Below are 54,931 nucleotides of genomic sequence, written 5' to 3'. Positions count from 1 at the left end.
TAAATTCAGGTCCATAAGTATGGACAGACTTAACTACAGGTATAGACTCGGCCTCGGAAAAGCACTTTTACTTAATTTCAAAGCATCACTTTTGTACAATTGAACAATGTCGAATAGCAATAAAATTCAGCCAATTTTATCATCAATACTGAACTAGAAGGAAAGTTACAATGAAATAAAGAGTTCTGCCATTTGGGTCTGAACTTAATACCGTTCATAGTCATGGCCGAAGAAGTCTTGAAAAGTATGAATGATCAAAACGGTTTGTTTCTAAGATAAATCCTAAAACTATTATTAAATGACCAACGAACGGACGGTAACGAGTCTACCAACTAAATCATTAAGTATGTTGAAGGACGTTTTGGATTATTTGAATTCAGTTCCAATCATTTAAAATTATACTTGCTAATTATTTGCTCTAATTAATGAGTTTGAGCTTATTTGAGGCACATTACTTAAATGTATCATGTTAATTCAATTTTCATTAACTAACTCATTCCAATTAACGATTGGACAAATGAGGTAATATAAATTACATATAAATAAAAGGTGGTGTGTAACCGTCAGGTGAAGTTTTGAAAAACGTGGCGGTATATATATCTTTTGTCGATTTTCGCCTCTCGAACGTACAAGGTGAATTGTGTCGTAAATCATACGAAAGATAAACATTTTATGCAGCTATTGATGTGGTTAGTTTCCAGTCCAGATCGATAAATTGCGCTTATTCGAGGAAAATAGTGGCAGCCGGTGTTGCAGTAAATTTTTTCGGCAGAGTGGAGAACTGCTCGGACATATTTTCTCTTTCGGATAAACAGATTCTCCAATATTGTATGTACTAATGGCAGTCCCCATGAATAATGTAGATGCTAGGGATTATGTGGAAAGTATATTTTCATCCCAACCTGTACATAGTGTAACCAACTTGGTGCGGAAAAGGCATTGTTCTGAGACAGATCTATCACAATCTGACACTGATTTAAATTCGGCAAAGAAACTTCGATCTGATAATGGGTTGCGGGTGCCGGACAAAGTGATCCGAGACGCAAGGCGAATATTATATGGCAGCACGCCGACAAAGTTATTAGCAAACAGTTATGTTGGTGATCAGGCTTGTGCTCTTGGAGATTCATAGAGCAGTGGCGAGAAACCTCAGCAATGTGTTTTAGTTACTGAGCAGGCTCAAAGTGAACAGCAAATAAATCTTTCCATGATCATGACTAAACTTGACTCCATTGCGAAAGATACAAAAACTGTTAATACAGATCTTACACGAAGAATTGATCAGTTAGAGTCTGAGCATGAGAAACACCTACTGAAAAACTGTCTGATAAGAAATGTCAGCAAGTGGACAATAGAGTAAGTTCGGAAGTAAAACGTATGCACAAAACTTTAGATGATAGAGTGGATTCTTTCCGTATAGACATAAAGAATGATCTAGAGTCCATTCAGGGTAAATTCAACTCCATTGCAGATACTGTTCAAGCTTGTAAAGCTCCAGATGATATCTCTGCGAATATTGTGTTAAGAAAATTACCTGAATCAGTTAATGAACATATTTTGAATGAAGTGCAGACTCTGATCCGGGACCAGTTGAAACTATCAAGTGTGCAGGTTGTCTCGGCGAAACGGTTTTCCCATGATAATAGCTCTTCAGTACCAGGGGTAGTTGCTACTTTGCAAAGCAATGAAGCTCGCAATCAAGTTTTAAAATCCAAGCCAGCACTCCGCAATACTCCCTTTAAGAACGTCTTCATTCATGCTGATCAAACCAATGAAGAGAGCTGGGCGGTGCAGAATTTACGTACGATGGTGGATGTGGTGAACAACGGTGCTTCGCTGACTATGCGTGGGAACAGGGTGGTGTGTTCTTCAAGACCCAAAAGTGTGGGCAATAATGCGCCCAGGTCAAATGCATAAAGTGCATCTGCAAACCCCAGTGTTAATTTTAATCAAAATAATACAACTCACTCTGATAGAGGTTCCTATAATATAAATAACAATACTAACTATGGCAATAGAGTATTCAATCAAGGTCGTGGCTGTCAAGGTCGAGGGGGTCGAGGTCGCGGTGTTCAGGATGGTGGATGAGGATCCCAGAACAACAGCAGGGGAGGCCGTAGATAGGTCAGATATGGGTTTTGGAACATTAATGGATGGAGTTTGGAAGAAAGTAGTGATAACTTTTACTTGCGAAACCACTGTACGTATTACTTAGCTTTTGATATTCTTGGTCTAGCTGAGACACATTTAAAGATGCACTCTTACTCCCAAATGAGATTTACCACAATTAATAATATTATTTTAATATTCCAAAAAGGAAGCATAAATGTCGAAAACAATTGTTCCTATGAAGGATACCAAGTATAATTTGAAAGAAATGAGCATAAAACACAGTATTTCTACCTTATGAGATTCCAGTTAATCACAGTAAATCTTTTAGCATTCACCAATCATTTAATATTTTTGCGCTTTCTGCTATTAAATGCGCGGTTACAGTTTTGATATCAGGAATTAATATTTTCCATGAATGCATTATTTAGTAAGTAGAAAAAGGTTTATCAGTCAAATTTAATGTTTGTTATACATGTGTATGTATTGATTTTGAATAAGAGTGTCACTTTAATTCAAGGCAATGTATTAAATATAGAGAATTATACTTGGTATGGTAATAATAGAAAACATATACACAGAAATGCCAGATCTGGTTCAGGGGGTGTAGGCTTTTTAGTAAAAAAAATTATTTTTTTTTAATAAATTTTAATGTTAATATTGTTGAAAATTGTTTTGATGGTATACTATGGTTGTCATTTGGAGACAAGACTACCATGTTCAAATTTTTCACTGGAATGGCATACTTGCCACCTAATAACTCTTCAAGGCAGGTTGATGCAGATAGTTTCTTTGATAATCTTTTAACATTCATATATACTTATCAAAATGAAGGTCCTATTTATCTCTCTGGAGATTTGAACAGTAGAATAGGTGACAATAATGATTTCATTACTGGTGTGGACTGTTTGCCAGACAAAAATGTTGTTGATTTTAATACCAACACGTATGGTGAAAAATTGATACAGTTTATTGTTGATAGTAATATGTGTATATTAAATGGTAGAAATTGTTTAAACAATGACTTTACATCTGTTTCTCAAAAAGGATGTGCGGTGGTGGATTATTGTATTGTACAACATGAATATTTGCATATGTATAATGATTTTTCTGTTACCAAATTTTCTGATTTAATATACACTGTACAACGTTTAAATGGTTTGTCACCTGTGTCAATCCCTGACCATTCTAATCTATCATGTTCCTTTAAACTACCATTTGATAATCTACATCAGACTGATACTGGAGTAGATGCATTTGACTACGATAGGTTGAATAGTGCTAAGTATGATAAGTTTGACATGAAAAATAAACCACACAATTTATTGAATGATGACTCTGTTACAAATAAGCTTAATCATGAAACTGTTTTTAAACTTGAACAGAGTATGAGATGTCAGCATGATATAGATACTGCATATAATGAATTGTGTAAAAATTCAAAAGATGAGAATAAATAAAAATATAAAACTATTAATTTATCAAATACTTGTAACAAAAAACGTCAAATTGGTGGAACGACAACCTATCTTGTCTTTTGGATTCCCTTTGTGTGTCAGAAAGAAACTGGCTTAAGTGTCATAGTGTCTCGGATGAAAGGACCCTGAAAAATATATTTATATGTGCTCGAAAGGTTTTTACCGGGCTGTCCAAAAAGCTAAGCGCTCTTATTGGGACATTTTCAAGAAAATCTGGTTACAGCTTGTGATACGAATCAGCAAGAGTTTTGGAAGAGCATAGGTAAGATAGGTGTCGCCCAATCCAACAGGAAAGGGATCCCATGGAAGTGGTAATGGATGATGGTAGTACTTCTTCTGATGTCCACACTGTTTTGAATAAATGGAAGCAAGATTTTAATAGTCTTTTAAACAAGAAATATGATGATGTTTGTTTTCACAATGTTTTTACTCAACATGAAAATGGTATTGGTGACCAATTAAATTGTTATATTACTGCTGAAGAAGTAAAAAGAGCCATTTTTAAGGCAAAGTTGGGTAAAGCAAGTGGTTTTGATAATATTCTAATAGATATTTTTAGAAATAATTGCTCGGTTTCCTTCTTGCATATTTTGTTTAATCTTTGTTTTAGCACAGGAAATATTTCGACAGAGTGGGGTAAAGATGCTATTGTCCCAATACCTAAATCTAATACAGCAGACCCTCGGGATCCTTTATGTTATAGGGGCATAGCTCTTTCATGTGGAATGTATAAAGTTTATTTTAAATTGTAGATTGTCAAATTGGGCAGAAAGTAATAATATATTATCCGATGAACAGAATGGCTTCCGGAAACATAGAAATACTATTGATCATGCAGCTACTCTGTGCAATATTATAGATACAAGCAAAAAGGTTAAACAGTCAACCTTTTGCGCTTTTATCGACTACAAGAAATCGTATGACTTTATAAATCGTGGTCTCCTTTGGAAAACACTTTTTGATACTGGCATAAAAGGTAACATGTTTAATGCTGTACGGTCCCTGTACCATTCTGTGTCAGTATGCATTAGAGTCAATGGATTATATACAGATTGGTTTGATAATACTTGCGGCTTGCGACAAGGTTGTTCCTTGTCACCTTTGTTATTTAGTTTGTTTCTTAATGATTTTGTAGCAAAAATTAAGGCTATAGGCAAGGGTGTGAACATAGAAAATGAATTGGTTTCTATCCTGCTGTATGCAGATGATATTGTTCTTATAGCTGAAAATGAAAATGATTTACAATATATGTTGGAAGTATTATCCAACTGGTGTGCTGCTAACACTATGTAAACCCTCAGAAAAGTAATATAGTCCATTTTAGACCACCATCTGTTGATAAAACATCTTATACTTTCATTTGTGGTGATCACACTTTACAAGTCGTCAGCTAATACACCAACTTGGGTCTTCTTTTGGATGAGCATTTAGATTTTGAAAAAAACTGCAAAGTCTGTGGCACAAAGTGCTGGAAGAGCACTAGGGCTCCTGATAGCAAAATCGAAAAGTCTTGGTGGCATGCCATATAATGTTTTCACAAAGCTATATGAAAGCTCGGTGTGGCCCATTGTTGCTTATGGTGCCTCTATATGGGGTACTAAGTCCTACTCCAGTATAAATGCGGTGCAAAATAGGGCTATGTGCTTTTATCTAGGTTTGGGAAAATATACTCCAACTGCGGCTCTATATGGTGAGCTTGGTTGGCGACCAGCTTTTGTGAAACAGTGGAGATCTGTAGCTAGACAATGGCATAGATTTAATAGTATGAAAAGAACTAGATTGAACTATAAAATATATGAATACTGTAATAAAAAAGCAAGTCCTAGATGCAAAAACTGGCAATATATTTTTGTACAACAGTTGGAAAAAACAGATTTGTCAAATCTATTGTTTACACATTCTCAGCTCTCATCGAAAAGATTTTGTGATTTTGTTGAAGATAATAGTATGGATTTATATGTTAATACATGGAAAAACTGTATAACCAGTGCAACTGGTCCTAGTGGACGTGGCAGTAATAAGTTGAGAACATATCAATTATTTAAATCTCAATTTGAAACTGAGTCCTATGTATCTATTCCAATGCCTATAAAATATAGAACAGCACTTGCTAAGTTTAGGTGTGGGGTAGCACCTCTTCGTCTGGAGACTGGCAGATATGAAAATCTGGCAGTGATCGATAGAATCTGTCCTATATGTAAACAAGATGTTGAGTCAGAATTACATGTGTTAACTAAATGTTCTGCTTACCAACCACTTAGAATGCACTATATGATAAAGCTAAGGATATCGATGTTGAGTTTGTTAACATGGATGAGATACATAAGTGTATACTTTTACTCTCCAATACAGATATTGTTAAATTAACCGACAAAACCTGTTTTAATATACTTGATATTCGATTCAATGCTTTGTACAAGTAGATAAGTGATAATCCTTTTAGATGTATCATAGTTTCTTAACTTAAATGAGTCATGTAAATAAGATTAATTTTCTTTTTTAAAATAATCTTTTTTTTTATCCTTTATCAACAATGTCAAGATATGTTGTTGTATTATTTTAGTCTCCTGTAATTCAATTTTATGAATGGATGTGCACTGAACTCTTAAATATTTGTATTTTATGTTTTGGCATATTGTGTACATATGAGACATGAATAAACTATAAAACTATATAACAATTATTATGACAATTACTTAAAGTTGTCCAACGCTTTACTCAAAACACGTGCCAATTAAGGATGTCCACGTGAAGTGATAATTACAATGACACGTGTATCCCGTGCTATATATACGCGCAAAACTCTCCAACCATCAGACTTAAGCGCTTAAGTATTAATATCACAAAACAAGGAGTTGACTCTTTAAAACCTTACATTTTGCAACAACGGAGAAAACCTATTTATTGAGTATGGCTGACATGTGGGATTCCTCACGGAACGTTGCTTCGTATCTGAGAAAGGTAGTTTTTAGTGTAGTTTTCCTTTTATTCTACATTAAAAGGTTATAATTTAATTGTTGCCTTTTTAATTACATGACTAAAACAAAATAGCATATTTTCATTTTTATCAGATGGGTTTTTGTCTTTATGAATTTAAAATGCCGCAACCTTCTTCCATATTTGCTTAAGTCTCTTCTAACTAAATCTCAATATGAGACCGCTCATTGCTAACTTTTAAAAGTAATCTAAATTTAATCTAAACATAATTAAGTATTAATAATTTACATTGAACCATATGTAAAATTTATCGACAAAACTAGATATTTAAAATTTCAAGTTTATTAGCAGTTTATAAGAGTGATGAAAATAAATCACTGTTAGCAATGTACAATCTAATTTCTTACAACTTAACTCAACTCAATATTCTTTTATTATATCACAGTTTAAATTTTATGTAAAAGCATATGATACATTTTAAAGCTCGCCGAACGAAAGCAACAAGTCGAGTGACAATGCCTTCTGAAAAGAAAGCAACAAGTCGAGTGACAATGCCTTCTGAAAAAGAACATATTATGTCTTACCTTATATAAAATTATATACCTACATGTTTTATCATTTTGTATTGTGACCCTTGTAGGTACGCAAGCCCCTAGTTGAGCGTCAACGACGTGAGAGGATGAACGCGAGTATTGTCCGTCTCAAGCGCCATATCGCAGACACCATCCGACAACAGGTACGTCCTGACATGTGGTTCTAACAAATTGACGAAACAATCTTATATTGCACAGTTTTTATTACAGATACACATGATTTTTATTTTTTGTAGATTTTAAAATTAACAACAACTAGCCATTTCTCTTTCAACTCAGTTAGGCAAAAGACATTGTATGTGTCCTATTTATTTGCATTATTATGATAACCGAAACATTTAAAAGGGTAGTGAAATAAGATTGCATATATTATCATCTTGGAAATTAAAGATATTTTCTATAATGTAGATTTCTTAAAATTGCTTTTTAAAGTAAGGTTTTTTTCAATCTACAAATCGTATGCTATTTTTAGGTGTCACAAATGACGCGTGTGGACAAAGCGGACATCCTGGAGCTCACCGTGTTCCATCTGACACGGCTCCAGCATCAGCAAAGGGCCATTCACGAAGCAACCGAAGCCAAAGACGCCACCTCATGCATTGCCTCCTACCAGACCGGTGTCCGGGATTGCATACGGAAGGCGGTCACATACAGAGCTGTAAACGGCGCTTGTGATCCGGTTGTTACGACCAGTGTGAGCGGACGTTTAAGGAGCGTCAATGCGCAGAAGCAGAATAGCAGTCAGGCTGCTGAGGGATGGGCTGAGGAAGATGAAAATCCACAGATAGTGAATCAAGGTCCCTTTAAATATAGTCACCAAGGCCATATACAACAGACCGTTTACATGCAACGCCGAGAAGATCGGACGAACGGTTGAGTGGATTGACAGGTCAAGTCATAATATCCCTTATGGGAACTCAGGAATGTTCGCCGATCTCGCAGTTAACAAAATGCCACGATGACCTCATTATACATAACTCTAGCACTTCCGGTTTTAGTTTCGACAGCAGTGAATCTGGATTTTCCAGTTTCGACGTTTCTGCTGACAGTAAATCACCAAACCGATGTGAATATTTAGGGTCAGATGGTTGTTTTTCATTTGACCGAAGTAACGCTGATGCAGTCGGTCAAGTGTCCAAAGCCAATCTATGGCGCCCGTGGTAGTATGATGATCTTTGTTTGATTAATGTATGCATACCTAAAACATGTTATTGGATTTTGTTAAAGAATTGTTATTGAAGTAAAAATAAAGTATGATCACAAGGAGCATGGCTTCTACATTATAGGCAATACTTGATACATTCATGTATATATGATTTGCAGCAGCCTCTGTTTTATTGAGAATGTTCATCGGTCACAGTGATAAGTGCAGTACTGACCACGCCCGCTAGTGTATAAAACAACAACCTCTGTTTGATAGAGACTGTTTATTGACACCAATGGTAAGTACAGTACTGACCACGCTCGCTAGTGTATAAAACAGCAGCCTCTGTTTGATCGAGACTGTTCATTGACCGTAATGGTAAGTGTAGTACTGGCCACGCCCGCTAGTGTATAAAACAGCAGCCTCTGTTTGTTTGATCGAGACTGTTCATTGACCGTAATGGTAAGTGTAGTACTGGCCACGCCCGCTAGTGTATAAAACAGCAGCCTCTGTTTGTTTGATCGATACTGTCCATTGGCCGTAATGGTAAGTGCTTTACTGACCACATACGCTAGTGTATAAAACAGCAGCTTCTGTTTGTTTGATCGATACTGTCCATTGGCCGTAATGGTAAGTACAGTACTGACCATGCACGCTGGTGTATAAAACAGCAGCCTATGTTTGATCGATACTGTTCATTGACCGTATTGGTAAGTACGGTACTGACCACGGACGCTATTGTATAGAACAGCAACCTCTGTTTGATCGAGACTGTGTGTTGACGACAATGGTAAGTGCAGTACTGACCACACCCGTGTATAAAACAGCAGCCCCTGTTTGATCGAGTCTGTCCATCAATCGCAATTGTAATTGCAGTGCTGACCACGCCCGCTAGTGTATACAACAGCAGCCCCTGTTTGATCGAGTCTGTCCATTAACCGCAATTGTAAGTGCAGTACTAACCACGCCCGCTAGTGTATAAAACAGCAGCCCTTGTTTGATCGAGTCTGTCCATTAACCGCAATGATAAGTGCGGTACTAACAACGGCCTGAAACTATAATTCACAGTTGTTATTTCATTAGTTTTTAATAACTTAAAAACAATCAATTGCATTGAACAACTTTGCTCTAATATCTTTTTTCATTGGATATTGACCATATGTTCTACAGCTGATGCGTTTTCTTGGAATGGCTGGGTAATATCGGAATATCTGCAATAACGTTTCAATAATTGCAAAACCTCTAGTAAATTTGCTTAAGAACTACACAACGATAAGCAAGAAATAAATATTTCTGACGTGGAGTTTGTTGTTGCAGGAACATAATCTTGAAATTAAACATTTGAAGGGAATGTATAATATAATTCTAGATACACTGTCTCGTTTGCAGTTCGTTTAGTCAATCGTAAATTATATTTCATGTAGAAATATCGTGCCATATAATATAGTATCATTGTTTTATGCATGCGTGATACCCATTTTCCATAATTATTTCCATAATATGTATTTTAAAAGAAAGTTATATTACATTCAACTCTATTTTTCAAGAAGAGGGCAAGAGTTACTCGTATAATTATTTTGATTTGGGTACTTCTATGTTGACTTGTCTAGTTTCATTGTAGAGTAACCTAGATTCACTAATTGTTCATTCATGTGTTCGCATATTTTACTAATGTATTTATCAGAATATATGATTAAAGCGTTCTAGAAATTTCTATATATTCAATGTTTAGAAGTTGTAGAATGAACAATATTCTTTTAGAATATGAGGGAAAACATTAAAGATTTTTGTAATATGTTCTGGAACATTCTTATTTTTATATCATGACAAGCTTTACCTAATCTAAGAAAAAAGTAAAAACTTATCAATTTTTTGTTGATGTTGTTGTTTGCTATAAATATGGCTCAAATAGTGCGTTCAATATTGCATACAGATTACATTCTGTAGACATTAAAAATACCAGGTTCAGTGAAGAAGTGTGACCCTTTGGACCTCGGACATAATTCTTTGTTCTAGGTATTTAAGTTATAGTATTATTTATTATTATTATTTTGAAATTTATTTGTTAAGCTGCTAGTAATTACATTTTGTTGTAGTAACATACAGAAGAGAACTCGAAATAAGGAGCAAATCACGTTGGCAAGTTCTCTTTATTTGTTTTTATCTACCAATCATATACATGAATGTATCAACTAATGCCTATAATGTAGAAGTCATGCTCCTTAAATTCATATTTTATTTTAACTAGTGTAACAATTCTTTAACAAAATCCAATAACATACGTTTGCATACGTTAATCATATAAAGATCATCATTCTACTACGGGCGCCATACATTGTCTTTGGACACTTGACCGACTGCATCATCGTTACTTTGGTCAAATGAAAAACAACCATCTGACCCCAAAGATTCACATCGAATAAATGATTGACTGTCAGTGGATACGTCGAGGTTGGAAAATCCAGAATCACTGCTGTCCAAACTCAAACCGGAAGTGCTGGAATTATGCATGATGGCGGCATCGTGGCCTTTTGTCATCTGCGAGATCGGCGAGCAATCTTGAGTTCCCATAGAGGGTATTGTGATTTGATTCGTCAAGCCACTGAACCGTTCGTCCGATCGTCTCGGCGTTGACATGAAAACGGCCTGTCGGTTATGGCCTTTATGACTATATGTACAGGGCTCTTTATTTTTTACCTGTGGAATCCGAATGCTATTCTGCTTCTGCGCATATACGCTCCTCAAATTTCCGCTCATATTGGTCGTAACTACCGGATCACACGCGCCGTTTACAGCTATGTACGTGACCACCTCCCGTGCGCAGTCCCGGAAACCGGTCTGGTAGGAGGCTATGCATGAGGCGGCGTCTTTGGCTTCGGTTGCTACGCGAACGGCCCTCTGCTGATGCTGAAGCCGTGTCAGATGGAACACGGTGAGCTCAAGGATGTCCGCCTTGTCCACACGAGTCATTGGAGACACCTAAAAATAGCATACGATTTCTATATTTGAAGAAACCTCACATTTACAATCAAATAAAAATACATTATAGAAAAGATCTTTAATTTCCATGATGAAGCTATAATATATGTCATCTTGTTCCACTTTCTAAATCTTTATGTTTAGGTTATCTGTATTAGCAATGCAAATAAATAGGACGCATGCAATGCCTTTTGTCCAACTGAATTGAAACCGAAATGGCTTACTGATGTAAATTCTGCAAGCTACAAAAAATAATTGTAATAGAAACTGTGAAAGACAAGATTTTTCGATCAATTTGTTAGAATCACATTTGAAAATGTCATGCCGGGCGTACCTGTTGTCGGATGGTGTCCGCGATAAGGAGCTTGAGACGGTCAATGCTTGCGTTCATCCTCTCACGTCGTTGACGCTCAACTAGGGGCTTGCGTACCTACAAGGTTCACAATATTTGATGAAAAATACATGTAGGTATACAGTTAATCCCCGTTTGCTCGATCTCGAATGACTCGAAGTCATGTTGGCTCAAGCTGGATGAAAAGGAATCCAAATAAAACACCTATCATAGCTTACTTTTAGGATAGAAAAGGACCAAAACAAAAGGACCGATTTCTATAAACGGAAGGTTAGCAATTTTTGAGTCGAATCTTCCGAGGCTCGAGGTATTTTCACCGGTCCTTGTGAGTTCGAGCCAACCGGGTCCGACTGTATAATATAATGGAGGACATGATACGTTTATTCTCTCATGGCGTTGTCGCTCGACTTGTTGCTTTCGTACGACGAGCTTAAAATGTATCATATGTAAGAAATGTATGTTATTTAAATTATTTCTAACGTTAGTTATGAGCGGTCTCTTATTTGGATTAACTTACAACAGACTGCAGCAAATATGCGAATAAATACATGCTTTAAAACTTAATTTTAGTATGCTATTCTGTTTTATTTATGTAATTCAAAAAGATAGGTTTTTAATTATAACATTTGATTAAGATAGAATAAAAGGAAAACGACACTAAAAACTAACCTTTCTCAGATACGAAGCAACGTTCCGTGGAGTATACCGCATTCCAGCCATATTCAATATATTTGTTTCCTCTGTTCTTGCAAAATGTTAGGTTTTAAAGAGTCAACTCCTTGTACTTGTGATTTTAATGCTTAAGAGCTTTTGGCTGATGGTTCGAGAGATTTGCGCGTATATATAGCATGGGATACACGTGTGGTTTGTCACGAGATTGTAATTATCACTTCACGTGGACATCCTTAATTGACACGTGTTTTGAGTAAAGCGGTGGACAACTTTAAGTAATTGTCATCATAATTGTTATATTTTTATTTGATATTAACTCATTTGTCCATGCATTAATTGGAACGAGTGAATAAAGGAAAATTAACTTTACATGATACATTTCAGTAATTGTCAGTGTGCCTCAAAATAGTACAAACTCTTTAAAAAGTGCATTTAATTAGCAGGAATCATTTTAATTGATTGACACTGAATCCAAAACTTCCTTCAACATTTTTAATGTACGTTGTACTTAGAAGCCTCATATCTGTCTGTTCGTTTGTCATTTAATACTCGATTTTAGGATTTATATTAGAAAAAAACCTTTGTGATCAATTATGACTTTCAAAATGTCATTTTTGGACGATACTGCAAGTAACGTTCATAGGTACCATGCTACTTTTCGACAGGCATGCATCAATTGGTTCCCGCTTCCAAGGTTCAACACAGCAGCTAGCGCAAACCGATACCCAGCATTATACACCGTCACATCACTCAGAAATATTTTTTCTACGCGAATCGAGATATCTGAAATTCTGAATACGTTTTAAATGAAAACTGTAAGTTGAATGCGAATTCTAATTCAGAATAGAAAATCCATTAAAACAACTGCAGTTTTAACTATGTTATAACTCGAAGTAAAATATTAATTCTTAGTTCAAAATAAGGTGTATGAAAACACACAGTAGACGCACTTCTTTTCTCACCTCGATCATTATCATTAATGACCTCGGAAGAGATGGCCGTATTCAAGATCGATCAAATTGTTTTGGGCGAAAAAGGTTTGTTATTATTATTTTATTACGACGAAGAAAAACATATATTGTATAAAAAATGTTTGATTGATAATACTTCTACAATAAGTTTTTCAATTTTAGTTTATGGAAAGTTTATTTTGTAGAAATTTAATTTTAGATTGTCGTTAGATTTTCGTTCATTAATAATCGTATTGAGCGTACATTGTAAACACAGCCATATTATTTTTAGAGGTTTGAAAAAGCAGACTGAAGATATCATGTTTTAGTCTTAAGTAAGTACCATTATATGAGGTAGCTCTTTATGAAATCATTAGTTTTGGCAAAATATATTTAGCGAACAGGTGTTTATTTTCACTGCAGTCAAACGGTATAACATTATTTAGATATGTTTGCAGTTTGTTAACTAGTTGCAATAACAAAGGAAGTATGTGTGTAGGTAGTTATTCCGATCGGGATTCCGGGTTTAAGCATATTTCGTCTATAAAATAGCATAAAACAAGAAATATTACCAGATAATGTTATTTTATATCAGTTACGTAGACAAAAAATAAATATCCAACGAATAATTACAAGTTTGATGGGTTTTTCTTTATTTCATTTAGTCAAAACATAACGATATATACATGGAGGGCACGTGCAAGGCTGCAGTTCACACTTCGGCCATGGCCGAGTTGTAACAATTGCATTTACGAGGTCTATCTATAAGCTTGTCGGAGGTGGCCGTGTTTTTACGATTGGGTCGAGCTGTTCTGCTTGGCATAAATGTTGTCTGTGTCTGTCAAGTTTTGTTTTATTGGAAAGGTTAATCATGTGTTTTAATGCATTTAATGTTGTTTTGTGCAAAAAAGCTTTGCACTTACATGGTAAAATATGAACATTAAGCTTTATTATCCATTTCATACATAAAATACTTCACTAAATACAATTTCAATATTTTTTATAAACCCCCAGTTTTTGAACAAACCCGTTTAGACGTTAGGCATTGAAAGAATTCCGTTTAACATGTCTATTATTCTATTATTTTAGACTGTGTATAGGTTGTTCTGCAAAAGAAGCAGGGCAAAAAAATAATTATTGAGTAAATGAAACTTTGTTTACTGACTGAATTAGATCTTGATTGAAATTGTGTTTAAGGTGTGTTATTAAATGTCTACATAAGTGTTTTTGATATTCATGTATTCGTGTAAAGTGTCATCCATATAACCGGGTGCTTAGCTGCTACCGTAATGGTTGGCTGATCGCTAAAAGGCGTGTCTGGAAATAATGCTTGATGTAACATCCGATGCGTTTATGGCTCTCTCCAACTCCTCCCTTAATAAATTGGCATAAGTTGTGAAATACAATGGGCATTCATCTTTCTAATCAATAACACAATCGGCCTTTCGATTTCATACAAAGATTTGTTAATTAACGGGGTACTCCATTAGCAATTTAACGCGAAAATTTCACGCCATACACAGTATTGCATCGTTCTACTAATTTGAAATTTAAGCCAAAACATGCATCTTTGAAATGCATGTAAAATATTTCACACTTGTGGAAGCGGATAATAGCATCGTAATTTATAGACTTAAAAACATTTACATACCTGGAATTCAGAAATTAACATCATGTTCTTGTTTTTTCATCAGTTTTGACCAGTGGTGACCAATAAAGTCATTTGATTGTCATCCTGACATTGCAATTGAGTATCAGAAATGAAATGAAGAATGACAATTAAAGTTGAAGTTTACATGGAAAACAAATAATTCCGTCTAAGAAGTTCAACATTTCTAACCGCTAACTCCTCGTGCCTCCTCTAAGTTTGGCGATCTCATCGTTCTTTAAGCAAAAAAAGATATTGTGGCCGTAATATAATTGAATCTAGTTATGTTTTCCTAATGAATGATTGTTCGATATATTAGTGTGTTGTACTTTATTATTTTTTATTATCACATGATTCACAATTCCACACACTCCCTGCTTTTTATAGAGAAGCTGCATTTTATACATTTCACTGAGTATGTCACCGGTTTCATTTTAAACATTATTACTCGCTAACATGTTTATTGTTTAGTAAAAAAACGCTGAGGGATACAAACAACAATTGAGCAGATACGTTTAGCTAAGAATGCAGGAAATCGAATGTTTGCACTACAAAAATATCGATGTTAGGAGGGGACACCCCTCCCCTACCCATCCCATTAGTTAGTCTAGACATGCCTCTTGGCTCAGTATTGTTGCACTACTAAGGAACCTTTGATCCTTCACTTTTCATATAAAGAATTCATTGTGCTGTTAAATTGTAATAATATACTAAACCATATTATTAAAATGTAAGATACTTTTTTGCAGATATCCTTCATCAAAGAAGTATTTGAAAAAAATCACGTGGGCTATACCCGAGTTAAAAGATTTTGCCTGTAGGAATGCGGTATACCACAGGAGCCCGGATTGCATTTAGTGATAGCAATAATATCATCTTGCCAAAGGTCTATGGTGAGATCAAATTCAGCAAGTCTAAAGTTGGATGTTCTGTACAATCAACAGACTATTTTAACATTTTTTTAGTGGGCTTGAATTGCAAAGGCTCCTTGAGCAAGAAGCTATACACCTCGAGGGTCTGCAACTGTCTCCTATAGATGGCTCTCCAGTCACCACAGAAAACAAAGGTGTCAGTCGCAGGCATAATCTTTCAGGTATGGAATCTTTCATCAGTTCTCAAAAGGTTTGAATTACGGTAAACCAATAAAAATTTGTTTTTATATCTATTTACCAACTTATCCATATCAGAGTACTTAGTGCCTTTAACTTCAACTTTATTTATTTTATAACAATTGTAAAGAAAGTTATATGAACTTTAACATAATCACACTTGTAGCCACACTTTTGCTCGAGAGTGTGGTCTTATATTGTATGGGAAACCAGAGAACCAGAAGAAAGCACTCTTGTCCGGCTAGGTGACCGTGACCACCATCAAAACTCAGATAGGCCAAGACTGGGAATCGAAGTAGTGAACAATTTAGTTCTTAACATTATTAGAGTAAGCCTGTTGACATTTTGAACTTTCAAATGTGTGCATATACTTCATGGATTTTTTAAAGAATAAAGTCTGAAAAACGTGTCTCCTCCATGTATGCCTTGAAATATTTTTTTAAGTAAATAATCAATTTGAATCACAGCTACTCCCAACAGTTTACAGTCCAAAACTAAAAGATATAAATGGGATTTTCTCCAACAAAGAGCATTTCTTTACCTTAAGAAATAAATGAAGCTTAACTTCAATAACATTATTTCTATAAGCTGGAAATATTCTATATTATTATGTTGGTTTTGGAATTTGTTTGTTTACAAACGCTGTAAATATACCCTCTTGTTCAGCTACAGTTTCACTGCTTGTATGCATTGTTGGAATATAAATAGATTATTGTAATTGTTTAACATTTTCACTAAATGCATGTACATCCTCCTAGAATAATGTTGTACGTTCATGTGTATCATGTCTATTTAATTGTTTGCACATAATTAATACACTTATGATTTAGTGCTGATCTCATTTCATGTTTAATTTCTCTTGTCCAATACAAATGTTAGCTAAAAGATGATGGACATACTCTCCAGTTTTTCATTTTATGTGATAATTGTCAGCTGCATCTTTTCATTCAGGACTATCTATATATATAAATTTCTTTACAAGCCACCAACTCATATTTTGCCTCATTTGTAATAATATTTATCATGGTTTTATTTGGTTGCTGTCAGAATATGCATTAATATTAATGAATCCAATGGTCAGTTCATTGGGCTTTTGTGAAAATAGTTTAATTTGTTTTATACATTTTGCATTAGAGACTGCTCAATTGCAATGGTAATCAATTGCAATCTTAAAAAAAATCCTGTAATATAGCTTTCCTTTTGCATCCACCATGACCCTAGCTCTACCTTGTCTTAAAGGCACCTCTGACTATTCAAGTGCAAACAACTAGTGTAAACTCAACAATGCCTGGATCTATGGTCTTCAAACCTTACAAGGAGGCTGTAACTCTACAATGACTGCACCCCTGGCCCTCAAACATGAGTTGGGGGGTTAAGAATGACCAGTAGATGATCCCTGATTGGGATTATTTGGGCATCGGGTTAAAGGTCAAGATCACGTCGACACTGAACGCAGAAAAGCTTGTCTGTGTGATAATTCGACAATGCCTGCACCCATGGGCTTCACACTTGACACTGAGGTTTGGTTGTTCAGTAGATAACCCCAATGGAATTAAAGGTCAAGGTCACAACTCCTAATGGTAATTAAAATTTCGTAACATTCACTTATTCCCTGCTGCAAAGAGGATAACATGTTTATCTGCAAATATCAGTCATCATCTGAACATGATAAAAAAACTGTACCAACGATCCTCACACTTTGAATGGTCATTATCTTAAACTGCCTTAGAGACAAATTAGCTGTCATTTCAGTCCACGCATATATATATGCGTTGTGTTAATTTATCAATGTTATTTAAAATAATGTCTGTGGTTGTTGATGCATGGGTCAATCACAGTGTTCTATGTGTAGTAATTTGAAAATGTTGTTTTACAAATTGAACTGGTCTGTGGTTGCTCAGGCATGGGTCTGTCAAAGTGGTCTATGTGTTTGCCTGTTATGTAGTCAGATTTTACTTTGTCAGTTGCATTTTACTGGGAAAAAAATAACAACTTTTTCCAATAAATTTATTGGGTATGCACTACTGCCTTTTGTGTTTTTATTGTTTTATTCTTATCAAAGACAAACATTTAAGTTGTTGTTTTAGTCTTTGTGCATAAGTTGTAGTTCCATTATTTTTAACGTTGCCATACAAGTCTGATTATTTCTACAAAACAAAGAGACTGGTAATGTTGTATGGTTCAGATCACTATCATTCTAGCACTTACATTTACACTACCAATTGTAACATTACTGCTGCCAGCGCAAAGCAGTACCGTCCCTCAGCTCTTTCAGTGCTTTGATTATGTAAGGTTTTACAATTATCCTTTTTTTCTTGCAATTGTATCATCTTGTTTCTAGCCCCTTTAAAAAAACTGAAGTGCAAATGCTGCTATAAAACTTTTAAAATACAAATTAGTGGTACAGACCTATAATCATTAAAGTAAACTACGCTTTCCCCTATTTTGCATAAAAAGCATTTATTAGAATATATACTTCAAATCTTCGAGAAATGTCTATATATTCAATGTATAGAAGTTTAAGAATAAGCAAGATTCTTTAAGAACATGAGGGAAAGATCTTAAGGATTTTTGTATTGAGTTCTGGAACATTCTTATTTTTATACAACGGCAAATTTTCTCTGATCTAAGTAGAAGAGTTGAAAAGTTTCACCAGTTCTAGAACATTGTTAAATTATTCTGTGGCGTTAACATATCAGTCTTCTGTGGTTGTTGTTGTTTGATTTAAATATTGCTCATATAGTTCGTTCAATATTGCATGCGGATTTTATTCTGATGACATTAAAAAACCAGGTTCAATGAAGATATTGTGTGATATTTTGGACCTTGGGCATAATTCCTTATTCAAGGTATTTAATTGTAGCATTATTTATTTGAAATTTATTTGTAATACTGCCAGTAAATACAGTTTGTTTAAGTTAAATACGGAAGGAAACTAGAAATAAGAAGCAAATCTACTTAGCAAGTCTCCTTTATTTGTTTTTATCTGTCAATCATGAACATGAATGTATCGAGTAATGCTTATAATGTACAAGCCATGCTCCTTTTGTTCATACTTTATTTTTACTACTATAACAAGTCTTCAACAACATCCAATAACATGTTTTATGTATGCATATATTAACTATATACAGATCAACATTCTACCACGGGCGCCATACATTGTCTCTGGGCACTTGACCGACTTTATCATCGTAACTTCGGTCAAATGAAAAACAACCATCTAACCCCAAAGATTCACATCGGTTTAGTGATTGACTGTCAGAGGACACGTCGAGGTTGAAAGATCCAGAATCACTGCTGTCGAAACTCAAACCGGAAGAGCTGGAATTTTGTATGATGACGTCATCGTGGCCTTTTGTCATCTGCGAGATCGGCAAGCAATCTTGAGTTCCCATAGAAGGTATTGTGATTTGATTCGTCAATCCACTGAAGGCGTTCGTCCGATCTTCTCGGCGTTGACATGAAAACGGCCTTTGGGTAATGGCCTTCATGACTAAATGTATAAGGATCTTGATTTTCTATCTGTGGATTACGATTCTCATCTTCCTCAATCCCTCCTCCAGCAGCCTGAATGCTATTCTGCTTCTGCGCATAGACGCTCCTCAAATGTCCGCTCACACTAGTCGTAACTACCGGATCAAACGCGCCGTTTACAGCTATGTATGTAACCGCATCCCGTGCGCATTCCCGGAAACTGGTCTGATAGGGAGTTGTGCATGAGACTTCATCCTTGACTGCGGTTGCTACGCGAACGGCCCTCTGCTGATGCTGGAGCCGTGTCAAATGGAACACGGTGAGCTCCAGGATGTCCGCCTTGTCCACACGCGTCATTCGTGACACCTGAATATAGCATACGATTTGTAGATTTTTAGAAACACCATATTTACAATCAATTTCAATAAAGCTACATTATAGAAAAGATCTTTATTTTCCATGATGTGGTTTTAATATATGCCATCTGGTCCACTCTTCTTATTTTAATGCTAAGGTTATCCTCATTAGCAATACATACAAAAAGGGCGCATACAATGCATTTTGCCAAACTGAATTGGAATGGCTAGCTAATGTTAATTTTGACAGCTATAAAAATAAAATCATGTGTATTTGTAATAGAAACCTTGCAACATAAGATTGTTCAATCAATAGGGTAGAATCACATTTGAATATGTGCTGTCAGGGCGTACCTGTTGTCGGATGGTGTCCACGATAAGGAGCTTTAGACGGTCAATGCTCGCATTCATCCTCTCACGTCGTTGACGCTCACCTAGGGGCTTGCGTACCTACAAGGTTCACAATATTAGATGATAAATACAGGTATACAGTCGAACCCCGTTTGCTCGTTGGCTCGAATTCCACGTTGGTTCGAACTGGATGTAAAGTACCGATATTTATAAACGGTTTGTAAGCAATCCCGTTTGGCTCGAATCTTCCGAGGCTCGAAGTATTTTCGCCGGTCCCTGAGAGTTCGAGCCAACGGGATTCGATTATATAATAAATGGAAGACATAATATGCTCGTTCTCACATAGCGTTTTCGTTCGACTTGTTGATTTTGTACGACGAGCTTAAAATGTATCATATGTAAGAAATGAGATGTGACATTGCTCGCGGTGTTTCATTTTCTTCACTCTTATTAACTGCAGATGAACGTCAAATAGTTGATGAATATCTTTATTGAATCTTAGCAGTCACTTTTATTTGTGTGGATGAAACTTACACCTGTTTCAAAGTAACTGATAAAAGCTTAACTAATTATTTGTTTAGATTAAACTTAAGTTATGAGCAGTCTATTATTTTGAACTTAGAAGTGACTTCAACAAACATGCGAAGAAGGTTTTGGCATCTTTAAGAACATGCTTAAATTAATAAAGCAAATGAACACATGTGATATCAATGAACGTATGTTATTCTGTTTTATTCATGTAATTAAAAAAGTCAAAAAGTTAATCACTTCATTTAATAAAGATAGAGTAAGAGGGAAAAGGCACTAGAAACTAACCTTTCTCAGAAACGATGCAACGTCCCGTGAGGAATCCCGCATGTCAGCCATATTAAATAAATAGGTTTTCTCCGTTCTTGAAAATTATAAGATTTTACAGTTTCAACTCCTTGTATTTGTAATATTAATACTTAAGAGCGTATGTCTGATAGTTGGAGAGGTAAACTGGTAAATATAGACAGTTATTTTCATTCATCAAATTTAGAACAAGAAATCATAGAATGCCTATTGAAATAGGCAATTGGCGTAGAATACCACTCAACGAACGACTATGTACTCACTGCAATAACAAACTAGGAGACGAATTTCATTATTTGTTTGAATGTCAATTCTTAAACGATGAAAGAAAACAGTTTCTAAAACCTTACTTTTATAGACATCCCAATACATTTAAATTAGAAAAACTAATGAATACAGGCAGTAAACAAACACAGATAAATCTATATAGATTTGTTATTATTCTTTCAAAAATTAAGTAACTATATGCAATATAGTGAATTGATAGTTATATATAGTGATTTGCTTGAAAATTTCCATTCATTATTTTGAGTTTTTGAATGTATGTATTACATATGTAAATATATGTACTGTAGTTATATGTTAATCATTGTCGATTTGCAGATTTTTCACAAACATATATGTATGACATGTGCTGTAGTTTAAATTATTATAATTATGTAAAACATTAATATTGTCATATTGGCGTAATACGATGTTAGTTAGAAACAAGCTGTGATGTATTATTAACATGTCTCATGTCAGAAAAACAAAATATTGAATTAAAAAACCCTTTGACTTCCTATCATTTTGTTTCGGATAGGGTTTCTCATATATGAAGGGGTTTTCGTATGACTTTCTCTTCTTTTACAGTATTTCGTTCGCCAAATTCGATTAAATATATCACACACTTGTAAGATTATCTTTTTCTTATTTACTAGTGATTCAAAGGTAATATTTCTACTATTGATGCAACCTTATTCATTGAGAATTGTCTAAAATGTTTTCTGACCTCATGTGAATGACTCTCCGATACTCGTATTGAGTATCATATAAATTGTAGTTAATAATTTACAATGTGTCTGCCGCCATGTATGTATATATGTTTTGTATATGACCTCATTTGCCATGTGTATGGTATGAGCGAATAAACGGTGTTTGACTTGTTTGACTTGACTTTGACTTGGGATACACGTGTCATTTGTCACGTGCGTGTAATTATCACTTCACGTGGACATCCTTAATTGGCACGTGTTTTGAGTAAAGCGGTTGACAACTTTAAGTAATTGTTATCATAATTGTAATGTTTGTATTTGTTATTACCGCATTTGTCCATGCGTTAATTGGAATGAGTTAGTTAATGAAAATTGAATTAACATGATACATTTAAGTAATTGTCGATGTGCCTCAAAATAGCTCAAACTCTTTAATTAGTGCAATTAATAAACAAGTATAAATTTAAATAATTGTCATCCTAATTGTTAAATGAATATTTGATATTTCCTCATTTGTCCATGCGTTAGTTGTAATGAGTTGATAAAGGAAAATGACTTAACATGAAACTTTAAGTAATTGACTATGTGCCTCAAATTAGTTCAAACTCTTTAATTAGTGCAATTAATTAACAAGTATCAATTTAAATGATTGGAACTGATTTCAAATAATCCAAAACTTCCTTTAACATACTAAAATTTGTACTTGGTCATTTAATAATCGGTTAAGGATTTATTTTAGAATCTAACCATTGTGGTCAATCACAGCTTTCAAGACCTTGCTGGACCATGATAACGAACAGTCTCCTTGACACTGGTATACTCCCGGATGTATAGCTAATCGGGGAAATAAAGCCAATTTTTAAAAGCAAGGATTCTCCTCCCGACCCCAAAAATTATAGACTTTCTTAGTTGTTTAGGCAAATTATTCAACTCTATTCTTAGTGAACACATCAACACATTTCTCTATGATAATAACTTATTAAACGAGAACCAAGCCGGATTTCGGGCAAATTATTCAACCTGCGACCATATTCTTACATTGCATTTCCTTGTAGGTAAACTTAGAGCCCAGAAAAAGAAACTGTTTTGCTCATTTATTGATTTTTCGGCCGCATTTCAATCTGTTTGGCGAGCTGGTTTGTTGCATATGCTAATTCAATCTGGCTTACATGGTAAAATTCTCACAGTCATAAAAACACATGTATAGTGATATTAAATCATGCGTTTCTATCAATGAGCAACTGTCTCCTATGTTCCAAAGCTTATGCGGAGTCCGTCAGGGCGAAAACCTTTCTTTGATTTTATTTTCTATTTACCTTAACGATTTAGAGGAATTCCTTAAAAGAACATGTTTTAGTGATTCTATAGAAGTAGATGCAGACGTGACAACTGTGAACCTTCAGTTACTTATTCCCTTGTATGCTGACGACAATGTACTCTTTGCAGACAATGAACGTGTTTTTCAAAAAAGTCTTGATTGTTTTTAAGACTACTGTTTACAATGGAAATTAATTATTAACCTCTCAAAGACTAAAATGATTGTCTTTGGTGCCAGAAATCTGAAGAAATTTACCTTAGCATAGCTAACCAAGTACTAGAGATAGTTAAGGAATACAAACACCTAGGTGTATATTTCTCGTCCACCGGTAGCTTTTTATACTGCCGTAAATATTTAATAAGCCTGGCCAACAAAGCAATGTATTCCCTATTTCTTAGAATTAATAACCTAGACTTGCCTTTGGACATACAACTGAAGCTTTTGACTGTCCCCATGCTAACGTACGGATGTGAAGTCTGGGGTTTTGAAAACCTCGATCTCTTGGGGCAACTTCATTGTATTTTTTCGCGGCGGATAACATATACTAGAAAGACTACTCCACGTTACATGCTCTACTCGGAACTTGGTAGATACCCTCTTACCGTAAAAGTTAAAACCAGAATGATAAGCTACTGGAGTAAAGTCGTTTTATCCCAAGACTCGAAAATAAGTTTCTTGATATATAAAGACATTTTACATAGTAATAATTCAGTTTGGGCCAGTAACATCAAGTCAATACTTGATTCGACGGGTTTGACTTTATCAAACAAGAGTACCTGCAAAACATATCAGTAAACTTGTGAAATCTAATCTTGTAGACCAATTTCAACAACTTTTTTTTGAAAATTTAATATTTCGTCTTAGGGGAAATATATTCTCTGTTTAAGTCCGATATTAAATTTGAAGAGTACCTTAATATCTTACCCAAATCTCTACGTTTTACATTTTTGCATTTCCGCACTAACAATCATACATTTCCTATCGAAGTCGGTAGATGGAGACAGAATGCTATACCAGATGTCAATAGAAAGTGTACGTTTTGTAATCTAAACGATATTGGTGATAAACTGCACTATTTACTTACATGTCCTGTTTTCAATCCTATCAGAAAAAAATACATACATTGTCGTTTTTACTCAAGTCCTTATGTCTTGAGTTTTAGCGAAGTCTTAAATTGTAAGAACCCTGATACCTTAAGAAAAACAATATTTTTTGTTAAAATCTTAGTTAATCACTTTAAACGAATCTGATAATGTGTTCAATATATATACATATATATATATATATATAATTATTGAGTTTTCACATGATTTTACTTAAATGAAACTGTGATATAATAAAAAAATATTGAGTTGAGTTGAGCAAAACAGCAACTATGCATTGCATTGTAAATTCTTTCTAGCTGAGTTTTAAAAATATTGGCTGATTCGAAAGTGTACAATTGTTCAGTTTTCTTTTTATAAAACGAATAGCAAATTATTATTTTTTTGAAATTTAGTATATGTGCTTTTTTGAGGTCGAGTCTTCCTCGTATAGTGCGTTTAATATTGCATACGGATATCATTCGCGGACATTAAAAATACCAGGCTCGGTGAAGATATTGTGTGATATTTTGGACCTTGGACTTAATTCTTTATTCTATGTTTTTAAATTGAAGAATTACTGATTTGAAATAGATTTGTCAATCTGCTAGTAATTACATTTTGTTGTAGTAACATGCAGAAGGGAACTAAAAATAAGAAGGAAATCTAGTTGGCAAATATCCTTTATTTTTTTATCTGCCAATCATATACATCAATGTATCAAGTAATGCCTATAATGTAGAAGCCATGCTCTTTATGTTCATACATTATTTTTACTACAATAACAATTCTTAAACAAAGGACAATAACACGTTGTATGTATGCATATATTATCCATATACAGATCAACAAACTACCACGGGCGCCATACATTGTTTTTGTACACTTGATCGACTGAATCATCGTTACTCCGGTCAAATGAAAAACAACCATCTGACCCCAAAGATTCACATACATCGGTTTGGTGATGGACAGTCAGCAGGCACGTCGAAATTGGAAAATCCAGAATCACTGCTGATAGAGGCTGCTGTTTTATACACAAGCGGGCGTGGTCAGTACTGCACTTACGACTACTGTCAATGAACAGTTTCGATCAAACAGAGGCTGCTTATTTATACACAAGCGGGCGTGGTCAGTACTGCACTTACGATTATTGTCAATGAACAGTCTCGATCAAACAGTGGCTGCTGTTTTATACACTAGCGGGTGTGGTCAGTTCTGCACTTACCATTGCGGTCAATGAACAGTCTCGATCAAACAGAGGCTGCTGTTTTATACATTAGCGGGCGTGGCCAGTACTGCACTTACCATTGGGGTCAATGACCAGTCTCTATCAAACAGAGACTGCTAGTTTATACACTAGCGGGCGTGGTCAGTACTGCACTTACCATTGGGGTCAATGAACAGTCTCGATCAAACAGAGGCTGCTGTTTTATACACAAGCGGGCGTGGTCAGTACTGCACTTACCATTGTGGTCAATGAACAGTCTAAATCAAACAGAGACTGCTGTTTTATACACTAGCGAGCGTGGTCAGTACTGCACTTACCATTGGGGTCAATGAACAGTCTCGATCAAACAGACTGTGCTGTTTTATACACTGTTTGTAGAACTGTTTTTATCACTTCGATATTACAGTTAGAAATTTTAATACCTGTACCTAGCATAAAAAAGAATTGTGTCCAATGTCCAAAAGGGCACACAATTACGTTTCTGAACCTGATATATTTAGCGTCGGCAGGATGAAATTCATTTTCAATATTGGACGCATTTTATGAGCAATATTTACATCAAACAACAACACACCCAAAATATTGATATAACCTAACAGAATAATTTAAAAATGTTCTTGTACTTATGAATTGTTTTATTATTATTATTAGATCAGAGAAAAATTTGCATATATAAAAATAAGTACAACTTTGCTCTAATGTATTATTTCCGTTGAATATTGACCATGTATTCTTAAACTGATGCGGTTTCCTCGTATGGCTGGGTATATCGGAGAAGCTTTAATAACGTTTCAATAATTGCAGAACCTCTAGTAAATGTGCTTAAGAACCACACATTGATAAGCAAAAGAAATATTTATGTTGGGTTTGTTGGTGCAGGAACATATTCTTGAAATTAAGCATTTGAAGGAAAGATATACAAATGTAATATAGTTCAAGATGAACTGTTTGCAGTTCGTTTAAACAATTGTTAATTATATATAATGTAGAAATATCATGCCAAATAATATAATGTCATCGTTTAATACATGCGTTATATATACTCATTCAAATATTTGTATAATATATATTTTAAAAGAAAGTTCGATTACATTCAACTCTCTTTTTCTTGGGTACTTCGGATTGAATTGAATTGAAGTGTTGAATTGTATAGTTCCATTGTAGAGTGACCGAGAAACATTAATTGTTCATTCATGTTTTCGCCAATTTTACGAATGCATTTATCAGGATATATGCTTTAAATGTTTTAAAAATTTATATGTATTCAATGTTTAGCAGTTTTAAAAATAAACAATATTATTGAAGAATATGAGGGAAATATTTAAGGGAATTTTGTAAAGTGTTCTTGAACATCCTTATTTTTAAATAATGACACACTTTCCCTGATCTAAATAAAAAAAATGAAATCGGTAGTGTTGTTGTATAATATAAATATTGCTCATATAGCTAGTGCGTTCGATATTGCATTCGGAAATCAGATTTCATTCTATAAACATTAAAAAATACTAGGTTCAGTGAAGATGGTGTGGGATATTTTGGACCTTGGACATAATTCTTTATTCTAGGTATTTATGTTCGTAGCATTATTTATTTGAAAATTATTTGTAAAGCTGCTAGATAATACATTTTGTTGTAGTAACATACAGAAGGGAACTAGAAATAAGAAGCAAATCTAGTTGGCAAGTTTCCTTTATTTTTTATCTGCCAAACAATGACATGAATGTGTCAAGTAATGCCTATAATGTAGAAGCCATGCTCATGTTCATACTTAATTATTACTACAATAACAATTCTTAAACAGACCCCAATAACATGTTGTATGTATGCATACATTATCCATCAACAGATTAACAATCTACCACGGGCGCCAAACATCGTCTCTGGTCACTTGCACGACTGCATCATCGTTACTTCGGTCAAATGAAAAACAACCATCTGACCCCAAAGATACACCTCGGTTTGGTGATTGACTGTCAGCAGACACGTCGAGGTTGGAAAATCCAGAATCATTGCTGTCGAAACTCAACCCGGAAGTGCTGGAATTATGTATGATGACGTTATCGTGGCCTTTTGTCATCTGCGAGATCGGCGAGCAATCCTGAGTTCCCATAGAGGGTATTGTGATTTGACCCGTCAATCGATTCAACCGTTCGTCCGATCTTCTTGGCGTTGACATGAAAACGGCCCGTGGGTTATGGCCTTGGTGACTATATGTACAGGGCTGTTGGTTTTCTATCTGTGGAATCCGATTATCATCTTCCTCAATCCCTCCTCCAGCAGCCTGGAATCTATTCCGCTTCTGTGCATAGACGCTCCTCAAATTTCCGCTCACACTGGTCGTAACAACCGGATCACACGCGCCGTTTACAGCTTTATATGTGACCGCCTCCTGTAAGCAATCCCGGAAACCGGTCTGGTAAGAGGCTATGCATGAGGTGGCGTCTTTGGCTTCGGTTGCTACGTGAACGGCCCTCTGCTGATGCTGTAGCCGTGTCAGATGGAACACGGTGAGCTCCAGGATGTCCGCCTTGTCCACACGCGTCATTGGTGACACCTTAAAATAGCGTACGATTTCTAGATTTTAAGAGTCCCCATATTTACAATCAATTTTAATGAAGCTTTATTATAGAAAATATCTTTAATTTGGATGATGATGTTTGATTATATGCCATCTTGTTTCATGTCCCTATGTTAATGCTTAGGTAATCCTCATTATCAATGCAAATCAATAGGACGCATACAATGTATTTTGCCTAACTGAATTGAAAGTGAAATGGCTAGCTGATGTAAATTTGGAAACCTATAAAACCATGTGCATCTGGAAAAGAAACTGTGCAACATAAGATTGTTGGTGTACCTGTTGTCGGATGGTGTCCGCGATAAGGAGCTTGAGACGGTCAATACTTGCGTTCATCCTCTCACGTCGTTGACGCTCAACTAGGGGCTTGCGTACCTACAAGGTTCACAATATAAACGATTTATTAGACGATAAATACATGTCTTATATAATAGAACACATAATATGTTTATTCACACACGGCGTTGTCGCTCGAAATATTGCTTTCGTAAGTTTAAAATGTATTATATGTAAGAAATTAGATGTGACATTGCTCGCGGTGATTTATTTTCTTCACACTTATAAAAAGCTTAATAATTTATTAATAGTTTTTCCTCGTTTTATTAACTACGTTTATTTGTGTGAATGCAAATTACCCATGTCTCAATGTAACTTATTAAGACTTAATTATTTAGTTATTAAGATTACTTTTTAAATTTAGAGAACACGCTTAAATTAGTAAAGAAATAAACACATATGACTTGAATGAATTGCGCTAATGTATTTTATTCTTGTACATAAAAAGGCAAATATTTAATCATATCATTTAATAAAGATAGAATAAAAGAAAAAAAAAACACACACTAAAAACTAACCTTTCTCAGATACGAAGCAACGTCCCGTGGGGAATCCCGCATGTCAGCCATATTGAATAAATAGGTTTTCTCCGTTTCTCCGCAAAATGTAAGGTTTTAAAGAGTCAACTCCTTGTATTTGTGATATTAATGTTTAAGAGCTTTTGTCTGGTGGTTGGGGAGTTTTGCGGGTATATATAGCATGGGATACACGTGTCATTTGTCACGAGATTGTAATTATCACTTCACGTGGACATCCTTAATTGGCACGTGTTTTGAGTAAAGCTGTGGACAACTTTAAGTAATTGTCATCATTATTGTGATATGTTAATTTGATATTACCTCATTTGTCCATGCGTTAATTGGAATGAGTTAATAAAAGAAAATTCACTTCACTTGAAACCTTTAATTAATTGTCAGTGTGCCTTAAATTAGTACAAACTCTTTAATTAATGCAATTAATTAGCAAGTATAGTTTTAAATGATTGGAACTGAATTAAAATAATCCAAAACTCCTTCAACACACTTAATGATTTACTTAGTAGTCTCGTTCCCGTCCGTTCGTTGGTCATTTAATAATCGCTTTAGGATTTATTTTAAAAACAAACCATTGTTATAAATCATAGCTTTCAAAACCCTCTTGGGGGATGATTAGTGCATGCCATATCCCCCGGCGGGGGAAAAAAACCCCGGAATTTCGACCAATCCCCTGGTCCCCCGCCGGGGGATCCATATCCCCTGGAATTAAAAAATATATATTATTTTTTTTAACTTGCTTAAGTTTGACAGTGTAAAGCATCAATAATATTATGAATGTGAAATTCCATGAAGGACCATGGTGGCTGAGTCCAAAAATTATTGTAGTTTGAGTGTAGTTCTGTATTTTTTCTTATATTATAAAAGCAGATATTGCGCAATTTTTCGTCGCGTAAAAATCCCCTGGTGTAATATCAAAATCCCCTGGAATTCAGACCAAAATACCCTGGGAAGCCTCCCAGAAATATGGCATGTACTATTACGAACAGTTTAAGTTCAGACTCAAGTGGCAAAACAGTAACTCTTTATTGCATTTAACATTCTTTCTAGTTGAGTTTTGATGATAAAATTGGCTGACTTTTATTACTATTCGAAATTGTACAATTGTTCAGCTTTATTTTTATAAAACAAATAACAAAATAATAATACTTTGAAATTTAGTATATGTGGTATTCTGAGGCCGAGTCTATGTACTTGAGTCTGTCTGTAATCATGGACCTGAATTTAGACTTTAGACTCAAAATTGCAATTTTGTAACGGTCGTTTTAGCGTAAACTGCTGAAGAAATTAGCACATGAAAGATTCAGTATCACAAAGAACCAAGATGATGGTGACTTTGGCCCAAGTTTTTGACATTGTTATTCTGCCTTCGTCGATTGGTCTATAAGTTCAAAACGCAGTTTGATCAATATTTATCATAATTTTCAAAATATTAATATAGTTACATATTTCAAGGACTTGAACGAATTAAATTGTTAAGAACAAGTCAAGTCAACTCAACACGCTTATCTTTTCTAACTAATGTACACCATGAAAATATTGAGTTATGTAATAAAGACCTCGATGTCGAGGCTTAAATGAATTATAGAAAATATAAGATGTTAAAATATTACAAAGTTCGTATAAAAGAATTTATATACTCTTAGCAAAGCTGATAATTAAGCAGATTTTCATTTCGATTTACTTTTTTATTAATCAAAATTTCTGCATGAAATTCCGTGTAGGGCCTTCTAGTAACATTTAATAATCGAATATCGACAAAAAACATCCCATTATTAAGATCAGATGCGTTGGTGCGAAGAACGAGGAAAAAACAAAATGCACTGTGAGGAGTTGGTGGTTTGGCGTGAAATAAATTCGCATGTGGTCATTCTGTATAACAACCGACCCAAATAACCAAAAATAAGGAATACCGTAAGGGCCATCGCCTGTGAGTTTGTTGATCTAAAACACGATACTCGAAAGTACGATGATGAAAACGCGAAATCACGACGTGTTTTCATTATCGTACTATCGCCTTCCGCAGCGCATGCGCAGAGAAGAATTTGCACTCCATGTGACAAACTGTCGAATGCAGGAGTGCATTTCAGAGCATATTTACGATCTGCCATAATCGTAAATGCACGATCATAATAACAATCAACTTAATGACAATTACGAAGGCGTTTAAGAAACGTCTCGGTAACTCTCCAGTCGTTTAGAAAAAAAACTATCGATAGCGCAGCGTGCTGCTGCTGATGATGATGATTTTGATGATGTGACCTCAGAGCTATTGCATTTGGAAAACTGTTCGAAGATACTCTTTTGACTAGTTGGTTTTATTGTATTATTATAAATAAAGACAATTCATAATTTAATCTGTATTGTGTCAATCGTTGTTTAAACTTTTAATTAACAGTACAGTTGTATTTCAAATCAATTCAAAATGAATAATGAAAGCTTAAGTTGAAGACATGATTCAATGAATTAATACAAGCACCCCTGAAACCGACACATCGAGGGTAAATTATTATATGCGCATGCGCACCGGAAGGCGATAGTACGATGATGAAAACACGACGGTACGATGATAAAAACCCGATAGTACGATGAAGAAAACACGACAGTACGATTATGAAAACGCGATAGTACGATGATGAAAACACGACAGTACGATGATAAAAATGCGATAGTACAATGATGAAAACGCGACAGTACGATAGTACGATGAAGAAAACGCGAAATCACGATATTACGATGGTGAAAACGCGAAAGTATGATGGTGAAAACACGATAGTTTATCGCATTATCATCATCGTACTGTCGTATTATCGCGTTTTCGTTATCGTACTGTCGCGTGTTCATCAGCGTACTGTCGCATTTTCACCATCGTAGTTTCTTGATTTCGCGTTTTCATCATCGTTCTTTCGAGTACAGCGTTTCAGATCAAAACATTCATCGGCGATGGCCCTTATGGCATTCCGTAAAAAAACAAATTCCTTTTATGTCGATACAACAACGTGATATAGCTGCCGGACATTTCTGAGGTGATTTTTTATTTTATTTCATAATGAAGAAAATAAATCGAAAAAGTGCAAATAAACTATTTCAGACCTGGTTTTGATAAAAAAATGTAGTTAAATCGATCACATTTTATTATTTTTATAATGTCTTAATTGTAAGTTATTTTTGATAAAATAAAATGCCATATTTGTCTTTTAGTTAGATTTGTTTGATTAATGTATGATGCAACTTCAGGCTAGCAGGAAAATGCATTTTGATATAAACCCTTAAAGTGGCTAAGACCATGAAGACACCAGATGGTCCAAAGACCTGCAAATAGTTTATCCTCAAACAAGCATGAGTCTCAAGACCACAGTTATCTGCCCTCGCCCCCCGTTGACCGGATGTTTATAAAGTAAAAAGAGTGCTTGTGTTCAAGTATCAATATTTGATTAATGTAAAAGTTAAATGAAAGAGAAGAAACAGTTGGTATTTTTGCAAAGAGCTTAACATAACCTTTGACACTGTATTGCAAAACATGTTTTTCAATTGATTCTGTTTTAAAGTGAATATTCAGGTTAGTGTCTCTAATGAAAATATAGTGAAAATAACTGTGGTCCAAGGCCATATATGCGAGCTAGGAGGCAGATAAAACATCATTTTACATGGTTAAAATAACAAACGCAACAATCGTGTTGCTGTCTTATCTGTGTTTTCCCGTTCAAAAATAGCGTATAATGATTTCACAGTTTAAATCAAATCTGTTTATGAGTACAGATAAATATACCGACGAAAGTTTTAAAATTGGGATTTGCGTGGTAGACAACTCTAGTAAATTTCGAATGGAAAAAAGCTCAAAAACTGCGAAAGATGCATGTATCGTAAGCAATTTGTTACATACATCAGTAATTAATATTCAATCCGTTGTATACAACGAAGTCAATTTTATGTAAGGTTTCGGCATTTTTCTTTTTTTCTTGCATTTGTATTATCTTGTGTCAAACCCGTTTAAAATGACTCGAGTGCAAATGCTTCTATAAAACTTTAAAAACACAAATTAAGGATACAGACTTAGATGCATTTTCGTAAATTACGTTTGCCCCTTTTTTATTTATTATTTATTGAATTTAAGTACATGATTGGAACTGAACCCAAAACTTCGTTTAACATTCTTATTGTGCGTTGTACTAAGTAGCCTCGTGTCCGTCCGTTCGTTGGTCATTTCATACTCGTTTTTTGGATTTATATTAGAAACAAACCTTTGTGTTCATTTATGGCTTCTAAGATGTCATTGTGTGTAAGGTTTTGACAATTTTCCTTTTTTTTTGCAATTGAATCATCTTGTGTCTAGCCCCTTTAAAAAGTGCAAATGCTGCTATAAAACTTTTATAATACAAATAAGTGGTACGCTTTCCACTATTTTAAAAATGCATTTATTAGGATATATACTTCAAATTTCTATATATTTAATGTATAGAAGTTTTAGAATAAACATGATTCCTTAAGAATATGTGGGAAAGATCTTAAGGATTTTTGGAACATTGTTCAGTAACATTCTTATTTTGATATAACGCCAAACTTTATCTAATCTAGGAAGAGGAGTTGAAACGTTTTACGAGTTCTAGAACATTGTTAAGTTATTCTGTGACGTTAAATTATCATTCTTTAGTGGTTGTTGTTATTTGATATACATATGAAATTTTATGGTAACATAAAATTATTTATTGAATTGTTCAGGCATTAGTTTAGTGGTATTTAACTATGTCAGAAGTAAGCTTCCGCATAAATTATTCCTCAGCCAATCACCTTTGAGTTTTATCTCAAGTGGCGCTGAACAGCAAATCGCGATAACTTGTAACCATTACATATATGTTTTTAGCGTACGCGAAAGCCTTGGCATTTTATTTTAGTTTTCACAAAATCCACCACCACTATTTCCACCACCTTCTGTTTAATTATCTGTCAGTTTATAAGGTCGAGAAATGAGCCGATCAAACTGTTTTCATGTCATATTTGATTGTGAACACACCGTTTACGTCCATGTTTTTCTTCATATTTTCTTACCATATGTACTGTTACAGTTCTTTGTTTCTCTTCCATTCACCAGTTTTGTCAGGCATTACTTTTACAAAATAATATGTGTCTAGTAGGGCTGATTGTCCACCCAGATATGTATTTCGGGAAATGTTATTATACACATGCTATTGACTCTTATGTTTTATTTGACGATATCTCATAAAAACACTTTTATGGCATTAATAAATGCCCTATTTTGTATTCAAAGCTTGTGTTTCGTTTTCCCTTCATCCAAACGAGTTCGAGTCTGTGACTTAGTACCTTGACGTTGGACAATACATAAATTGCTTATATAGTTCGTTCAATATTGCATACGGATTGCATTCTGCATGTGGACGTTAACAATACCAGGTTCAATGAAGATATTATGTGTTATTTTGGACTTTGGACATAACTCTTTCTTCTTGGTATTTAAATTGTAGCATTACTAATTGGAAATTAATTTGTAAAGCTGCTAGTAAATACATTTTGTTGTAGTAACATACAGAAGGAAACTAGAAATAAGAACCAAATATAGTTGGCAAGCCTCCTTTATCCTTTTTATTTTTTATCTGCCAATCATATACATGAATGTATCAAGTAATGCCTATAATGTAGAAGCCATGCTCCTTAAGTGCATACTTTATTTGTAATACTATAACAATTCTTTAACAAAATCCAAAACCATGTTTTATGTATGCATACATTAATAATATAAAGATCAACTTTTTACTACGGGCGCCAAACATTGTCCCTGGTCACTTGCACGACTGCATCATCGTTACTTCGGTCAAATGAAAAACAACCATTTGACCCCAATGATTCACCTCGGTTTGGTGATTTACTGTCAGCAGACAGGTCGAGGTTGGAAATTCCAGAATCATTGCTGTCGAAACTCGAACCGGAAGTGCTGTAATTATGAATGATGACGTTATCGTTGCCTTTTGTCATCTGTGAGATCGGCGAACATTCTTGAGTTCCCATAGAGGTTATTGTGAATTGACTCGTCAATCCTTTCAACCGAATGTCCGATCTTCTCGGCGTTGACATGAAAATGGCCTGTGGGTTATGGCCTTTTTGGCTATATGCATATGGCAGTTGGTTTTCTATCGGTGGTATTCGATTCCCATCTTCCTCAATACATCCTTTAGCAGCGTGACTGTTATTCTGCTTCTGCGCATAGATGCTCCTCAAATGTCCACTTACACTTGTCGCAAGGACCGGACCACATGTCCCGTTAACAGCTTTGTTTGTGACCGCCTCCTGTAAGCAATCCCGGAAACCGGTCTGGTAGGAGGCAATGCATGAGGTGGCATCCTTGGCTTCAATTGCTACGCGGACGGCCCTCTGCTGATGCTGGAGCCGTGTCAGATGGAACACGGTGAGCTCCAGGATGTCTGCCTTGTCCACACGCGTCATTGGTGACACCTAAAAATAGCAAACGATATGTAGATTTTAAGAAACCCTATATTTACAATCAATTTCTTTAAAGCTACATTATGGAAAAAATCTTTCATTTGAATGATGATGTTTGATGAAATGCCATCTTGTTCCACTATCCTCATTTAAATCCTTAAGTTATGCTCATTAGCAATGCAAATAAAAACTGTGCATACAATGTTTTTGCCTATTAGTAACTGAATAGAAAGTGAAATGGCAAGCTGATGTAAGTTTGTAAAGGTATAAAACAATAAAATCGTGTGTTTCTGGAATAGAAACTGAGCAACATAAGATCAATTTGATAGAATCACATTTGAAAATGCACTGTGAGGGCGTACCTGTTGTTTAATGGTGTCCGCGATAAGGAGCTTGAGGCGGTCAATGCTTGCGTTCATCCTATATTACAATATCACAATATTAGATGATTAATACATGATAGGTATACAGTCAAACCCCGTTTGCTCGAACTCGCATGGCTCAAATTCATTGTTGGCTCGAACTGGATGTAACGAACCGGTATAAACGAAAGGTAAGTAATCCCGTTTTGCTCGAATCTTCCGAGGCTCGAGTCACTGTGAGTTCGAGCCAACATGGTTCGACTATATAATATAATGGAATACATTATATGTCCATTCTCACAAGGCGTTGTCGCTCGACTTGTTACTTTCGTGCGACGAGCTTAAAATGTATTTTATGTAAAAAAAATAGATGGGACATTTCTCGCGGTGATTTTCTTCACTCTTATAAACAGCGAATGAACTTGAAAAAGTTGACGAATATTTTTCTTTCATTTTATCATTTACTTGTATTTGTGTTGACGAAACTTACACATGCCTTAGTGTTACCCATTAAAACTTTATTTATTTCTTAGTTATTTAGATTACTTTTAAAAGTGAGCTTTGAGAGATCTCCTATTCGGATTAACTTTGAAAATACTTGAAAAAGTTGTGGCATCTTAAAGAACATGCTTAAATCAATAAAGAAAATGAACACATTTGATATAAATGAAAATATGTTATTCTGTTCTATTCATGTAATTAAAACGACAAAAAAATAATCGTAAAATTCAATAAGATATAAAAGGAAAAAGGCACTTAAAACCAACCTTTCTCAGATACGAAGCAACGTCCAGTGGGGAATCCTGCATGTCAGCCATATTCAATAAATAGGTTTTCTCCGTTCTTGTAAAATGTAAGGTTTTAAAGAGTCAACTCCTTGTATTTGTGATATTAATGCTTAAGACCTTATTTGTGATAGTTGGAGAGTTTTGCGGGTATATATAGCATTGGATACACGTGTCATTTGTCACGAGGTTGTAATTATCACTTCACGTGGACATCCTTAATTGACACGTGTTTTGAGTAAAGCGGTGGACAACTTTAAGTAATTGTCATCATAATAGTTATATTTGTAATTGATATTACCTCATTTGTCCATGCATTAATTGGAATAAGTGAATAAAGGAAAATTGATTTAACATGACACATTTCAGTGATTGTCAGTGTGCCTCATATTAGGACAAACTCTTTAATTAGTGCAATTAATTAGCAAGAATAATTTTAATTGATTGAAACTGAATCCAAAACTTCCTTCAACATTCTTAATGTTTTACTAAGTAGCCTCGTGTCCGTCCGTTCGTTGTTTATTTAACAATCGTTTTTAGGATTTATATTAGAAACAAAACTTTGAAGTTTGTGATCAATTGTGCAAACTATTTAATACTGGTTACAAGATTGTAACCGTGTATTTAATAGCTGAAAACGCAAAAAAAAAATAATAATAATTGGTGAGTGCTAAAAGATGTAGTGTGATCTACTATCGTCTCATAAGGTAGGAACACCATGTTTTCTGCACCTTTCTTTCACATTTAACTCGGTATCCTTCATAAGAACCATTGTTTTCGACATTTATTCATTCTTTTTGGTATATTAAAACAAATGTATTAATTGTGGTTAATCTTATTTCAATTGGGAGTAAGAGTGCATTAATTTTTAAATAAAAACCTATTCAGCCGCGTCGTTATATATCTTATATACACAAATTATTCATAATGCAAATTTATACCTTTTCAATTGCCTGCTAACATACTTTCATGAGTTTATCAGTAAATGAATGTATCTAACAGTCCGTAGTAAATGGCGCGCTTTTAGATACTACTATAAAGAAGCTTGAACAGCCCAATGACAGATTGGATGGTGGTATGTGATATAACCTACCAACGTAAAGCTCATCCTCATAACGATTTAACACACGGATTTGATAATTTGTCTTTATAGATATCTAGAATAAATCTGGTAAGCTCTCTAACTTTTATCTTGTTTGATTGATTGTAGGTCAGCTATAGTAGTTTTTCACTTTTAGCAATATATTTTTTCTATGGTTGAATGAATGCCAGTGTAATTGATTGTATACATGTATATAAGCAGACAGTTCAAACCTTTGTTTTCGTAGCAACCGACTTGTTTTCTGAAGGTTTGTTAAGACACACATAGTCAATGTATTACATAACGACCATTAGCATTTTCAACGTTAAAATATCGCGTTTTATTACATTATTGCCGACAAATATTTGACTGAAATTGCCTTAATATATTTAGCGTCATGGTTTGGTAGGTTTTGTGTTCAGATGTATGTATCGTACTTTTAACGAATGAGCACAACTCCGGTTGGTTTCAGTCCTTAACAAGTGGTGTCTGTATCCGGTCGTTCAATACTTGAAAATACTTAATCAGTTCATGCGTGTTGTTTTTTTAAATATATTCTTCTTTGTTTTTAAGTTAATGCTGTCCCCGATGAAGATGATTTTTCTAGTTTTTAATTATTGATTTTTTTTTACGAACATGTAAGGTACTGCGCATAAACTTATTTAAAGGTCCACTGTCACAGATTGCACGTTTTGACAACTGTTTTATTTTTTGTCTTGGAACGAGCCAATTTATGCGAATAGGCATGTGAACCTGTCATATAAGACTGCTGACAAAAGATCACATCGCAGATTTTCATATTTAGGTTCAAACATTGATTTTTATGCATTTTTCTTAAACCGTTAGTAACGCTTTTAGCAATCAATGATTAATTTGAGAATCTGTGATCTGATCTTTTATCAGCAGTCTTTTATCACTCTTTTTCAGATATTTACGCAAAAATTGCCTCATTACAAAACAAAAAATAAAAAAAGTTGTCAAAACGGTAAATTCGTGACAGTGCAGCTTTAAACCTCCAGTAATATTATGTTCCAGTGAACTCGTGTTTCACTGACCTTTTCAAGGCGTCAATCCCATCAACAAATCCCATGATAAAGATATTGTGAAGCGTCTCTGGTCTGTTTGTAGTGATCGTACGTTTGAATCTCTCGATCAGTGTTGGTTAGACTCTGACCTTGTATTTCTAAACAGGATTTATACCAGAAAGAGAACAATTTGAGGGGTGAATGAGAAAAGGTTCTAAGTGACACTAAATAAAGAAACTGATAAAACCTTTTCGCTTTCACCCCTCGAATTGTAACGTACGTATGTCATATATTTTGTATGTAAATTTTCTAAGTTCTATGTGCAACGATATTAGAATTATTAAAAAAGTCCACGTAATTCTGGATCAACTCTTGTACAATGTACAGTGAATCCTGCAAAATAATCCCTACTTAAATAGACAAATATCAGTTAATTAACGGTGTACCAGGTAGGATTTTGTGTGAACATAAGGACAAATATTGTTTAAAAAGTCCTTGTGAATGGATGTGTCTTGAATGGAAGTTTACAATAAAGACGGTTTACACTGTTGTTGTTGAAGGTTGTGGATTTGATCCCTGGCCGCGTCGTACCAAAAGACGTTAAAGGTTGGTACAAGTAGCTCCCTTGCCCGGCGCTCGGCATTTAGGGGGTAGTGTTTGGTAAAGTGATATTCTCGATACTGGTTTAACCCAGAGATTGTACCCCGTGTATCGGTGCTTTACACCGAGCACGTAAAAGAACCAAGGGGTCTCTTCGAAAAAATGCTAGGGTACCGCACCCGAACTTCCTTGATGCACACATCTTGCATATTGAACCAGGCTTAAACGTTTACTATGGTGGCATATTACTGCCGTAAGATAACCTAATAGCGGCAGGTTATCTTACGGCAGGTTTATGACACCATAGTTTACAAATTTAATTATTTGAACTCACATAATTTTGTTTCTTGCCTTCAGAAAACAAACTTCGATCATAGTATGTTAAAACTTTTGTGTAAACTCTTTATGACTAAGAAGGGCTTGCTAGCAACGCTTTATTCGCACTTCGTAACTAATACAGGGATTGTACACCAGATTGGAACCAAAAAAAGTTGTTTTTTGTACCGAATCTTAGGACAATTATTTAATAGAATGTGTTATGCTTTGATATCATAATTGTAAAAAAGTACCAAAATGTAAAATAAAAAATGTGTCGGTTCGAACCCGTGTCGCCAAAATTGCAGTCTATTGTGGTATCCACTGCGCTACGAAGGCTTCCTCCAAACGAGTGGTATATTAAAGCTATATACCTAACTTGGGAATATCACGTGATAACATCGACTAGCCAATCACGCATTAGGAATAATTTCTACTAGGTAGACATACCCAGTAATCTTTTTTAATGGAAAAATACGAAATAACTGCTAAACTTAAAGTAATTGTAAACTATGTGGTACTTCCGTTATAAAGTTTCAATGCATTGTAAACATAAATACCAAATTAATGGCAGTTTTCGACAATTTTCTTTTTTCTTGCAAATTGATCATCTGGTGCACAGTTGCTTTAAAACTTTACGCGATATGTCCTTGAACTATTATTTACACGATAAGGCCACAACAAATTGATCATTTGTTCGTCGGATTTGCCGCACCTAAAATTCGAAAAACGAAAAAAAAAAAAAAAAAACTTTTTTTTGCGCCCGCACTTACTATTTGGCCGCGCATATTATGTATTTTTTTTACTTCTGAATTTCCTCTATTTTCTGAAGTTTTTTTACTTAAAATTTGAACCTGTAACGTCGACTTAGCCTTTTTTGAAGGTATTTCCATGCTTTACATTCTCCGCGAGCAAACTTTCCTCGTGTCAGGACAAAATCAGCTCCGGGTAACCGCAAAACAGCCGATATTTGTTGACAATCTTTTTTGTCGGGAATATTTTGCAGGACGCACCGTTGTTATCTATTTCCGGTATTAATTTGCAGGATACTTTCAGTTTTCGTTAATGTAAAATACACATTTTTAATTGAAAATCAGTGTCATAGTCAATGGATTATAGTCTTCAGTAAACAACAACAGTTTCACAGCGTCGAAGGCAATAATTATTTATGTGTGTTTTAAGTAATTCATTGTTTTGTACTCAAAATTTAGTGTTAAATAATAACTAAATCAGATTTTGAGCGCAAAGCTTATATTAAAATACACGGACACTCGACTTACAACAAATGAACATGTTTTCGTGAGTTATTTTTTAAATTCTAAAATGCATTTCTCAGTTTTATACTCGTTATTGATAAAAATAAAAGGACTTGTAAATGTTTCAAAAACAGTCTGTATTTATGCACCATTCAATTGTAACCATGCCCCCCCCAGGACCGGGGGTATACCGGGGGTTCACCTTCCCCCGCAGTGCCGTTGGTTTTACCCGGGGTTGGCTGGACCGAAAGTCAAAGTCCCCGCTATTCCCCGGACCTTGGGGGTCGTGGTTACAATTGACTTAGTGCATTACACATACATGTACAGTATAAAAATAACATCAGTAAAATCAGAAAATAAAACCTTTTATAAGTAAAATGACTGTTTTAATTTTCTCAATTCTTTGTTCTTATCCACTTGTTTTCTTTGATCGATTTGTAGTAAAGTGGCCTGTTATTAAAGTGGCCTGTTTCTTACCGGCATTAAAGCTATGGAGGGTGTCATGATTTTTTTTCAAGGCACAGACCTATAAACCATTGGTTCGTGGTAAAGGCGAGGTCTTGAAAGGGAAACATCTTTATTCCACCACCTGCCCTAATATAATGGCCGGTGCCACATTTGCAGATTTGTTTAATACTGCTTCAATTGTGTTGTCCTGCAATTTAATCGGCAGTGTCTTAAGTAATAGTAAAGCACTGGATCTTATTGCCATTTGTTATATATTGAGACAGATTTTCATGTGATACAATCAAAACCTTTTCATTTATATTTAAACTAAGATCCTATGTTTGCAATTAAAAAGCATTTCTTGACATATTGCATGATAAATTTAGTAAGAAATAAACTTTTTAATTTTTATTTTATTTTTCGCCTTGCGCTCGCCTCTGAATTGCCTTAAATTTTAAAAAAAGTATTTTATTATTTTTTTTCGCTCGCTCGCTCGCTCCTACTTTTTTTGGGCAAAATCCGTAGAACAAATGATTAATTTGTTGTGGCCTAAGTGTTTGTTTCAGTGTCAGATAGTAATAAATTTCAACGAGTGAGGACCATGACTTTTGGTGTTCAAAAGGTGAACGTTATTGCGTTATTACATTGAAATGAACTCTTTTTATTACATGTCTAAAAGACTACTAAATGGGTGTCATTATATAAAACATGATAGGAAAATAATGCTATCATGTCTTTTGCCAACAATCCATCTCAGTGAGATAATGGTGTATGGCCTTGTCTTAAAGGATGATATCCACTGATTTACATCAGACTAAAGAGCACAACCAAGGCGAGTTTTACATCAAGACAATAAAAACACAAAACTATTCAGTATCACTTTATTTATGTATGATTTCGAAAACATTGTTACACTTACAATTATACATACGAGAAGTGTCCATAAGTTATGGTGCAGTGAAGCAGAACAATGCAAACAGTTTACTTCATGACATTAGTTTATATCGCGTATAATATCCAAGTGTGCACTATTTGAGCGTACCATTTAGGCGTTCGATAGATTGAGCGATTTTAATAGCACATCAGTTTAGGTCCAGAAAGACATTGCATGCAGCCTATAGCATATATATTTGAATTCTTTACTAAATCTTTAAAATCAATTACTATGTTAAAAATGTACACATTTATGGTAAAAAACAACAATATTTGCAAACTATTTGTGACATTATTAAAAGTAGAACTTAATTTATACCTTAATTATTTCATATAAATTCTGCATAATATAGTAACTTATGCTATGGTACTTTAGTTTGCATAATGTTGCGTGAGAGTGTGGTCTTGTGTGTGTATATATATATATATACAATGTTTTTGTATGAATAATACTGCAAAAAATATTATGTGTTCTTGACATAAACAGAACTAGATATCCTAAATGTACGCTTACCACATATCAAAGCATCAGATTCATATGAAGTTGTCCTTCAATACATTCTTTGTCCCATATTCAACCTTGAAAAAAATACCCCGTTAAAAGTCTGGACACAGTAGAGACGAATGGGTTTAATCTTATCAGGATTTGTCGCCATCTTTGTTGCAGACTCAAATTGGTCACTTAAACCTACGCAAACTCCTATTGCGTGAACTCTCTCCTGAACTCCAGTTTCCATTTTTTGGCACAGGAAGTCAAAATCCCCCCACCCCCAAATTGAAATTCAATTTGGCTTGTCAATTTGTATGTTTAGTTATGTATATATCATGTTAGTTCCATAATACATTAGTTTTAGTATAACATTTACAGTTTGAAAAACTTCTACCAATATCAAATTTAATTTAATTTCATGACGGATATTGTCAGTCTGTGCAAAACTGTCCGTGTGGTTATTTGTGTGTGGGCGTGTTTGTTTGTAAGCTTTATAGAATTGTGATGTATGTGTGTGGGGTGTGTGGAGGTTAAGCTTTATAGGATTGTGATGTAGATCTGTATGTGTGCGGGGTGTGTGGGGTGTGTGGGAGTTAAGCTTTTTAAGAGTGTGATGCAGAAAATTATCTGTGTTTGTTGGGTGTGTCTGTGTGTGTGAGGGGGGGGGGTGAAGATTTAAAATGTTGTTATGTAAGAACCTATGTGTGTGTGTGTGTGTGTGTGTGTGTGTGTGTGTGTGTGTGTGTGTGTGTGTGTTTGTTGTAGGGGGGAATAACCTTCATAAGAGTATGATGTATACAATTGTCTGTGTATGTTGGGTGTGTGTTTGTGTAATAGGGGAAGTTTATAGGGCTGTGATGTAAAAACTTCACGTGTTCATTCTTTATCTGAGAGTGTTAAGTATTTATTGATTTACTTTTTTCCAATATATAGCAGCGTATGTGCAATATTACGATAATTGTTTATTCAACTAATAAGGTGATTAATATGATTTTATGGGGGTTTATTATCCAATGGGATTGTAAGTGATAGTGTACGTAATTAATAAAAGATGTCTGCCCCGCATTTGAAAGTGATTGATTGAAGAAATATTGATAAATGTACATCGAAATTCACAAAATTTAATAACAACATTTACTCCTGCACTTATGTTTCGCTATTAATTCTGCCAACTATAAAGTGCGTATAAAAGGGACTATTGCACGTTACATGGGGTTCTGTTAGTAATTTTTTATAAATTTTGTGCGTCCTTTGAACAAAAAAAATATTGTAACAATGTGAGTTCGTCATCAGAATTTAAAATAACCACTGACACGTTCTGCTTTTAAAAAACATAGCAGAAAGTGTTTAATTTTGAGCAAAAACTTCCGTAAATTGAAAGGTGATCTGCTCGAGTTCTCATTTTAAAGTGGTCATATGAGTTTGATAATATGTGAATACGTGGGTGTATATTGATTTGTGGTTCTCAGATTAATTACAACATCAACTCAATTTAAACAAAATTATAAAAAAAACATCTGCATAAGAACTCTTTACGCATGCTCATTTGATTGGGGAGTACGAACACTATCTGCATGCAAAGCGTCGGAGTGGCACTGTCTGACGGAGGACAATTTGGTCTTTCATAGCTAGTGTCCAAATGATAGTGGCTATTCAAGTCAGAATTTGGTGAGTATGAACACGATCTGCTGATAGCGTGAGGGAAAACTTGACCTTAATTCCATATAGATACGACACAATTAAATGTACACGAAAATATATAATTCTACAAAGCAAAAGGAAAAATTAATATACAGTTGCACATGAATGAGACTCCATATGCCAATTAAATTAGTACAGCACAGGCATTTGACTCAATTTATGTTGGCGATAATGCAGACATGAAGTGTATCCATGAAACTTCTCCCAGAGCGGTAATAATTGAAAGTTAACGATGGTGACTTTAACAACGTTGTTACTACTGTTTGCGAATAAACTTCACGAATTTCAAGATTTTTAAGCATAGAACAGAACAACTACGAGTGCAGCATGTTTTGCCCGTAAACCGTCTTCACACATCTAAGATACATCAACTGCCGCCGTCGGGAAATATGCATGATCAGTTTGCACTGGTGTCATTTACCGGAACATCAAATTACGCTCGCAAGAACAAATTATAATGACTGCACACTGCTGCCGTTCGTACAAAATGTCTGTATCTTGAGTATGCCTTATTTGTCATTGAATCTCTCAGAATAGTGTTACATGTATCAGGAAAACACAAAAGTTTAAGATTTTTCATTTTTATTTCGTAATATTTAACATAACATAATAAGCAATGCCAACTGTGTATTTTTACGCACAGGAGTGAGACCCACTCTGGATTCTAAAATAAAAAAATAAGAAGTTAATAATGAGTGAGTGTAAAGTTCTATTTCGCAATTTTATAGTTGAGAAAATGACATTAAAAATCCGCCCCAATCTTTCGTTTTATTCACACTAAATAGGGTTTGATTTTTTTTAATTTTGTGAGTGGAATTTGAATTGTATATCTCATGTTGATAAAAAGAAGCAAAAAAATGTTTTAATTTCTTCAAATGAGTAGACCCAATTTAAACTAATATAGAAACATTATCAGCAATAGCAAAATGTTCGCGTGTTCCTTTGCCTAAAGATAACGTGACTTACAGATGGCATGCCGCGGGACACAGAAGACTAGCCCCGGGAACAGCGCTGGCCACGGTGCTGCAGGCCGCCTCGCAAGTCGTCTCCCCACCGTCAGACGCAAGTACCGCACATATCTTGTGGGCAATGTCGGTCGCTGATAAAAGAACAGGTACGGTAGGGTATAAAAATAGAAAATTGAAGATATATATTCGAGAAAATATGATTGCTACAGTGCCATATCGCATAGCATTGAGAAACAAAGAGACAATTTTAAACTTAAAGATCTTCCGGCAAATGATGAAAACATGAATTTTCTTAGATTTCAATTTAACAGAGTTTTAAAACAATTCATAACCTATGGAAAATGCACTATAACCTTGCATTACCCAAGGCGCCCGTTCTTAACGAAAATACCTGTGAGGTTTTGAGCCTGGCTAAAACTATTCTCACTTAATATTTTGATATTAAATAACTGAAATAGATCCCGCTCAAAAACTGTACAGAGTTAAAGCTATGGAATCCTAGGCATGCCGACACGTATTAAGTCATTCAGAACTCCTAGCTCATTTTGAACGAAAACAACCTCGGATGTATGCCGGTACATCAGTAAAAGTAGTTCGTAAAATTTTGAATTATATAATTGATTAAATGTAGTGTTTAAGCTTGTATTTGTAGATCTAAATTTAAATTGTTTGCCAATGAAGTATATTATTGCAAACATAATTAAGATTCGCAAGAAAAATGTCATCGTGTTTAACTGCTAGATTACAATTACTACGCGATCTACTTGCAGCGTAGTTAAAGTGTAACGATTTCGAACATTGTAAACCGTCCATATACACCCGAAATGGTTTACGTAGAAAATAGATGAGGAGTTCTGAATGGTATTAAGTTGATGGTATACATGCTTTACGTGTACCTGAGAGACCAAACGAATCCAAAATGAACCTGTCTTCTACACAGAAGGCCAGGGGCAACAGGACGAGGAGACAGAATACGAATTTCATGGTGGCTGAAAAACAAAGCAACACATTAAAACCTTATGAAAGCCATACACAAAATGAGTCATGTGCAGTTTTACTGTAACCAAATTTTAATCAAATTCCGATTCATGCTTGGTAATTGGTCTTGAAATTATACCATTACTTATGTTTTTTGTAGTATAAATGTCATTCCGTCATGCGAAACACTATTGACGCTAAAGTTTATTCTTTAATCAAGACATATACAAACAATCTGTACTTACATGCTTAGGGTCGGAGTGGAACTATCTGATTGGGAAAATATATTTCTTATATAGCTACTGTCCGAAATGAGAGAGGTCATTTTGGTCAGTTTTTGGTCAGTAAGACCACGATCGGCAGATAACGTAGACAAAAGAACGTGACCTGAATGACTTATAGTTCCCAAACAAATTTGTTATTTAAATGGATTCAGATTAAACAACTGTCAGATAATTAAAAAAAAGCGACACTAAAACCTACTAAAATATTACAAAAGAACTACATGCGGAAATAAATTTGTAAAAGAGGTCTTATATTGAAATATTTATGTGGAGAAATGAAGACTTGAATTGATTCAAACATAATATGAGTATCAGAGACGCCAACTGTATTCTAAATAAGTTCAAAATTGGATAGCAATTAGGATCTCTCTTTTTTAAAAATAACCAATAACTAGCATTACTCTTAGATCAAGAATACAAGAGCTGTTGCAAGACAGCGCGCTAGCTGCGCAGCTTTATCTTAGAAGTGAATAAAATAATGGTCAAACATGTGCCTGTCAAAAGCAATAAAAAAAAAAAATTAAAGTAAAAAGAACCGCGTTGTGACAAAACCGGGTTTTTAATGATTGGCAGAAGATATTCAGTTTTAACTGTTTTTTTTTCAATTTTTTTGAAACAGTGACCTTGATCCAAGGGGCCCCAAAAACAATCACATGAAAGTCCACCATAAAACTCTTCCTACGTAGCAAGTTTGGTCACAGTCTGTCTACCATCACTAACGTTATTCAGTACCAAACGGTAATCTAGTTTTAGTAGCAGTGAACATGACCCTTGTGGCCCAAAAGGCAATCAAATGAAAAGTTTCCATAAACGCGTCCTATATACGTATGGTCACACTATGTCAACCCTTACTTAAGTTAATGAGTACTAATATTATTTTTTTTTCTTTTTTAGCAACAGTGACCATGCCCTTAACCAAATCCCACGGGGTCCCATAACACAAGCTCATGAAAGTTCTTTAAATAAATCTTCATATTATACCAAGTTTGGTAGCAATATGTCGACCTTTACTTTAGTGACTCAATACTAACTATTTGTTCTTATAATGGTAACTTTGACCTTGACTTTGATCCTAGGGGCCTCAAACGTAATCCGACGAAAGGTATCCATAAACGTTTTCTATTTACCAAGTTTGGTCACTATATGTCAAACCTAGCTAAAATTATTCTATACATAAGGTGACTTTGACGCTGCCCTCCCACCAGCCCGAACAATGAAGCAAGTCATTCTTATAACTACTTATAACTAGTTTTCCCCTTGTGAAAACCTGGTTAGAAATATGAATAAGTGCCTGTATAAGAAATAAATAGAATTAAAAAAAAAGTCGATCAAGGGCCATAATATGTATTCAGGGTAAAAATGGAGTTTTGTAAACCTTATTGTTAGATCGTCATCAATAATTGTGCGGAGTATCAAGTCAATTGAATGAAGGGTAAAGAAGTTCTTTGTTAAAATCCCAAATTGCCCTTAAACTTTAATCTGCCCCAAAACTTAAACCTAAATTTCGGAGTGAATCAGGGGCCATAACTTCTATTAAGAATAAAATGGAGTTATGTAATCTCATTGTGTGATGGTCCAAAACAAGTGTGTAAAATATTGAGTGGATTGAATGAAGGATATTGGAATTATAAGTGAAAATCCAAACTTGCCCTTACACTTGAACCGGACGTCGACGCCGATACCGACGCCGACGCTTGGGCGAGTAGTATAGCCCTCCTTATTCTTTGAAAAGTCGAGCTAAAAAGGTTCAAGCAAATCCTCAAATTGATGGAGTTTACGATATTAATAATGCATGTATACGATTTCGCTGTGCTCGATATTAAGATAAATAACAAAGGGTTACTTCTTATAGAAATGGAGAACAAATGAGATCTTGTTTTAGAAGCATCTTGACTCATGAGTCATGTCATCTGAGGAAGTTTAAATGAAATCCTTTAAATGTTGATTGAGGGTTTTAAAACTTTATTTTACCAAAGTTCTATACTTTATGATTGAGAAGAATTTCAAGTCCAAATGATTGAAAGTTTGAAACACAACATCTTTATTTACGAGCATGTACACGTCGTTGGCTGATAAGTTTGAAGCAAATCCTTGAAATGTTGTATGGTAAGTTCAACATCAATTTCCTCAGGATAGGCAACTGCATGAACTGGTGACTTCTGTCAGAAAATAGACAGACAGAAACCCGCTTCCAAAACGCCTTGAGCATTAATGCTGGTATTTAGCAGTAGGAATAAGCAGAGTATTGCCATGCGAGTAGAACAGTGATGGAAGATCACCGCATTCTACAGGGATTTAGAATACGAATATGTTTTATACGTGTATGACAACTACCGGCATAGCAAAGTTTGTCTTGAATTTTAACGTCGCTACAGGTCAATGCTAACTACAAAATGAGAAAATAATCCACTCTATGGTCCATATAACGGGATATACACATCATCAACAGCTCATAACTGTAAAAAGCATCATAAGCCATTTATTTATTTATTTTAACCATCCCCAGCTTATTGAGCGCTGAATGGATAAATTCATCAAAACAATCCGTTGACATATTCATAATATTGTATTTAGCATTTAAAAAAAGTGTTTGATCTTAATACATTTACCCTTCAATCTCCATTTCTTTAATGAACAGTTTTTCAGCAATTGCAAATATTTTCCGATGAAGGTAACGTCTTTGGATATGATCGGAACGCGTATTTATATACAAATCGTACTATTATTTATTTGTCAGCAGGTTACGAACATTTTTAACAATATGTTGATTGTTTTCAATTATTGATTTGTTAAACGTATTGTTGTCATTTGCATTTAAATTTTATGTTAAAAGTGATTTTGTTTTGAGACTATTTGTGTCCGTAGCTGTAGAATGTAAAAAAAGGCTGGTCGTTCCATTTACAGCATGGGTGAGAAAGAATAGGATTCCTTAAATGAAATTAAATACTTTATCAACACTCCTTGAAATAAATAGTGATCTATTGGTGTTTATAAGTAATAAATTGCGTGACTGGTGTCATTATCGGGGATATTAACGTAGTTGGGCTCGTTAAAATATGCATGGAGTCTAATCAGTATTCAAAAAAATGTTTTTTATCCTTGAATTAAGTATATTGGGATGTTTATCTCGTACCACTTATAACCTTCCCTCTATCATCCCTCGATATATGCATGTGTTTTGTTGGGTGTTTTTAAGGCCATTTATCACATTACATTTTACATTATACGTTGGTGTGTACTTAAATATGTATTTCGTATTGTTATTTGTTCGTGCTGGTTTCAATTTTGTTCTAAGGCTGTAGGAAATAAACCAAGGGCTAACAGATAACACAGAAAGTTTGAGATCAACTTGTTAATGGTTATGTTATAATCTAAGTCGGTATTTGTTCTTAAGTTTGTATTAATTATAATCAATAAGGTTATTTCAAAGGACCTCCAAATGTTATCGTAATTGCTCAGAAAGTTCCGATGTTTCGATTTGAACCTACAACCTCTTTTGCGAGATAAAAATTTGGATTTTATGTTACTATGTGATAGCATATGTGAATTGGTATTTGGTACCCTTGCTGTTTCGTCTGACATAATATATTAAAACATTACCATATCTTACTGTCAGGGATACACGTCATGAAACACTATTGATTAACTCGGTGTCATTTTATTATGTTTGATTCTTTGTTTTTCAAAATATATTTTCAATATTATTGTAATAGCTTTAATTCTCAATGTTTTCGAAAGCCGAAACATATTTTTGCATTTGATATTTTCTAACCAAGTTCTTGAATTGTTGTTGAATCCGCTCCTAATACGACCATTGTGTTTTCAGTAGCCTAATTTGCTGTTGAACTGCGCATATTTCAAATCGAGGTATTAAGCTTTAAGAAATATAGCTTTTGGTGCTCACTCAGTAAAATATATTGCGATCTTACACTGAAACGAGCAATCGTCCTCTATATCTTTGTATTAATTTTGTGCTTGATATAGACAAAACGTTGAAACACTGTAATTTCGTAAGTTGAGTTTATCAAACGTAGACGAAAATAATTCTGCAGAATCCGTAGGTTAACTGATAGGTAATTTTCTGCTGAAGTTTTCAATTGCATATGTTTCAAAAAATCAAAAATTATGTGTGTTTCAATTCCTGAAGGGTGTTTATTCCGAATAATGACTAAATAAAGTTAATTGTATAAAAATGTCAGCATAAGAAATCCGTTCGGCGGTTACTGTGATTAAAGATCACGTGACATCTCAAGCCACATCGCACCTCATCGCCCAACCATACGACGCAAGAAAATTACATATCATGTTCGCAATGTCGTTCGCTGAATAAACTGCGAATGGGGTGTTAAAATGAGGTTGGCTTATATATTGACAAGAGTTTACTATAAACATAAAAACATTTTATCTCTTTTCTTTGAATTATTGACAGTGTTTAACCTATGATAAAAACTCGAAAAAGGGAAATAAACGAAACACTATTTTAAACTAATACCGTAGTCGCCCTTTCTAAACAAAGAAACCTCAGAACCCTGATGTAAAACTTTTTACATCAGTTATAGCGACCTCAGATTATCGTGTCAGCAATGGTAGTAACTGTAAAGCCTATGACAAAAAAACACTGTACTAAATATACCATTGGATCCCTATTTAAACAGATATCTCTAGGTGTTTTTAACCTGTAAAATAATTGCAAAATTCTGACGATTTCTCAAATTGTTCCCGCTCAAGAACTTTGCATGTTTAATTGTATGGAAAACCCAGTCCTGCCAACACGGACTGAAATGAGGGTAAACATGTACAAAATGCACCTTTGATTCCGAAAGTGTCCAGAATGAACCTGTCTTCAACACAGAAGACCAGGGGCAACAGGGCGAGGAGACAGTTTACGAATTTCATGGTGGCTGAAAGACAAAACCAACCAAGTTATTTTCCCAGGCCAATTTGTGTAATCTGTTCCAACATTTCTCTGAACATTGATCTGAACTAACATTCTGACACGCTTTAAATGCCGCAACATGCTTAATCCAGGCACATGACATATCGTAAAACATTGATATCTGGCATACAGGTTCACGTCTACGGTTCCCCTGTGTATTGCCGTGTTGTCACAGCATGATGTCAAACTATTTGTATTGCTTATTAGTTGATGTCCAGTTAGAGCTGTGTATCAACGAGAAAGTATCTGCAGTGGATATTGATTTCTTATGAAAGGGCCATCATTCCAGGGAGAAAGCAACAACACGTGAAATACATAGGATTTGATGAACGGGGAGTGTTCTGACAGAAGATTCCGTGAGTTTTAATTCAATTACGTTGAGTTTGTTTTGCAAATGAATACTTTATTCTAATTAGAATTCTAATCAACGAGTTATATTGGTATTAACCTCATTTGTAAATTAAGTAATCGTTCATTAGCAAGCAGGTAAAGTCTCCCAATAATATCTACTATAGATTTATGGTTTCCATGGCTAGAAATAGAAGACCTACTTGCATGCCATCTGAAATGGTGATTGAGATAAATAAAACATGGAAACTTCAGGGACCACCTAGTTGCCTAACATTACGGAAATAACCTGTCTAAAGGAACAAGGATCAAGACCAAGTACTCAGCAACCACGAGACACAACACAACAACTTACAAGACAACAAACATAACTATACAACTATCGCCATTGTGGTATAATAATGTTGGGTAAACAGTCCCTCAGCATGGTTGGTTAGAACTCAGTAACAAATTACTCGGAGTTGGGACACATTCAGACATATTTGGTCAATGTCAGTGTTTTGTTTTGGTGGTGGTGTGAAAGTGTAAATATATACTCGTTCTCGGGCCTTGCCCATTCGGCGTATGTTCCGATAAGATTATTAGTCTCATTAGTATTTTATGTTTTTTGAGCATAGTGCACGGACAGAATGTAACGCTTATTCTTGCACCAGCGTATTTCCCTGTCACACGGGACCCCCATTTAGCGTCCCTCCCGAACGACGCTTAGTATTTTAAGTGGTGCGGCGGGCTATCGAACCTGCGACCCCTGGATTGACAGTCAAGTAGTGTCTTACCACTTGACGGATCCGCCACTAATTTTAGTGTTTCTTTACACCCCATCGCTTTAGTACTCGTTGTAAGCTGTTGTGATGTGAAGTGATGTTTGTACGCATATTCAAATATGTGCATTGTACAAACATGTATTCGAGGGAGTCATGTCTGTCTAATCCAAAATTACCTTCCAACATTTAAAACCGTCGATTACTTTCAATCTATCGTCGATATTTATACAATAGTTTGGGTAACAGTGAAGCAATAATTTATTAAATTGTTATATTTATCAAAACACGGACAGGTACAAAATATTTTCGTATACAATCAATATAAGAATATTTTTTTTTAATATTGAATATCAAAATAAAGCTTTTGTAGACATATTACCCCCCCCCTTCAAGAATGGTTTAGGATCTCTTAAATGTACAAGTTTGTTTTGTATAATTATTTTGTACTATATTTATATATTCTAAATGTAAAAACGAATGTTTTGTTTTCGCGATATATCTGGAAATTTACAGGCTCTCGAAACATGATCACAATTACTTATACTAAGACAATTCGTCTCGGTGGTTAAATTACGTTATTTTGGTCCATAAAACGGGATATACACCTCACCATCAGTCCATTACTGTAAAAAAGCATCCAAGTGACATTTCACCTTTGTTTTGGTCATCGTCAGTTTGTTAAGCGCCGTATAGGTATGATCATGTTATCGTATCGGTCTTAGTTTCAAACCAATCAAAACAAATTTGTATTCGTTCTCTTTTTAACCAATCAAAATGTCTAGTTCCTTTATTACCATTTGCTTAGTGTTGCTCAAATTTTCTTTATAACTCTGAAAAATGCCTGACAGATACCAACAATGGAAAATAAGCCGAGCAAAAAGGTCTTAGTTTATACTAATTTAGTTCAGCTCGATTATAGCGAAACGTGATAGCTTTTTGAATCACGTTCCTTTAGTGGGTATCGATCAAACGACTTCCTTAACATCATAAAGTGATTGCATTGTGTATAGCGATATTTGGTACATTTGCTGTTTCGTCCAACATAAAATAGTTAAACTTTGCCCTACTTTATTGTCAGAGGTACATGTCATATATAACGTTTTTCTGACTCGACAACATAAAAGTAAGTTATAGTATATACTTAAATATTCGATTCAAGTTGGAATTTAATTATTTTAATCAGATTCTGAGCAATACGCTTTGAATTAAATCGATGTAATAAAACATACATTAAGGACACGAAAGCATCAAAAGTAAAATAATGATTGTTATATTACTTCCACAAAGCTACGGCGTTGTTGCCTGTTACGAGATAACAGCAACTAACTGTCAGTGAATTTTGAACCTCTTGATTCTTTGTATTTCTATATTCCACTTTTATTAAATTAACAATCTAACATTTTACAAAACCCGAATTGTGAACCTTTTGATTATTGGTATTTCTACATGTAAAAACATTCGACTTTAATAACGTTAGTAGTTTAAACGTTTTCAAAACTCGAACATTATGTTGACATACGATAATTGATTTCAAGAACTGTACTTGAATCCGTCCCTGATACGAACTTTGTGTTCTCAGCAACGTGGTTTGCTATAAACATTTTCCCAAACGAGTTAAACAATGTGGCATTTGGACAAGTTTGACACTTTTGTGCCAAATCTGCCACATGAATGAAGAAAATAAAAACAAAAAGGTGTTATATTGTGGTTTTTATTTTTGTTATGTGAACATAACATGATTATCAAAGCAGCCGGCCGCTTTTATTAACACTTGTGTGCCCCACTCTGGATTCTGGAATAAAAAATGTGAGTAATTAATTACTGGTTAGTGACCGTAACAATAATAGGAATGCGTGACACAGGTCAAGTTGAATTGTTTGGTCTGTTTTTCATCAAGTCAATGTTAATACCATGATACTTCTCATTATATGAAATGCGCGGGAGTTCGGCTTGCATTGAGTACGTATGTACGTTTAAAATTAAAACATTTTCGGTTCAATTCATTTAACTATAACGCGCGTATCAAATAGGCTACTTCCCGTTATATAAGGTTTATATTATTTATTTTTGAAAATAAAATAACAGAAAGTGAACAATTTTGAGAAAAACATAACTAAATTGGAAGGTGACTTTCAGCTCGAGTTTTCATTTTAAAGTGTTCATA

General features: G+C 34.7%; 3 protein-coding genes and 1 long non-coding RNA gene across 4 annotated transcripts in view; all 4 read right to left on the bottom strand.

The window, feature by feature from the left end:
• Positions 1-10,580: 10,580 nt before the first annotated feature.
• On the bottom strand, positions 10,581-12,312 carry LOC128230017 (enhancer of split mgamma protein-like). The gene is made up of 3 exons (XM_052941996.1): positions 12,262-12,312; positions 11,575-11,670; positions 10,581-11,240 (listed from the first exon to the last, which is right to left on the bottom strand). Exons 1-3 carry the CDS (start codon positions 12,310-12,312, stop codon positions 10,581-10,583), a joined length of 807 nt encoding a protein of 268 aa, XP_052797956.1.
• A 7,004-nt stretch (positions 12,313-19,316) lies between these two features.
• LOC128230015 (transcription factor HES-1-like) lies at positions 19,317-21,022 on the bottom strand. Its single transcript, XM_052941994.1, has 3 exons — positions 20,972-21,022; positions 20,159-20,254; positions 19,317-19,814 (listed from the first exon to the last, which is right to left on the bottom strand). Exons 1-3 carry the CDS (start codon positions 21,020-21,022, stop codon positions 19,317-19,319), a joined length of 645 nt encoding a protein of 214 aa, XP_052797954.1.
• Positions 21,023-27,449: 6,427 nt separating this feature from the next.
• Positions 27,450-29,077, bottom strand: LOC128230012 (transcription factor HES-1-like). Its single transcript, XM_052941990.1, has 3 exons — positions 29,027-29,077; positions 28,452-28,547; positions 27,450-28,148 (listed from the first exon to the last, which is right to left on the bottom strand). Exons 1-3 carry the CDS (start codon positions 29,075-29,077, stop codon positions 27,450-27,452), a joined length of 846 nt encoding a protein of 281 aa, XP_052797950.1.
• Positions 29,078-54,466: 25,389 nt separating this feature from the next.
• Positions 54,467-54,931, bottom strand: part of LOC128232050 (uncharacterized) — a 1,670-nt gene continuing 1,205 nt past the window's right edge. The window contains exon 2 of the long non-coding RNA XR_008260477.1: positions 54,467-54,559. This is a non-coding gene — a long non-coding RNA (uncharacterized LOC128232050). The remainder of the gene's footprint in view (positions 54,560-54,931) is intronic.

This window comes from Mya arenaria, chromosome 4, assembly GCF_026914265.1.
Source record: "Mya arenaria isolate MELC-2E11 chromosome 4, ASM2691426v1".
In the NCBI taxonomy this organism is placed as follows: Eukaryota; Metazoa; Mollusca; class Bivalvia; order Myida; family Myidae; genus Mya; species Mya arenaria.
This window is presented reverse-complemented; position numbering and strand designations above follow the sequence as displayed.

Excerpts from the sequence above, each read along its gene's own strand:
- LOC128230017 (XM_052941996.1), bottom strand. The coding sequence starts at position 12,312 with ATGGCTGGAATGCGGTATACTCCACGGAACGTTGCTTCGTATCTGAGA. Across the intron at positions 11,671-12,261 it reads TTGCTTCGTATCTGAGAAAG|GTACGCAAGCCCCTAGTTGA; the intron begins GTTAGTTTTTAG and ends TGAACCTTGTAG. Across the intron at positions 11,241-11,574 it reads CGGACACCATCCGACAACAG|GTGTCTCCAATGACTCGTGT; the intron begins GTACGCCCGGCA and ends TGCTATTTTTAG.
- LOC128230015 (XM_052941994.1), bottom strand. The coding sequence starts at position 21,022 with ATGGCTGACATGCGGGATTCCTCACGGGACGTTGCATCGTTTCTGAGA. Across the intron at positions 20,255-20,971 it reads TTGCATCGTTTCTGAGAAAG|GTACGCAAGCCCCTAGGTGA; the intron begins GTTAGTTTCTAG and ends TGAACCTTGTAG. Across the intron at positions 19,815-20,158 it reads TGGACACCATCCGACAACAG|GTGTCACGAATGACGCGTGT; the intron begins GTACGCCCTGAC and ends TGCTATATTCAG.
- LOC128230012 (XM_052941990.1), bottom strand. The coding sequence starts at position 29,077 with ATGGCTGACATGCGGGATTCCCCACGGGACGTTGCTTCGTATCTGAGA. Across the intron at positions 28,548-29,026 it reads TTGCTTCGTATCTGAGAAAG|GTACGCAAGCCCCTAGTTGA; the intron begins GTTAGTTTTTAG and ends TGAACCTTGTAG. Across the intron at positions 28,149-28,451 it reads CGGACACCATCCGACAACAG|GTGTCACCAATGACGCGTGT; the intron begins GTACACCAACAA and ends CGCTATTTTAAG.